The following is a 60,948-nucleotide window of genomic DNA, read 5'->3' on the forward strand; positions in this document are numbered from 1 at the left end:
ATCATGTAGTAACCAAAAGAGTTAAATAAAAATATATTTGAGATTTGAGATTCTTCAAAGTAGCCACCCTTTGCCTTGATCACAGCTTTGCACACTCTTGGCATTCTCTCAACCAGATTCACCTGGAATGCTTTTCCAACAGTCTTGAAGGAGTTCCCACATATGCTGGGCACTTGTTGGCTGCTTTTCCTTCACTCTGTGGTCCAACTCATCCCAAACCATCTCAATTTGGTTGCGGTCGGGTGATTGTGGAGGCCAGGTCATCTGATGCAGCACTCCATCACTCTCCTTCTTGGTCAAATAGCCCTTGCACAGCCTTGAGGTGTGTTGGGTCATTGTCCTTTTGAAAAACAAATGATAGTGGGACTAAGCCCAAAACAGATGGGATGCGTATCGCTGCGGTCGTCATGCTGGTTGTGTGTGCCTTGAATTCAAAATAAATCACAGACAGTGTCACCTGCAACGCACCCCCACACCTCCTCCTCCATGCTTCACAGTGGGAACAACACATGCAGAGATCATCTGTTCACCTACACTGTGTCTTACAAAGACACAGTGGATGGAACCCAAAATCTTTCATTTGAACTCATCAGAAGGAAGGACAGATTTCCACTGGTCTAATGTCCATTGCTCGTGTTTCTTGGCCCAAGCAAGTCTCTTCTTATTATTGGTGTCCTTTAGTAGTGGTTTCTTTGTAGCCATTTGACCATGAAGGCCAGATTCACGCAGTCTCCTCTGAACAGTTGATGTTGAGATGTGTCTGTTAACTGAACTCTGTGAAGCATTTATTTGGGCTGCAATTTCTGAGGCTGGTAACTCTAATGAACTTATCCTCTGCAGCAGAGGTAAGTCTGGGTCTTCCTTTCCTGTGGTGGTCCTCATGAGAGCCAGTTTCATCATAGCGCTTGATGGTTTTTGCGACTGCACTTGAATACATTTTCAAAGTTCTTGAAAAGTTCCGCATTGACTGACCTTCATGTCTCAAAGTAATGATGAACTGTTGTTTCTCTTTGCTCATTTGAGCTGTTCTTGCCATAATATGGACTTGGTATTTTACCAAATAGGACTATCTTCTGTATACCACCCCTACCTTGTCACAACACAACTGATTGGCTAAAAAGCATTAAGATGAGAAATTCCACAAATTAACAAGGCACACCTGTTAATTGAAATGCATTCCAGGTGACTACCTCATTATGGCTATTTGAAGAATCTCAAATATAAATGTTTAACTGTTTTACCCCTTGTTTGGTTACTACATTATTCCATATGTGTTATTCCATAGTTTTGATGTCTTCACTGTTACTCTACAATGTTGAAAATAGTAAAAAATAAAGAAAAACCCTGGAATGAGTCAGTGTGTCCAACTTTAGACAGGTACCGTATGAATTTTTATTTCCAATTTAAAATGTTTTTTTTCTATCAGTCGAGTCACAGTCACACAGTAGAAAATATTTACTACATAAAGTAAAATTAAAAAGTAACAAAAAATAACAAATCAGGCACAGAGTCAAGGTGGAGGCTATATACAGGGTGTTACGGTACAGAGTCAATGTGGAGGCTATATACAGGGTATTACGGTACAGAGTCAATGTGGAGGCTATATACAGGGTGTTACGGTGCAGAGTCAATGTGGAGGCTATATACAGGGTGTTACGGTACAGAGTCAAGGTGGAGGCTATATACAGGGTGTTACGGTGCAGAGTCAATGAGGAGGCTATATACAGGGTGTTACGGTACAGAGTCAATGAGGAGGCTATATACAGGGTGTTACGGTACAGAGTCAATGAGGAGGCTATATACAGGGTGTTACGGTACAGAGTCAATGTGCGGGGGTACATGTTAGTCGAGGTAATTTGTAGATGAAGGTAGGGGTAAATGTAACCCGGAAGCTATGGGTTCGGAGGAAACACCATACACCTGGCAACCGTGTCAGCGTGCATGCGCCTGTACGGGAGTCACCAGAGTGCGATGGGATAAGGACATCCCGGCCAGCCAAACCCTCCCCCGACCCGTACAACGCGAATCGTGAACCGCCTCATGGGTCTCCTGGTCGCGGCACCGAACATGGGTCAACAAAACTGAAATTTGACCAAACAATTCTCAAGTGTCATTTTTCATGAAATTTCCTCTTGGATCACTGAGATTTGGATCTTTACTTATATTTTTTGAAATTTTACCACATTTTCCCATTTTACCTCAACAGTCCAAAAAAAGTTATAAATAAAAAACACTGAAAATACAAATATTAAAAATGTAATTATGAAATGAATAATAATCTGACTGAGCTTTTTAGTCATTTCGGTAATGAGAAGACCAAGTGGGGTGAAGGGGGTGCTGGAAAATAAACATCTACTACTCTAGATGATGCATCATGGGAGAATAAACGTCTACTACTCTAGATGATGCATCATGGGAGAATAAACGTCTACTACTCTAGATGATGCATCATGGGAGAATAAACATCTACTACTCTAGATGATGCATCATGGGAGAATAAACGTCTACTACTCTAGATGATGCATCATGGGAGAATAAAACTTGATTTAAAGACTGATTGGAGTTTTTACAAGAACTAGAAAAAAGTGTTATGGTAATGAGACACGCCTACAGACACTGTACGTATAAATATTATAGTTTAATGTAAACTTCAACTAGTTCCTGTAAAAAATTTAAAAAAACATTTTTATGATTTATGGACAAACTACACCAACAGTGTTTTATTCAAATAAATACATTTGGGTTTTTTTTCTCAAATAAAATCATATAAAATGACCTGAGAATTGAATCCGGATGTATTTCAGTAATGAGAATTTGGCGTGAAAATGTGAAATGTATTTCAAATAAGACTCTTTGCCAGACATCTTAGTCCTCAGTATGATTCAGTTTTGCAGATGCATTGTGGTTTTGTATTTTGTAGTTTTGGTACAGACATGTTTAAAAGTGGTTTCATGAAAATCACCCAACCAGCCAGTCAGTCCGCCCTACAGAAACACATGATAGCCATCCTCCCTACTTTTATTAGATTGCAAAAGATCTACATTAGATAACAGTCACACAAAGCACGTGCTTGAACACACAGACACGCTCATGTGTTGCACCAATAATGAATCCACAATGAGTAACGATAACTTGGCTACATACAGAGAGAAAAGTATATGGCTTGGGTGGCTGGAGTCTTCCTCAGACACCGCCTGGTATAGAGGACTAGTTTATAGACAGAGAGAACAGTCTATGGCTTGGGTGGCTGGAGTCTTCCTCAGACACCGCCTGGTATAGAGGACTAGTTTATAGACAGAGAGAACAGTCTACTAGGACTAGTTTAGTTCGAATACTGTTAATCATTAATTTATAGATTCTTTATGAATCAGTGATAAACAGATATAACATACTTCCTTCAAATTGGAGGGAACCCAGCATACATACTTCCTTCCTTCCTTCAAAGTGGAGGGAACCCAGCCTACATACTTCCTTCAAAGTAGAGGGCACCTAGCCTACATACTTCCTTCCTTCAAAGTGGAGGGCACCTAGCCTACATACTTCCTTCAAAGTAGAGGGCACCTAGCCTACATACTTCCTTCAAAGTAGAGGGCACCTAGCCTACATACTTCCTTCAAAGTAGAGGGCACCTAGCCTACATACTTCCTTCAAAGTAGAGGGCACCTAGCCTACATTCTTCCTTCAAAGTAGAGGGCACCTAGCCTACATACTTCCTTCAAAGTAGAGGGCACCTAGCCTACATACTTCCTTCAAAGTAGAGGGCACCTAGCCTACATACTTCCTTCAAAGTAGAGGGCACCTAGCCTACATACTTCCTTCAAAGTGGAGGGCACCTAGCCTACATACTTCCTTCCTTCAAAGTGTAGGGAACCCAGCCTACATACTTCCTTCAAAGTGGAGGGCACCTAGCCTACATACTTCCTTCAAAGTGGAGGGAACCCAGCATACATACTTCCTTCCTTCAAAGTGGAGGGCACCTAGCCTACATACTTCCTTCAAAGTGGAGGGCACCTAGCCTACATACTTCCTTCAAAGTGGAGGGCACCCAGCCTACATACTTCCTTCAAAGTGGAGGGCACCCAGCCTACATACTTCCTTCAAAGTGGAGGGAACCCAGCATACATACTTCCTTCAAAGTGGAGGGCACCTAGCCTACATACTTCCTTCAAAGTGGAGGGCACCTAGCCTACATACTTCCTTCAAAGTGGAGGGCACCTAGCCTACATACTTCCTTCAAAGTAGAGGGCACCTAGCCTACATACTTCCTTCAAAGTGGAGGGCACCTAGCCTACATACTTCCTTCCTTCAAAGTGTAGGGAACCCAGCCTACATACTTCCTTCAAAGTGGAGGGCACCTAGCCTACATACTTCCTTCAAAGTGGAGGGAACCCAGCATACATACTTCCTTCCTTCAAAGTGGAGGGCACCTAGCCTACATACTTCCTTCAAAGTGGAGGGCACCTAGCCTACATACTTCCTTCAAAGTGGAGGGCACCCAGCCTACATACTTCCTTCAAAGTGGAGGGCACCCAGCCTACATACTTCCTTCAAAGTGGAGGGAACCCAGCATACATACTTCCTTCAAAGTGGAGGGCACCTAGCCTACATACTTCCTTCAAAGTGGAGGGCACCTAGCCTACATACTTCCTTCAAAGTGGAGGGCACCCAGCCTACATACTTCCTTCCTTCAAAGTGGAGGGCACCTAGCCTACATACTTCCTTCAAAGTGGAGGGAACCCAGCCTACATACTTCCTTCCTTCAAAGTGGAAGGAACCCAGCACACATACTTCCTTCCTTCAAAGTGGAGGGCACCTAGCATACATACTTCCTTCCTTCAAAGTGGAGGGCACCTAGCCTACATACTTCCTTCAAAGTAGAGGGCACCTAGCCTACATACATCCTTCAAAGTGGAGGGCACCCAGCCTACATACTTCCTTCAAAGTGGAGGGCACCTAGCCTACATACTTCCTTCCTTCCTTCAAAGTGGAGGGCACCTAGCCTACATACTTCCTTCAAAGTGGAGGGCACCCAGCCTACATACTTCCTTCAAAGTGGAGGGCACCTAGCCTACATACTTCCTTCAAAGTGGAGGGCACCCAGCCTACATACTTCCTTCAAAGTGGAGGGAACCCAGCATACATACTTCCTTCCTTCAAAGTGGAGGGCACCCAGCCTACATACTTCCTTCCTTCAAAGTGGAGGGCACCTAGCCTACATACTTCCTTCAAAGTGGAGGGCACCCAGCCTACATACTTCCTTCCTTCAAAGTGGAGGGCACCTAGTCTACATACTTCCTTCAAAGTGGAGGGCACCCAGCCTACATACTTCCTTCCTTCAAAGTGGAGGGCACCTAGCCTACATACTTCCTTCAAAGTGGAGGGCACCTAGCCTACATACTTCCTTCAAAGTGGAGGGCACCTAGCATACATACTTCCTTCCTTCAAAGTAGAGGGCACCTAGCCTACATACTTCCTTCAAAGTGGAGGGAACCCAGCCTACATACTTCCTTCAAAGTGGAGGGAACCCAGCCTACATACTTCCTTCAAAGTGGAGGGCACCTAGCCTACATACTTCCTTCAAAGTGGAGGGCACCCAGCCTACATACTTCCTTCAAAGTGGAGGGCACCTAGCCTACATACTTCCTTCAAAGTGGAGGGCACCTAGCCTACATACTTCCTTCCTTCCTTCAAAGTGGAGGGCACCTAGCCTACATACTTCCTTCAAAGTGGAGGGCACCTAGCCTACATACTTCCTTCAAAGTGGAGGGCACCTAGCCTACATACTTCCTTCAAAGTGGAGGGCACCTAGCCTACATACTTCCTTCAAAGTGGAGGGAACCCAGCCTACATACTTCCTTCCTTCCTTCAAAGTGGAGGGCACCTAGCCTACATACTTCCTTCAAAGTGGAGGGAACCCAGCCTACATACTTCCTTCCTTCCTTCAAAGTGGAGGGCACCTAGCCTACATACTTCCTTCAAAGTGGAGGGCACCCAGCCTACATACTTCCTTCAAAGTAGAGGGCACCCAGCATACATACTTCCTTCAAAGTGGAGGGAACCCAGCATACATACTTCCTTCAAAGTGGAGGGCACCCAACCTACATACTTCCTTCAAAGTGGAGGGCACCCAGCATACATACTTCCTTCAAAGTGGAGGGAACCCAGCATACATACTTCCTTCAAAGTGGAGGGCACCTAGCCTACATACTTCCTTCAAAGTAGAGGGCACCTAGCCTACATACTTCCTTCAAAGTAGAGGGCACCCAGCATACATACTTCCTTCAAAGTGGAGGGAACCCAGCATACATACTTCCTTCAAATTGGAGGGCACCCAGCCTACATACTTCCTTCAAAGTGGAGGGCACCTAGCCTACATACTTCCTTCCTTCAAAGTGGAGGGAACCCAGCCTACATACTTCCTTCAAAGTGGAGGGCACCCAGCCTACATACTTCCTTCAAAGTAGAGGGCACCCAGCATACATACTTCCTTCAAAGTGGAGGGAACCCAGCATACATACTTCCTTCAAAGTGGAGGGCACCTAGCCTACATACTTCCTTCAAAGTGGAGGGAACCCAGCCTACATACTTCCTTCAAAGTGGAGGGAACCCAGCATACTTCCTTCCTTCAAAGTGGAGGGGACCTAGCCTACATACTTCCTTCAAAGTGGAGGGAACCCAGCCTACATACTTCCTTCAAAGTGGAGGGCACCTAGCCTACATACTTCCTTCCTTCCTTCAAAGTGGAGGGCACCTAGCCTACATACTTCCTTCAAAGTGGAGGGCACCCAGCCTACATACTTCCTTCAAAGTGGAGGGCACCCAGCCTACATACTTCCTTCAAAGTAGAGGGAACCCAGCCTACATACTTCCTTCCTTCCTTCAAAGTGGAGGGCACCTAGCCTACATACTTCCTTCCTTCCTTCAAAGTGGAGGGCACCCAGCCTACATACTTCCTTCCTTCCTTCAAAGTGGAGGGCACCTAGCCTACATACTTCCTTCAAAGTGGAGGGCACCCAGCCTACATACTTCCTTCCTTCCTTCAAAGTGGAGGGCACCTAGCCTACATACTTCCTTCAAAGTGGAGGGCACCCAGCCTACATACTTCCTTCAAAGTGGAGGGCACCCAGCCTACATACTTCCTTCAAAGTGGAGGGCACCTAGCCTACATACTTCCTTCAAAGTGGAGGGCACCTAGCCTACATACTTCCTTCCTTCCTTCAAAGTTGAGGGAACCCAGCCTACATACTTCCTTCAAAGTGGAGGGAACCCAGCCTACATACTTCCTTCAAAGTGGAGGGCACCCAGCATACATACTTCCTTCAAAGTGGAGGGCACCTAGCCTACATACTTCCTTCCTTCCTTCAAAGTGGAGGGAACCCAGCATACATACTTCCTTCAAAGTAGAGGGCACCCAGCCTACATACTTCCTTCCTTCCTTCAAAGTGGAGGGAACCCAGCCTACATACTTCCTTCAAAGTGGAGGGAACCCAGCCTACATACTTCCTTCAAAGTGGAGGGCACCCAGCATACATACTTCCTTCAAAGTGGAGGGCACCTAGCCTACATACTTCCTTCCTTCCTTCAAAGTGGAGGGCACCTAGCCTACATACTTCCTTCAAAGTGGAGGGCACCCAGCCTACATACTTCCTTCAAAGTGGAGGGCACCCAGCCTACATACTTCCTTCAAAGTAGAGGGAACCCAGCCTACATACTTCCTTCCTTCCTTCAAAGTGGAGGGCACCTAGCCTACATACTTCCTTCCTTCCTTCAAAGTGGAGGGCACCCAGCCTACATACTTCCTTCCTTCCTTCAAAGTGGAGGGCACCTAGCCTACATACTTCCTTCAAAATGGAGGGCACCCAGCCTACATACTTCCTTCCTTCCTTCAAAGTGGAGGGCACCTAGCCTACATACTTCCTTCAAAGTGGAGGGCACCCAGCCTACATACTTCCTTCAAAGTGGAGGGCACCCAGCCTACATACTTCCTTCAAAGTGGAGGGCACCTAGCCTACATACTTCCTTCAAAGTGGAGGGCACCTAGCCTACATACTTCCTTCCTTCCTTCAAAGTGGAGGGAACCCAGCCTACATACTTCCTTCAAAGTGGAGGGCACCCAGCATACATACTTCCTTCAAAGTGGAGGGCACCTAGCCTACATACTTCCTTCCTTCCTTCAAAGTGGAGGGAACCCAGCATACATACTTCCTTCAAAGTAGAGGGCACCTAGCCTACATACTTCCTTCCTTCCTTCAAAGTGGAGGGAACCCAGCATACATACTTCCTTCAAAGTAGAGGGCACCCAGCCTACATACTTCCTTCCTTCCTTCAAAGTGGAGGGAACCCAGCCTACATACTTCCTTCAAAGTGGAGGGAACCCAGCCTACATACTTCCTTCAAAGTGGAGGGAACCCAGCCTACATACTTCCTTCAAAGTGGAGGGCACCCAGCATACATACTTCCTTCAAAGTGGAGGGCACCCAGCCTACATACTTCCTTCCTTCCTTCAAAGTGGAGGGAACCCAGCCTACATACTTCCTTCAAAGTGGAGGGAACCCAGCCTACATACTTCCTTCAAAGTGGAGGGCACCCAGCATACATACTTCCTTCAAAGTGGAGGGCACCTAGCCTACATACTTCCTTCCTTCCTTCAAAGTGGAGGGAACCCAGCATACATACTTCCTTCAAAGTAGAGGTTACCTAGCCTACATTCAATAGTTCCTTAAACGTTTACTTGAGATTACAACGTGTGAAGTTAACATCTAAGTTACTTTGAATACATTAATTCATTTGTCCATGTTTTGAGAACATATCTCCACCAATATCCACCTAAAATCATGATTACTTACATGAAGTTGTTTCACATACTTGTGTACTGTATTTGTATACTGTAGCCCATCTAACTTCTTAGGACTAGGCCCATTTTTTTCTCATTTTCCGCCTGAATGACGTGCCCAAACTAAACTGCCTGTTGCTCAGGCCCTGAAGCCAGGATATTGCATATAATTGGTACCATTGGAAAGAAAACACTTTGAAGTTAGTAGAAATGTTAAGATAAAGTAGGAGAATATAACGCAATAGATATGGTCGGAGAAAATCCAAAGAAAAAAACAACTTGAATTACTTTTTTTGAGAGATCATCCTCTTACAATGGTCAGTATAATACCCTGACTACACCACTCACGCCGCGTGCTTTGCAAAACAAATTTAGAAATCTATATTATTAAATTATTGTACCCACACTGCTCACGTGTGTCATCATTGCCTCGCCCAGGGCTAAAATAGAAATCAGTTCTATGTGACGCAAATCACGCTGCAAGTCCTGCCTCTCCCATCTCCTCATTGGTTTAAAGAAGCAGATACCCGCGTGCCATCTCCTCATTGGTTATGCCCACGTGGGTGATTGAAAGACGAACTGTTTTGCCGGTAGTCGTGGTAATACTATGAACGTTTAGTAGCCAATCATAAGTTCAAAGAAGAAAATGCCTTTCACTGTAATAGCTACTGTAAATCGGACAGTGCAGTTACATTAACAAGAATTTAAGCTTTCAACCGATATAAGACACTTGTATGTACCTCAATGTTTAATAGCCATAATTTGTATGATTATTTTTTTGAATTGCGCGCCCTCCAGCATCACCGGAAGTTGTCGCGCTAGCGGGACGCCTAGCCTTAAGAATTAAATCACCACGTAGCCTAAAACTGAGGGAAGTACATTGGGAGGAAGGCGATTAGATCAGATTCAAGCACCATCTGAAAGGAAATGATGACCAGCATCGTGAGAGAGGCTGAGAAGTGTCTCTTTCTGTGGATATGAACCCCGGTGGCACGAGGTGACAATGTAGTGGTGACACCCGAGGACTGAGCTAAGTGATGTGGTGAGGAGGATGATGACGAGCTGAGACACATTAAACACAGAGACATGTTGTTCAGCAAGGCCTGGGAACTGGCCTGTTTCTGTCCCCCACGGCAGGGCCACTGGCCTGTCTCTGTCCCCCACGGCAGGGCCACTAGCTCACACAGAGAGACAGGACCAGTCACACACACACACACACACACAGAGAGACAGGACCAGTCACACACACAGAGAGAGACAGGACCAGTCACACACACACACAGGACCAGTCACACACACACACACAGAGAGAGAGACAGGACCAGTCACACACACACACACACACACACACACACACACACACACACACACACACACACACACACACACAGGACTAGTCACACACACACACACACACAGAGACCGAGAGAAACAAGAGAGAGAGAGACCGACACACTGGCCCTCCCATAACTGCCAAAACGTAACCTCACAGTACACATTTCAATGGAGTTGAGAGTACCTCTGACTACATCGAGTCGGTATCAGCATACCGTCAGCCACTGGCCCTGTGTAACTACTTCCTCTTCTTTGGGTGCTGCAATCCAACGTTTTGGATCCACTTTATTCTATGTGACCTCCGTCAAACGTTTCTAAATATCAATGATTAAATCTTTACTGGGTACCTGTGCTTGTCCTGGTTGTTATATAGTTGAGTACGCAGTTTCTGCAACAACAACAACAACAACAACATGCAATCTATGCATCCCCTGTAAACAGAGGGGTCAATGGGGTCGTGTTAAAGTTTATTTTTATGTGTATATTCTTATTCGAGTTTTACAAAAAATGGACATCACAGGGGGTACCGTTACGGAGTCAATGTGCGGGTGTGTACAGGCTAGTCGAGGTCATTTGTACAGTGACTATGCTATAGATAATAAACAGTGAGTAGCAGCAGTGTAAAAGACTTAGCGCTCCGGTACCGCTTGCAGAGAAAACAGTCTATGACTTGGGTTTGACTGGAGTCTATGACCATTTTTTGGGACGTTCCTATGACACCGCCTGGTATATATATATATATAGGATGTCAGGAAGCTCGGCCCCAGGGATGTCCCGGGTCGTACGCTCTACCCTCTGTAGCACCTTACGGTCAAGATGCTGAGCAGTTGCCATACCAAGCGGTGATGAAACCAGTCAGGATGCTCTCGATGGTGCAGCTGTAGAACATGATATTGACAGTTGAAATGAACAACGTCATCTTGTAACGTATTACACAAGTTGACTGCAGGTATTAATTTCTTTTAAAAGTAGCTACAAATATTAAAGAAATAGTTTCAACAGTATTGAAAAAGCATCCCAGTACACAATATACCGTCCAAGCCTAAACCACCAACACAGATTGTCAGTATGACGGTGCCAGACATCATGTAGGCCTCTCATGTTGTCATCACTAGGCCGCTGGCAGAGGAAGAAAACATCCCACAAGGAAAGTTGTGGATTACAACGGGTTAGGTTATGATGACATTAGAGTTGAATATTTTCCCGGGACCAAGGTTCCATCCCGAGAATTAAATCGTTTTTTCTCCCGGGTAACCTGGTATTTCCCGCCAAAATAGAAGTGTTATTTCAAAAGCATTTTAAAGCTTTGATCGGCATGAAAATTCAAACCTGATACTACCTGATGAGCCGTATATTAAAATACATTTAATGAGCCCTACATTAACCACATTTAATGAGCCCTACATTAACCACATATAATGAGCCCTACATTAACCACATTTAATGAGCCCTACATTAACCACATTTAATGAGCCCTACATTAACCACATTTAATGAGCCCTACATTAACCACATTTAATGAGCCCTACATTAACCACATTTAATGAGCCCTACATTAACCACATTTAATGAGCCCTACATTAACCACATTTAATGAGCCCTACATTAACCACATTTAATGAGCCCTACATTAACCACATTTAATGAGCCCTACATTAACCACATTTAATGAGCCCTGCATTAACCACATTTAATGAGCCCTACATTAACCACATAATGAGCCCAAGACCCAAATAATTGTGCTGTTATCCAATACATATATGATATAGTGCACTGCACATTACGCACGACTGTAAAACACAACAGCCCATAGGATGTAGCTAGCTATATGCTCTCTGGGGTAAATGGAATGAAACTAGCTCCAGTAGGCTAATCTTTTTGAGTGTCCACTGTATTATACTGTATTATATGAACTGGAATTACACACGACGTTCAAACCGGGATAAAGCAGAAGAGATCATGTGATTCTGGTGCAGCACATTCTGCCTACAACATTACAAGTATAGACTAGCAAATTTGTCAAAGCAAACATTTAAAAAAAAAACAAGTTTTTTTGTTTTTGTTTTGTTTTGTTTTTTGCTTTGTCATTGTGGGGTATTGTGATGTCATTGTGGGGTATTGTGATGTCATTGTGGGGTATTGTGTATTGACTGATGAGGGGGGGGGCGATTTAATCAATTTTTAGTAAAAGGATGTAAAAAAAAAAGTCAAGGGGTCTGAATACTTTCCGAATGCACTGTATATTAATCTAGAACAGGATTATCTATTTTGGATGCAATGGAGTTGATGACGAGAGAGAAAGAGACTGCGAGAGAGACTGTGAGAGAGAGACTGCGAGAGAGACTTGCGAGAGAGACTTGCGAGAGAGACTTGCGAGAGAGACTTGCGAGAGAGACTGCGAGAGAGAGAGCGAGAGAGAGAGCGAGAGAGAGAGAGCGAGAGAGAGAGAGCTCATGCGTGCACTGATTTAAAACAACAAGTGGCAGGCTGTTTTAAAACTCTGCAGCTGCTATAAAAATATAAAAAATCTCTATAATTACAAAACAAGGTGACCCCTGTAAACCAGATGGAGATGGTACATTAGATAGGCATTCTGGCTTTATATTACCGTAACATGGACTATGCTGCAGCAAATGTAGGTGTACCTGTCACTAGAAAACAAGTTACCATGAGGAGATGATTGGTCTACAGGCCCGTCTGTCCCCCGCCCCGAGCGTTGATTGAACCAGACTGTAGAGAAGACCGATGTCGACATAATTTACCAGTTCCATGTTCAGGCCTCAGTTCATACAAATAATATAAAAATATATATATATATATATATATATATATAAAATCAGTATTTCGCAGTTATTTATCCCAGTAACAGGGTTCCCGCCATTCAAACCAGACCTAACCCTCTGTTCCCCTGACAGGAACCAGGCCTAACCCCTGACAGGAACCAGGCCTAACCCCTGACAGGAACCAGGCCTAACCCCTGACAGGAACCAGGCCTAACCCCTGACAGGAACCAGGCCTAACCCCTGACAGGAACCAGGCCTAACCCCTGACAGGAACCAGGCCTAACCCCTTGACAGGAACCAGCCCTAACCTTCTGTTCCCCTTGACAGGAACCAGGCCTAAACCTCTGTTCCCCTGACAGGAACCAGGCCTAACCCTCTGTTCCCCTGACAGGAACCAACTGAGTAACTGTGCATGTCTTAACAGAGTAAATCCGTGACCCCAGCTTTAAAACAGACGTCATCTGCTACAGTCCTGACCGCTCTCAGGTTGGTAACCAGTACAGAAACACCTGATCATTCACAACACCGCTCTCAGGTTGGTAACCAGTACAGAAACACCTGGTCAACACTGCTCTAAGGTTGGTAACCAGTACAGAAACACCTGGTCATGCTCTCAGGTTGGTAACCAGTACAGAAACACCTGGTCAACACTGCTCTCAGGTTGGTAACCAGTACAGAAACACCTGGTCAACACTGCTCTCAGGTTGGTAACCAGTACAGAAACACCTGGTCAACACTACTCTCAGGTTGGTAACCAGAACAGAAACACATTCACAACACTGCTCTCAGGTTGGTAACCAGAACAGAAACACATTCACAACACTGCTCTCAGGTTGGTAACCAGTACAGAAACACCTGGTCAACACTGCTCTCAGGTTGGTAACCAGAACAGAAACACATTCACAACACTACTCTCAGGTTGGTAACCAGAACAGAAACACCTGGTCAACACTGCTCTCAGGTTGGTAACCAGAACAGAAACACATTCACAACACTGCTCTCAGGTTGGTAACCAGAACAGAAACACCTGGTCAACACTGCTCTCAGGTTGGTAACCAGAACAGAAACACATTCACAACACTACTCTCAGGTTGGTAACCAGAACAGAAACACCTGGTCAACACTGCTCTCAGGTTGGTAACCAGAACAGAAACACATTCACAACACTACTCTCAGGTTGGTAACCAGAACAGAAACACCTGGTCAACACCGCTCTCAGGTTGGTAACCAGAACAGAAACACCTGGTCATCACTGCTCTCAGGTTGGTAACCAGAACAGAAACACCTGGTCAACACCGCTCTCAGGTTGGTAACCAGAACAGAAACACCTGGTCAACACTACTCTCAGATTGGTAACCAGAACAGAAACACATTCACAACACTACTCTCAGGTTGGTAACCAGAACAGAAACACCTGGTCAACACTGGTCTCAGGTTGGTAACCAGAACAGAAACACATTCACAACACTGCTCTCAGGTTGGTAACCAGAACAGAAACACCTGGTCAACACTACTCTCAGGTTGGTAACCAGAACAGAAACACATTCACAACACTACTCTCAGGTTGGTAACCAGAACAGAAACACATTCACAACACTGCTCTCAGGTTGGTAACCAGAACAGAAACACATTCACAACACTGCTCTCAGGTTGGTAACCAGAACAGAAACACATTCACAACACTACTCTCAGGTTGGTAACCAGAACAGAAACACCTGGTCAACACCGCTCTCAGGTTGGTAACCAGAACAGAAACACCTGGTCAACACCGCTCTCAGGTTGGTAACCAGAACAGAAACACCTGGTCATCACTGCTCTCAGGTTGGTAACCAGAACAGAAACACCTGGTCAACACCGCTCTCAGGTTGGTAACCAGAACAGAAACACATTCACAACACTGCTCTCAGGTTGGTAACCAGAACAGAAACACCTGGTCATGCTCTCAGGTTGGTAACCAGAACAGAAACACCTGGTCAACACTACTCTCAGGTTGGTAACCAGAACAGAAACACCTGGTCAACACTACTCTCAGATTGGTAACCAGAACAGAAACACATTCACAACACTACTCTCAGGTTGGTAACCAGAACAGAAACACATTCACAACACTACTCTCAGGTTGGTAACCAGAACAGAAACACCTGGTCAACACTGGTCTCAGGTTGGTAACCAGAACAGAAACACATTCACAACACTGCTCTCAGGTTGGTAACCAGAACAGAAACACCTGGTCAACACTGCTCTCAGGTTGGTAACCAGAACAGAAACACCTGGTCAACACTACTCTCAGATTGGTAACCAGAACAGAAACACATTCACAACACTACTCTCAGGTTGGTAACCAGAACAGAAACACCTGGTCAACACTGGCCTCAGGTTGGTAACCAGAACAGAAACACATTCACAACACTGCTCTCAGGTTGGTAACCAGAACAGAAACACATTCACAACACTGCTCTCAGGTTGGTAACCAGAACAGAAACACCTGGTCAACACTGCTCTCAGGTTGGTAACCAGAACAGAAACACCTGGTCAACACTGCTCTCAGGTTGGTAACCAGAACAGAAACACATTCACAACACTGCTCTCAGGTTGGTAACCAGAACAGAAACACATTCACAACACTACTCTCAGGTTGGTAACCAGAACAGAAACACCTGGTCAACACTGCAGCGACTGAAAGAGGACACGGGAAAACATGATGTTTAGACTATTCCGTTTGGTCATGTGACAAGACCTGATCAGAGCCCGGATCAAAAAACAGCAGATGTGTGTCCTAAAGGGACCCTATTCCCTATAGAGGGCACTACTTATGACCTACAGCTCTATTGGCCCAGGTCAAAGTAGTGTCCTATGTAGGAAATAGGGTCCCTTCAGGACACGGCCATAGGGAACTAAAACGGAGAGGCAACTCCCATCGATAAACCGACAAAAGTTTATTTTATTTTTATTTATTTTTACGTTTAATCTGTTATATTTGATATATTTTTCCGTTGATTAAGGATGAGCAAAAGTCCAACAACTTTTCCAATCTTTCCTCACAGCTAAATTATAGCGCAGGTAGCAAAAGACTCATTTAAAAAAAGGAAAATGAATGACTAACAAAATGGCATTGAGAATAACAGTATAAAATACATCATTCTAAGTTACTGCATAGTGGACCATCACAACTGTTGACCACAGGGCCTCCCGAGGAAAAACGGGTCAACAAAAATATTCTTTACATTCAAAGAACAACTGTTGACCGCACCAGGCTCACACACACACACACACACATACACACACAAACACCTGAAAGAAAACTTAAACAGTTATCTTACCTGTGTGTAGTCAAAATCCGAGAGAGGAGCTATGCTTTTGATGTATTCGATTCTGAACTGGTCTTCGGGGTTGGCGAGAGAGACCGGGGGTTTCAGGGTGCTCATGGCTGACACTATCGTCTAGAAAGAGGAGACACACGCCAGCGGTAAGATGGATGAATACAGGATAAATGAGCTCGTAAACCCCTATCTATAAGGGAAATAGGATTGGGGTGTCCCATCTAACACTGAGGATGCATCCCAAATTCTACCCTTATTCCCCAAACAGGCCTAGTGCTGGTCAACAGTAATGCACTATATATATAGTGCATAACGGTTGACCATAACCCAGGGCACTAGGCCTGTTCGTGTGTGTGTGTGTGTGTGTGTGTGTGTGTATGGAATAGGGTGCTATTTGGGACACAGAATACCCTGGTAAACCACTTGTTTACATAAAACAGGACACAGATTAATACCTACTCACCACTATGGCATCCTTCACGTTTTTCAGAATATCTTGGATTTTCTGTTTCTTTTCTCTGGTTGAGGAACAGAACAGAACACAGGCATCAGGAGATAGTAACTAACGAAGATAACTTCATCACAATATTCCTTGTCTGTGAACCTAAAGATCCCACTATGGAGACTGAGTAGTTCCTCTCCAGTTCTAGGCACTGATGTGAACACACTAGTCAGTGTATGTGTTCAGGCCAGACAGGCAGTAAGATATCTCTACCAGTTCAACTGTAGTCCTATGTAACTCAGACAGGCAGTAAGATATCTCTACCAGTACAACTGTAGTCCTATGTAACTCAGACAGACAGTAAGATATCTCTACCAGTACAACTGTAGTCCTATGTAACTCAGACAGGCAGTAAGATATCTCTACCAGTACAACTGTAGTCCTATGTAACTCAGACAGACAGTAAGATATCTCTACCAGTACAACTGTAGTCCTATGTAACTCAGACAGACAGTAAGATATCTCAACCAGTACAACAGTAGTCCTATGTAACTCAGACAGACAGTAAGATATCTCTACCAGTACAACTGTAGTCCTATGTAACTCAGACAGACAGTAAGATATCTCTACCAGTACAACTGTAGTCCTATGTAACTCAGTCAGACATGGACCGCTGTCCCCTTCAAAGGCACAGAAGGCCTTGCAGCAAAACACATTATCCATAGACCCTAAGCCTAGCTCCATTATCCATAGACCCTAAGCCTAGCTCCATTATCCATAGACCCTAAGCCTAGCTCCATTATCCATAGACCCTAAGCCCAGCTCCATTATCCATAGACCCTAAGCCCAGCTTCATTATCCATAGACCCTAAGCCTAGCTCCATTACCCATAGACCCTAAGCCTAGCTCCATTACCCATAGACCCTAAGCCTAGCTCCATTATCCATAGACCCTAAGCCCAGCTTCATTATCCATAGACCCTAAGCCTAGCTCCATTACCCATAGACCCTAAGCCTAGCTCCATTACCCATAGACCCTAAGCCCAGCTTCATTATCCATAGACCCTAAGCCTAGCTCCATTATCCATAGACCCTAAGCCTAGCTCCATTATCCATAGACCCTAAGCCTAGCTCCATTACCCATAGACCCTAAGCCTAGCTCCATTATCCATAGACCCTAAGCTTAGCTCCATTACCTATAGACCCTAAGCCTAGCTCCATTATCCATAGACCCTAAGCCTAGCTCCATTACCCATAGACCCTAAGCCTAGCTCCATTACCCATAGACCCTAAGCCTAGCTCCATTATCCATAGACCCTAAGCCCAGCTCCATTATCCATAGACCCTAAGCCCAGCTTCATTATCCATAGACCCTAAGCCTAGCTCCATTACCCATAGACCCTAAGCCTAGCTCCATTACCCATAGACCCTAAGCCTAGCTCCATTATCCATAGACCCTAAGCCTAGCTCCATTATCCATAGACCCTAAGCCTAGCTCCATTATCCATAGACCCTAAGCCCAGCTTCATTATCCATAGACCCTAAGCCCAGCTCCATTATCCATAGACCCTAAGCCCAGCTTCATTATCCATAGACCCTAAGCCTAGCTCCATTATCCATAGACCCTAAGCCCAGCTCCATTACCCATAGACCCTAAGCCTAGCTCCAAAAATAGTCAATATAGCTATGACATACATAAGTACATGTAACAGTACAAGTTTAGACCGTCCCCTCGCCCATACGCGGGCGCGAACCAGGGACCTTCTGCACACATCAACAGTCACCCTCGAAGCATCGTTACCCATCGCTCCACAAAAGCCGCGGCCCTTGCAGAGCAAGGGGAACAACTACTTCAAGGTCTCAGAGCAAGTGACGTCACTGATTGAAACGCTATTTAGCGCCCACGCTAACTAAGCTAGCCGTTTCACATCCGTTACATAAATAACAGTAAACAATGTGTCTGCAGTAATAAGGCAGTCGGTCAGGGGAGATGTCATGCCTCACGTACGGAAGCCGTATTCAGCCGATATGTGACTGCTGTAAGCAGAGAGAGAGTCTTAAGTTGCTTTAGGGGAAACCAGAACCACTGACAGAGCTAGTCGCCTGGCTGTACAGTACATTGTGTGTTGGAGCTAGTCGCCTGGCTGTACAGTACATTGTGTGTTGGAGCTAGTCGCCTGGCTGTACAGTACATTGTGTGTTGGAGCTAGTCGCCTGGCTGTACAGTACATTGTGTGTTGGAGCTAGTCGCCTGGCTGTACAGTACATTGTGTGTTGGAGCTAGTCGCCTGGCTGTACAGTACATTGTGTGTTGGAGCTAGTCGCCTAGCTGTACAGTACATTGTGTGTTGGAGCTAGTCGCCTGGCTATACAGTACATTGTGTGTTGGAGCTAGTCGCCTGGCTGTACAGTACATTGTGTGTTGGTCGCTGATAGAGCTAGTCGCCTGGCTGTACAGTTCATTGTGTGTTGGAGCTAGTCGCCTGGCTATACAGTACATTGTGTGTTGGTCGCTGATAGAGCTAGTCGCTTGGCTGTACAGTTCATTGTGTGTTGGTCGCTGATAGAGCTAGTCGCCTGGCTGTACAGTTCATTGTGTGTTGGAGCTAGTCGCCTGGCTATACAGTACATTGTGTGTTGGTCGCTGATAGAGCTAGTCGCCTGGCTGTACAGTACATTGTGTGTTGGTCGCTGATAGAGGGGGGCCTAGGCTGTACAGTACATTGTGTGTTGGTCGCTGATAGAGGGGGGCCTAGGCTGTACAGTACATTGTGTGTTGGTCGCTGATAGGGCTAGTCGCCTGGCTGTACAGTACATTGTGTGTTGGTCGCTGATAGAGCTAGTCGCCTGGCTGTACAGTTCATTGTGTGTTGGTCGCTGATAGAGCTAGTCGCCTGGCTGTACAGTTCATTGTGTGTTGGAGCTAGTCGCCTGGCTATACAGTACATTGTGTGTTGGTCGCTGATAGAGCTAGTCGCCTGGCTGTACAGTGCATTGTGTGTTGGTCGCTGATAGAGGGGGGCCTAGGCTGTACAGTACATTGTGTGTTGGTCGCTGATAGAGGGGGGCCTAGGCTGTACAGTACATTGTGTGTTGGTCGCTGATAGAGGGGGGCCTAGGCTGTACAGTACATTGTGGGTTGGTCGCTGATAGAGTGGGGCATAGGCTGTACAGTACATTGTGTGTTGGTCGCTGATAGAGCTAGTCGCCTGGCTGTACAGTACATTGTGTGTTGGTCGCTGATAGAGGGGGGCCTAGGCTGTACAGTACATTGTGTGTTGGTCGCTGATAGAGGGGGGCCTAGGCTGTACAGTACATTGTGTGTTGGTCGCTGATAGAGGGGGGCCTGGGCTGTACAGTACATTGTGTGTTGGTCGCTGATAGAGGGGGGCCTAGGCTGTACAGTACATTGTGTGTTGGTCGCTGATAGAGGGGGGCCTGGGCTGTACAGTACATTGTGTGTTGGTCGCTGATAGAGGGGGGCCTAGGCTGTACAGTACATTGTGTGTTGGTCGCTGATAGAGGGGGGCCTAGGCTGTACAGTACATTGTGTGTTGGTCGCTGATAGAGGGGGGCCTAGGCTGTACAGTACATTGTGTGTTGGTCGCTGATAGAGTGGGGCCTAGGCTGTACAGTACATTGTGTGTTGGTCGCTGATAGAGCTAGTCGCCTGGCTGTACAGTACATTGTGTGTTGGTCGCTGATAGAGGGGGGCCTAGGCTGTACAGTACATTGTGTGTTGGTCGCTGATAGAGCTAGTCGCCTGGCTGTACAGTGCATTGTGTGTTGGTCGCTGATAGAGGGGGGCCTAGGCTATGCAGTAGTGCCGGAATCCAGGCAGTTCTCTAATACCTATTCTCGGGCAGTCTCACTCACAGTCTCTGATGATAACAAAATATGGTTATGAAATAGAGAGATATATATATATATATGGACCTACATGTCAAGTGGAGATTCAGTATGGGCTTTCTCATAACAGTGGATAACATGTACTCACTCTGCGTTAAAACCATTGACGTGTAGAATCCTCATCTGCTTCACAACGGTACTTTTCCCGGACTCTCCAGCACCTTCGGAAATGAAGCGAACAAGAGGACTGAATGTTACAATATGTTGCTGATAACGGGACGATTAAAGGGGTCATCTTGTTAACATTCTTATTCATTTTTTGAACGGTATCGAAATGTATTTATTTGCTAGGCTTCGCTTCCATTATATCCACCAGCATGACATATTGCGATAGCTGTCAACAAAAAATAATGTTTTAGGGGTAAACGAATGATATTTAGATCACACCGTGTTCCGGCCAAGCCGTTTAATAAAACCGTACCCAATAATAACAGCCGGTGCGTCGCTTTATACGCTCGTCTTTCTTTTTGCAACTGTTTTTCAATTGTTTTATTCGCCTCTTGTTGTGCCTTTTCGTCGATGCGTTGATCTTCAGTCTTGCTGTTGCCCAAACAACTCATATCTTCCATTGAACTTCCTCGTCTATCGAAAATACGAAATAATAGCCAAAGAAGTTGTCATGAAAAACCCTAAATGGTGCGACGCTTCTCCGCCGTTGGGAGGGCTGTGTTCTCCCCGCTACGGTTCCTTTTTATCCGCAACCAACCGGACCATCCTTCGGCATCCACACTCAATTTTGATTCGCCCCCCCGCCCAAAAAAAACCTCGAATCGTTGACATAACAAGAGGATACATACACAAGAGAACGGAGGTTTTCTGGAAACAGACCAAGTGTTTCCCTCTCAGTATTTGATCTAAATGTCTATTCGGTCTCTTTAACTCAGCACTGCCTCTTTCTGTTTTACCAGGAAGTAGCGGTGCACCGAGCCACTAAAACCTTCCATCGCCACAATGTAACAACGCTGCTGCTCGCTCACACACCTACAATCCGCGTACATATCATTTGATCATTTCTGTGAGAAGGGTAGGAGGGCCATTATAATCACATGTGCCCCCCCCACCACCACCAGACCTTCCAGTGGCTAGCTATAAGTCCTGAAAACGACGAGAGGGAAGAGACTTATCCGCCTGCACAGGTTGGGGAAGGAGAGTTGGCAAGTCCGTTGAATTGACCCTGACCTCGGGGTTAGGTTCTCAATCGTAGCCTACAAAACGAAATAATAACCCACCATAAAACAGGTTATCAGTCACCTACACAAAAACAACACGATCTAAAAAACCTGGGAGCAGCAACATGATCATTTCTAGCCTTTCACAACAAAACTTTTACCAACTCATATCACTTCTTCCATTTGCATTCAGTATAGTCCTGTCATCTGATCAATGATCCATTTGCATTCAGTATAGTCCTGTCATCTGATCAATGATCCATTTGCATTCAGTATAGTCCTGTCATCTGATCAATGATCCATTTGCATTCAGTATAGTCCTGTCATCTGATCAATGATCCATTTGCATTCAGTATAGTCCTGTCATCTGATAAATGATCCATTTGCATTCAGTATAGTCCTGTCATCTGATAAATTATATATTTGCATTCAGTATAGTCCTGTCATTTGCATTCAGTATAGTCCTGTCATCTGATAAATGATATATTTGCATTCAGTATAGTCCTGTCATCTGATCAATGATCCATTTGCATTCAGTATAGTCCTGTCATCTGATAAATGAACCATTTGCATTCAGTATAGTCCTGTCATTTGCATTCAGTATAGTCCTGTCATCTGATAAATGATATATTTGCATTCAGTATAGTCCTGTCATCTGATAAATGAACCATTTGCATTCAGTATAGTCCTGTCATCTGATAAATGAATCATTTGCATTCAGTATAGTCCTGTCATTTGCATTCAGTATAGTCCTGTCATCTGATAAATGATCCATTTGCATTCAGTATAGTCCTGTCATTTGCATTCAGTATAGTCCTGTCATCTGATCAATGAGTCATTTGCATTCAGTATAGTCCTGTCATCTGATAAATGAACCATTTGCATTCAGTATAGTCATGTCATCTGATCAATGAGTCGTTTGCATTCAGTATAGTCCTGTCATCTGATCAATGAGTAATTTGCATTCAGTATAGTCCTGTCATCTGATCAATGATCCGTTTGCATTCAGTATAGTCCTGTCATCTGATCAATGTCCATTTGTATTCAGTATAGTCCTGTCATCTGATAAATGAACCATTTGCATTCAGTATAGTCCTGTCATCTGATAAATGATATATTTGCATTCAGTATAGTCCTGTCATCTGATAAATGAATCATTTGCATTCAGTATAGTCCTGTCATTTGCATTCAGTATAGTCCTGTCATCTGATAAATGATCCATTTGCATTCAGTATAGTCCTGTCATTTGCATTCAGTATAGTCCTGTCATCTGATCAATGAGTCATTTGCATTCAGTATAGTCCTGTCATCTGATCAATGAGTAATTTGCATTCAGTATAGTCCTGTCATCTGATCAATGATCCGTTTGCATTCAGTATAGTCCTGTCATCTGATCAATGTCCATTTGCATTCAGTATAGTCCTGTCATCTGATAAATGAACCATTTGCATTCAGTATAGTCCTGTCATCTGATAAATTATATATTTGCATTCAGTATAGTCCTGTCATCTGATAAATGAATCATTTGCATTCAGTATAGTCCTGTCATTTGCATTCAGTATAGTCCTGTCATCTGATCAATGAGTCATTTGCATTCAGTATAGTCCTGTCATCTGATCAATGAGTCATTTGCATTCAGTATAGTCCTGTCATCTGATCAATGAGTAATTTGCATTCAGTATAGTCCTGTCATCTGATCAATGATCCGTTTGCATTCAGTATAGTCCTGTCATCTGATCAATGTCCATTTGCATTCAGTATAGTCCTGTCATCTGATAAATGAAAGCGGGTTCTCAGCACCGAGGTTATTCTCCACACTGGAGCGCAACTGACAGTTCAGCCCCTATACTATAGAACCGGAGGAGAGCACTGCACATAGTCACAGATGTTTACTGCAACGGCCAGTTCACATGGTTGCTGCGTAGCGCGGAATGATAGAGTGTTTGTTTTAGCAGGTTTCTATTTTAATAGATGTTACATTCTATCTCATAATAAAAATAATTATAATTTTAACTGATGTCATTTTAACTGTAGCAATAGATATGGATAAAATCAAATAGACACAGGACTGAAGGGAGAAATAGTAAAAACATCTGGCTACATCCTCCACGTTACTACATCCTCCACGTTACTACATCCTCCACGTTACTACATCCTCCACGTTACCGTTACTACATCCTCCACGTTACCGTTACTACATCCTCCACGTTACTACATCCTCCACGTTACCGTTACTACATCCTCCACGTTACTACATCCTCCACATTACTACATCCTCCACGTTACTACATCCTCCACGTTACTACATCCTCCACGTTACTACATCCCCCACGTTACCGTTACTACATCCTCCACGTTACTACATCCTCCACGTTACTACATCCTCCACGTTACTACATCCTCCACGTTACTACATCCTCCACGTTACTACATCCTCCACGTTACCGTTACTACATCCTCCACGTTACTACATCCTCCACGTTACCGTTACTACATCCTCCACGTTACCGTTACTACATCCTCCACGTTACCGTTACTACATCCTCCACGTTACTACATCCTCCACATTACTACATCCTCCACGTTACCGTTACTACATCCTCCACGTTACCGTTACTACATCCTCCACGTTACTACATCCTCCACATTACTACATCCTCCACGTTACCGTTACTACATCCTCCACGTTACTACATCCTCCACGTTACCATTACTACATCATCCACTTTACTGTTACTACATCCTCCACATTACTACATCCTCCACGTTACCGTTACTACATCCTCCACGTTACTACATCCTCCACGTTACCATTACTACATCCTCCACGTTACCGTTACTACATCCTCCACATTACTACATCCTCCACGTTACCGTTACTACATCCTCCACGTTACTACATCCTCCACGTTACCATTACTACATCCTCCACGTTACTACATCCTCCACGTTACTACATCCTCCATGTTACTACATCCTCCACGTTACTACATCCTCCACGATACTACATACTCCATGTTACTACATCCTCCACGTTACCGTTACTACATCCTCCACGTTACTACATCCTCCACGTTACTACATCCTCCACGTTACCGTTACTACATCCTCCACGTTACTACATCCTCCACATTACTACATCCTCCACGTTACTACATCCTCCACGTTACCGTTACTACATCCTCCACGTTACTACATCCTCCACATTACTACATCCTCCACGTTACCATTACTACATCCTCCACGTTACCATTACTACATCCTCCACGTTACCGTTACTACATCCTCCACGTTACTACATCCTCCACGTTACTACATCCTCCACGTTACCGTCACTACATCCTCCACCATTACTACATCCTCCACATTACTACATCCTCCACGTTACTACATCCTCCACGTTACCATTACTACATCCTCCACATTACCGTTACTACATCCTCCACGTTACCGTCACTACATCCTCCACGTTACTACATCCTCCACGTTACTACATCCTCCACGTTACCGTCACTACATCCTCCACCGTTACCGTCACTACATCCTCCACCGTCACTACATCCTCCACCGTCACTACATCCTCCACAGTTACCGTCACTACATCCTCCACCGTTACCACATCCTCCACCGTTATCGTCACTACATCCTCCACCGTTACCGCCACTACATCCTCCACCATTACTACATCCTCCACGTTACCGTCACTACATCCTCCACCATTACTACATCCACCGTTACCGTCATGACATCCTCCACCGTTACCGTCACTACATCCTCCACCATTGCTACATCCTCCACGTTACTACATCCTCCACCGTTACTACATCCTCCACCGTTACCGTCACTACATCCTCCACCGTTGCTACATCCTCCACCGTCACTACATCCTCCACCATTGCTACATCCTCCACCGTTACTACATCCTCCACCGTTACTACATCCTCCACCGTTACTACATCCTCCACCGTTACTACATCCTCCACCGTTACTACATCCTCCACCGTTGCTACATCCTCCACCGTCGCTACATCCTCCACCGTCGCTACATCCTCCACCGTTGCTACATCCTCCACGTTACTACATCCTCCACCGTTACTACATCCTCCACCGTTACTACATCCTCCACCGTTACTACATCCTCCACCGTTGCTACATCCTCCACGTTGCTACATCCTCCACCATTGCTACATCCTCCACGTTACTACATCCTCCACCGTTACTACATCCTCCACCGTTACTACATCCTCCACCGTTACTACATCCTCCACCGTTGCTACATCCTCCACCGTCACTACATCCTCCACCATTACTACATCCTCCACCGTCACTACATCCTCCACCATTGCTACATCCTCCACCGTTACTACATCCTCCACCGTTACTACATCCTCCACCGTTACCGTCACTACATCCTCCACCTTTACTACATCCTCCACCATTACTACATCCTCCACGTTACTACATCCTCCACCGTTACTACATCCTCCACGTTACTACATCCTCCACCATTACTACATCCTCCACCGTCACTACATCCTCCACCGTTATCGTCACTACATCCTCCACCGTTACCGCCACTACATCCTCCACCGTTACTACATCCTCCACCGTTACCGTCACTACATCCTCCACCATTACTACATCCTCCACCGTTACTACATCCTCCACCGTTACTACATCCTCCACCGTTACCGTCACTACATCCTCCACCATTACTACATCCTCCACCGTTACCGTCACTACATCCTCCACCATTGCTACATCCTCCACCATTACTACATCCTCCACCGTTGCTACATCCTCCACCATTACTACATCCTCCACCTTTACTACATCCTCCACCATTACTACATCCTCCACCGTCACTACATCCTCCACCATTACTACATCCTCCACCATTACTACATCCTCCACCGTTACCGTCACTACATCCGCCACCATTACTACATCCTCCACCGTCACTACATCCGCCACCATTACTACATCCTCCACCGTTACTACATCCGCCACCATTACTACATCCTCCACCGTTCCTACATCCTCCACCATTACTACATCCTCCACCGTTACTACATCCTCCACGATTACTACATCCTCCACATTACTACATCCTCCACGTTACTACATCCTCCACGTTACTACATCCTCCACATTACTACATCCTCCACCGTTCCTACATCCTCCACCATTACTACATCCTCCACCGTTACTACATCCGCCACCATTACAACATCCTCCACCGTTCCTACATCCTCCACCATTACTACATCCTCCACGTTACCGTCACTACATCCTCCACCATTACTACATCCTTCACCGTCACTACATCCTCCACGTTACCGTCACTACATCCTCCACCATTACTACATCCTCCACCGTCACTACATCCTCCACGTTACCGTCACTACATCCTCCACCATTACTACATCCTCCACCATTACTACATCCTCCACCGTTACCGTCACTACATCCGCCACCATTACTACATCCTTCACGTTACCATTACTACATCCTCCACCGTCACTTCATCCTCCACCGTTACTACATCCTCCACCGTTTCGAGTCTGGTTCCTCTCGATGTTCCTTATGGAGATTTTCCTTGCCGCTGTAGTGTTACTTTATCTTGTTGTAGTCTAGTAGTACTCTAGGGGTTACGGTGAAGCCCTGTGGCAACTGTTGTTGTAAAAATATATATATAAATAACATTTGATTAGATCCATTCCATTGATTAACTTCTTCGGGGTAGGGGGCAGTATTCAGAAGTTTGGATGACTGAGGTGCCCAAAGTAAACTGCCTGCTACTCAGGCCTAGAAGTTAGGATATGCATATAATTGGTAGTATTTGATAGAAAACACGCTGAAGTTTCTAAAACTGTTTGAATGATGTCTGTGAGTATAACATAACTTATTTGGCAGGTGAAATCCCGAGGACAAACCACCCAGGAAAAAAAATGTTGAGGTCACTCTCTTTTCAATGAGCTTTCTATGGGGATCTAGATTTCTAAGGCACTTGCTTGCAGTTCCTATCGCTTCCACTGGATGTCAACAGTCTTTAGAAATTGGTTGATGTTTTTCCTTTGAGAAATAAAGAAGTAGCCCTGTTCAGAATGAGGGTCGAGTCTAGTATACTCTTGTGGTTGGGGCGCATGACCTGAAAGGTTCCTACACTTTGTTTTCATCCTGTGTTGAATGAAGTTTATCCAGTCTTAAATTTTATCGATTATTTACGTAAAAAAATACCTCAAGTTGTATTAGGAAAGTTGTTTGAAATGTTTGGACAAAGATTACAGGTAACTTATTAGGTATTTTGTAGTCATGTTGCGCGAGTTGGAACCGGTGTTTTTCTGGATCAAAAGCGTCAAATAAATGGACATTTTGGATATATATCGACGGAATTAATCGAACAAAAGGACCATTTGTGATGTTTCTGGGACATATTGGAGTGCCAACAGAAGAAGCTCTTCAAAGGCATGAATTAAATCGTTATTTCTGAGTTTCGTGTCGAGCCTGGCGGGATGAAATATGATTGTCTGTGTTTGTTTCATGGGGAGATGTCCTCAGATAGTCGCATGGTGTGCTTTCGCCGTAAAGCCTTTTTGAAATCTGATACCGTGGATGAAATACCAAGAAGTCAAGCTTTAATTTGACATATTGCATGTGTATTTTCAAGAATGTTAAATATTTACAATTCTGTAGTTTGAATTTCGCGCTCTGCAATTTCACTGGATGTTGGCCAGATGGGACGCTACCGTCCCACGTACCCTAGAGAGTTAACGTACTGACAATTTCTACAAATAATTCATAGAAAATGAGTGTCTGGTATTCATTGTATTTGTTCGCAGCCAGTTCAGATGTTAAACTATGGAAGAAAGACTGGATCAGCAGCTAAAATTCAAGTTGTCAAGTTGAAATCCCAGGGTTTCCGTTATCTTCACTGCTACTACAACTCCTCTTGATCGAGTGTCACAGAAGCCATTGAGACCAGACCACTGTCTTGGTATCCATGGATATTTGAATCTTCACGTAGTGCTCTGGAGTTTAGACAGCACTCTTCAAGCTTCACTACCACACTCTGTCCCCCCTCAAGGGGACAGCAGCAACATAGTCCATTTAAGTAGTGTTGAGGGAGATACTCTGGCAATGTAGGTTACTAGCATACGAGCTATTCTTAATTGGAATTATAGAAGATCCAGCCAAGTACAGGAAGGAAGCAAACAGCCAGAAGAGGACTGGCCACCCCTCATATCCTGGTTCCTCTGGTCTACCCGGCACAGCCAGAAGAGGACTGGCCACCCCTCATATCCTGGTTCCTCTCTAGGTTTCTTCCTAGGTTTTGGCCTTTCTAGGGAGTTTTTCCTAGCTACCGTGCTTCTACACCTGCATTGCTTGCTGTTTGGGGTTTTAGGCTGGGTTTCTGTACAGCACTTTGAGACATCAGCTGATGTAAGAAGGGCTATATAAATACATTTGATTTGAAACAAAGTACAGTAACTTCCTTGTATAGGTCTGTGTACAGTAGATCTAATGAATGTTCACTTTGAGCCACACTATGTTAAACTGAAAGTTAGAAACGTTCTCCTCTTAAATCTGTTAATATCATCACATTTTGTTTAAATAACTATAATAAAAGTAGCTAGAACTGATTAGAAACATCCTGAACTGAACTCACTGTCCCAAATGGCACCCTATTCCCCTATATAGTGCACTACCATAGGGCGCTGGTCTAAAGTAGTGCACTATATAGGGAATAGGGCCCCATAGGGCGCTGGTCAAAAGTAGTGCACTATATAGGGGATTAGGGTGCAATTTGGGACGCAAGGCTGTCTGCCATGGTGGGGGTGTTACCACATCTGAACAGTTACAGTCCAACCCCCCCCAGATACTGTTCAGATGGGGGGGGGGGGGGGGGTTGGACTGTTACTGTTCAGATGGGGGGGTGGGGGGGGTTGGACTGTAACTGTTCAGATGGGGGGGGGTTGGACTGTAACTGTTCAGATGGGGGGGGGGTTGGACTGTTACTGTTCAGATGGGGGGGGGGTTGGACTGTAACTGTTCAGATGGGGGGGGTTGGACTGTAACTGTTCAGGTGGGGGGGGGGGGGGGGGGGGGGTTGGACTGTTACTGTTCAGATGGGGGGGGGGGGTTGGACTGTTACTGTTCAGATGGGGGGGATTGGACTGTTACTGTTCAGATGGGGGGGGATTGGACTGTAACTGTCCAGATTGGGGGGGGGGGGGGGGGGTTGGACTGTAACATCTTGACTCTCCAAGCCCCCTTTTTAGAGGAAAGACATACTACGTCATATTTAGGCTGGCCATTTCGAGAGTGCTGGACATTGATTTCTATTTCACACAAGAAGACAACACCCCTGTCTGTGATTGCCCGAAGTAGTCTTTTTGACCACGATTAAGGCTAATCCTGAATGAATCGTGAATAATTATGATTGAGAAAGTTAAACGGTCAAAGATCATACCCCCAAGACATGCTAACGTCGCACCATTACCAACAACGGGAGGTTATCATGTCTTGGGGGGGGGGGTATGATCTTTGACCCTCGAACTTTTACACATCATTATTCACGATTCAGTCATGATTATCCATAGTCATGGTAACATACACAGGAATTGAGATTATTGTATTCGTATTTACAATAGGCAGAATGTACCACAGACTCAGAGCTGATTTGTGAAGGAGCTGAAGGCAAAACTGAAGAACCAAAATAGTCTCTGCACACTTCCAATCAGATGCACATTTCTTTAATTGTGGGTCAGCTTTCGGTCACTCGACCTTCATCAGAGCCTACCGGTAAAAAGCCACACGGTGAATCTGGGGTAATGGCAGACACCTGTGATCATCTAAAGTACCCAGAAAGGGCCACTAGATGTCATCAGATAGAAAAACAGTGACATTCCTATATTCTTCACATTTAAGAATCATGTGGTCTCTTGAACATCCCCACTGCAGTCTTCCCCAGCATCAGGAAACTAGAAAAAAAAGAGAGGAACATTTTGTTCTGGGATTAGTGTAAGAACAGTCAGCTCATTTACAAACATTGAAATGTCTGCCATGTTGGGGGTGTTCCCAGTCCCTCTACCTGTCTGTCATGGTGGGGGTGTTACCATTCCCTCTACCTGTCTGTCATGGTGGGGGTGTTACCATTCCCTCTACCTGTCTACCATGGTGGGGGTGTTACCATTCCCTCTACCTGTCTACCATGGTGGGGGTGTTACCAGTCTCTCTACCTGTCTGTCATGGTGGGTGTGACCATTCCCTCTACCTGTCTGTCATGGTGGGTGTGACCATTCCCTCTACCTGTCTACCATGGTGGGGGTGTTACCATTCCCTCTACCTGTCTACTATGGTGGGGGTGTTACCATTCCCTCTACCTGTCTACCATGGTGGGGGTGTTACCATTCCCTCTACCTGTCTACCATGGTGGGGATGTTACCATTCCCTCTACCTGTCTGCCATGGTGGGGGTGTTACCAGTCTCTCTACCTGTCTACCATGGTGGGGGTGTTACCATTACATCTACCTGTCTGTCATGGTGGGTGTGACCATTCCCTCTACCTGTCTGTCATGGTGGGTGTGACCATTCCCTCTACCTGTCTACCATGGTGGGGGTGTTACCATTCCCTCTACCTGTCTACCATGGTGGGTGTGTTACCATTCCCTCTACCTGTCTCCCATGGTGGGGGTGTTACCATTCCATCTACCTGTCTACCATGGTGGGGATGTTACCATTCCCTCTACCTGTCTACCATGGTGGGGGTGTTACCATTCCCTCTACCTGTCTACCATGGTGGGGGTGTTACCATTCCCTCTACCTGTCTGTCATGGTGGGGGTGTTACCATTCCCTCTACCTGTCTACCATGGTGGGGGTGTTACCATTCCCTCTACCTGTCTACCATGGTGGGGGTGTTACCATTCCCTCTACCTGTCTGTCATGGTGGGGGTGTTACCATTCCCTCTACCTGTCTGTAATTCCCTCTACCTGTCTACCATGGTGGGGGTGTTACCATTCCCTCTACCTGTCTGCTATGGTGGGGGGTGTTACCAGTCCCTCTACCTGTCTACCATGGTGGGGGTGTTACCAGTCCCTCTACCTGTCTGTCATGGTGGGTGTGACCATTCCCTCTACCTGTCTACCGTGGTGGGGGTGTTACCAGTCCCTCTACCTGTCATAGTGTCCCATTCCACCAGGGGTGCCAAATCTATTTTATCCACAGAGGGCATGTGTGGGTGCAGGTTTGTGTTCCAACAAAAGCATTAACATGCCTAATTCAATGCAAAACCAACTCTCTCTGGCCTAAACATCATACTGTTAACATGGTTACTCCATGGATTTTAAGTCTGACCGAAGTCGCCCTGAAGAACGACGCCAATATTCTCTACAGAATGTTGAATACAATGATATGTACAGGGTGTACATGCTGTAGGTCCTTCTGATGACAGGAGGTGGAGATAAGGAGATAGGCAAACAACACTAATGTGGATACCCTACCTTTTTCCACTCGCAGGTAGGTTCTGTTGATTGTATTTTCAATCTCTTGATGTGATGCACAATATGTAAACAATAGCCGAATGTAACCAAAGCACGTTTCCTCGCAATCAGCAGGAATTGTTTGCCTTTCGGTCTGTGGTTAGATTAGTCTCAGCCATATTGTGCAAGTGTTTGTCACATGCAAATTGCATCAGTATTGAAAATAAAAAAAACGGAAATAAAAACCGATGAACAGACCAGCATACTGAAGGTCGGGTTGATAGCATTTCCCTGTGGATATTTTGTATCAGATTACCTCCGATATAGGGATAAAATCATCAGGACAACAGGTCAAGTAAGTTGAAGTTAAGTTTGTTCAACTTTCTGACTGATAATGGGACTGTTTGGGAATGCTGAGCCTACATGTTAGAGAGGAGTGAAAGTATTTCCCTCTCAGATTCTAAAAAAAGGGGTTTATCTATTCCAAGGTTTAGTAACAGAAGCCTTAAATGAGACATGATGTCCCATCCACAGTACCTTGCTATTGTCATCAGACCAGCTGGCATGAACTTCCAGGAATTTAGAAACCTCATTCCCATGACAATGGCCAGTGTTCCAGAGGTACCTAATTTACACAACGAGAAGACATGTTACTGTAGTGTAGCTGTTCGAAACACTCACTAACATCAACTAGCCTACGCGTAAGGTCATGTTATTGATAACAAGGCATAGTTTGGCTCACTCACCGAGAGAAAGCCTGACATCTTTAGGATTCTGAGACATCAGGTAGGCACCAAGTCCAGCTAGGAACCCAAAGAAAAGTCCCGCAACCAGTGAAGTTACACTTCCTGGTACGGGAACCAATCACAGAGCATATTGAAGAATAATTACTTACATGCAAAATTCTATCAATATTTCTTGACAGGTGACTTTAAAATAAATACTTGGTAAAGTCAACAAACATTTGGGAAATGTGTAATCATCCGTACCTGCTTTTACATAACCCATGATTCCTCCTACCGAAACCAATGCAGCATAGCTATAACCGATCCAATCTTGAGACATTGTCACGTCTTGTCTAAAACTAATATGGAAAAGTATTGTCAAAACTCACGGTAAATCTTAATCTGAGACAATTCGACTACAATATAGCATTTCAGTGCCACAAGTCGAATTACGCTGTTCGAGTCCCGGAAGTGTTATGGATTTCAAAATAAAAGTGCCAACACTTAGAGATTTTTCTTCTCTGAAACGTTATGGCATACCACAACTATTGTTGTATTGCCGCCACCAACTGCTCCATTACGGAGAAAGGGAAAAAAACAACATTAATCCACACGTATTATAAAAAAAAACGTAATAAACATCCCACTCCTTCAGTCATTCAAAAAACTCTACAACTCCCCGTTATGGCTCAGGGGCCTGCGAAGGTAGGTAGGACCGCAACGGAAACAGAACTCGGATGTTAAGTCTTTTCATTTATGTCAACATTCCTATACTTCACTTCCCCCATTTGAGCAGTGTCCGTTTACCACCACTGCTATAAAAGTAACAGAGTCCTCCTTCTTCACATGAAGAATGTCTGTGTCCGGCTGGTGATAGGAACTCTCCGCAGGTTGCGGTGTATGCTTAGCCCCTAGCATGAGACCTCTAGAGCTACTCGTTCTTTCTACCCTTTAATTAAACAGCCTCCGCACAGGAGTTTCTTAACTGCCCAGATTTTGGCAACCTCGGTCTCTTTCATCCTCCTGGTACATTTATCTGATTTCGTTTCATGATCTCCACCACAGTTATAACATTTTCCTCCTTGTTAAATTCTCTTCTGCCAAACAATCTCCTTCATAATGATCTTTCCCACATCTCGGCTTCTCCTGTCTGCATACACTAGATACATGCTCCACACATTGTACAGCTGGTAGCCTACATTGCAAAAGGTCTGGGAATAAACGCATTGACAGGGTAGTTGACGTATCCTAGCTGCACTCGGATAGTGAGGAAACTTCTCAAAACACAAGAAACGACGAGAACTCTTCTAGTTCTTGTCATTTACCATGCGATTCATTCCTCGTGCGTCGACCACTCCATACATGTTCTTCAGTAGAGCAACGTTGAATTCTTCCGCTACTGCAGAAATGACTCATTTGACAGGTGCGCTGCATCGTAAATCAAAGCACACAACATCCTATCCATCAGTTTGCGTGAGATTCAACACACATTTCTTCTGATCAACAGATACATACAAATAAGAAACATCCAAATCTAAACAAGTTCACTTCTCGTGATTTTCACATATTTAACTTTCCCATGGAGGAAGAGAAGAAGCGAAGGGGTTATATAAGCATGTGCCCAAAACCTGTTTTCTCCAACAGGTGGTGTATTTTAATCTCACCAAGCGAGGAGTTTTTGTATGGAGGTCAATGAGTGTCGAATTTGGTTAACAAAAACATGGTATGGTTTATTTGCAACGTGTGATTTATTTGATCGAGTAGAAGTTTCGTACTGCTTAAGTTGTTACAAGTTTACTGATATAAGTAGCGCCAAACGAGAACGCAACAAAATATAGTCACTCTTAATGATTATGTGCGTCAAGGCATTATTCCACCGGGACTAAATGACCATATGACAGAGCACAGATGATTTTTCTGGGAGCGCTGGTGTGCCATCCTGAACAAATGCCCTACTGATTTTAATGACATTAATTGCTGACCAGTTGAGAAAGGATTTTATTGAAATGGATAACACGATTGAAGAGAAACGCTTTTAATGATGATGGCATATTCAATGAACTGATGAAAACTAACCAAGCGCTCCAGGACAAGTTGTCTACAGAAATAAAGGAGCTTAAAATCAAGAAATTTAACCAACACAAAAAAGACAAGGCCGAGGACAAAGTCTACTTCTGGAGAAACCCTGACAAGATGTCCTGCTCCTCCTCTCCATGACCGACGCAGGAGGGAGGCCGCTTCCTTCTATCCACCCACGTCTGACCAACGCTCTACAACCAGCGTCTCATCCGTTTCCAGTGCCATTTTTTTTTATCCAACGAGAGACTGGGCCGAACGAAGCGCGGGGGTGGCCGCGGTCACGCGTACCGATGAGATGTCGTACCCGATGGGGTAAGAAGAAACGACTACCAGAGGCAGAGGAGACCGTTCACTCGGTCCCAGAACCCACGGGACTGAGTGTTTTTAATTTATCAAGCAAGATATTGAGCCCTGCCCATGTCTCCTTGCTTAATAAAGGGTTATATTTTGTGCCTACAACTCAGTGCAATTATTTAGATGTTAAGGTAGACATGTTGAAGTTTTTTAGAAACATCTGTTTAAGGGAATACTTTAGCTCCCCTAATCGGGATGTTTCTACTGAACATGTAGACTGCTCACCTGTACATATTTTGTACCTCCCGCCAATCACAATCACTCTATTGAGACATATTGCCGACTTGTTGAAAAATATGTTGCCCATCTCCTTAAGAACAAACAGGAGTCCAAATCTTTCCATCATTTACCAGAGAATGAAAACAAGCTTTGCTTGATTTACAATCCGATACATCAGTCCTTACCATTGCCGATAGGTCAGTCCTTACCCGCCCTGCTGATAAGGCTGGGTCGGGTTGTACAACCTGATAGGTCAGTCCTTACCTGCTCTGCTGATAAGGCTGGGTCGGTTGTACAGTCCGATAGGTCAGTCCTTACCCGCCCTGCTGATAAGGATGGGTCGGGTTGTACAACCTGATAGGTCAGTCCTTACCTGCTCTGCTGATAAGGCTGGGTCGGTTGTACAGTCCGATAGGTCAGTCCTTACCCGGCCCGCCCTGCTGATAAGGCTGGGTCGGGTTGTACAACCTGATAGGTCAGTCCTTACCTGCTCTGCTGATAAGGCTGGGTCGGGTTGTACAACCTGATAGGTCAGTCCTTACCTGCTCTGCTGATAAGGCTGGGTCGGGTTGTACAGTCCGATAGGTCAGTCCTTACCCGCCCCGCCCTGCTGATAAGGCTGGGTCGGGTTGTACAACCTGATAGGTCAGTCCTTACCTGCTCTGCTGATAAGGCTGGGTCGGTTGTACAGTCCGATAGGTCAGTCCTTACCCGCCCCGCCCTGCTGATAAGGCTGGGTCGGGTTGTACAACCTGATAGGTCAGTCCTTACCCGCCCTGCTGATAAGGCTGGGTCAGTTGTACTCTTGGATAGGACAGTTTATGTAAATGAGTGTCATAGACAACACCTTTTACAACAAACTCAGAAGTGACCCCACTTCCCAATTTCAGAATACTATCTTTACGGTCGTAGATGGCTATTTAAGTTCTGGTCAAATCACCAAAAAATAACACCACTTTTTGTCTATTCAAACAACATAAAATGACCACTTTCTATACTTTGCCGAAATTACACAAGAATGTTACAAAACCTCCAGGGCTCCCTATTGTAGCGGGCAATGATGCAGTAACGACCCCTCTATCATTGATGCAGTAACAGGCCCCTCTATCATTCATGCAGTAACAGGCCCCTCTATCATTGATGCAGTAACAGGCCCCTCTATCATTGGTGCAGTAACAGGCCCCTCTATCATTGATGCAGTAACAGGCCCCTCTATCATTCATGCAGTAACAGGCCCCTCTATCATTGATGCAGTAACGACCCCTCTATCATTGATGCAGTAACGGCCCCTCTGTCATTGATGCAGTAACGACCCCTCTATCATTGGTGCAGTAACAGGCCCCTCTATCATTGGTGCAGTAACAGGCCCCTCTATCATTGGTGCAGTAACAGGCCCCTCTATCATTGGTGCAGTAACAGGCCCCTCTATCATTGGTGCAGTAACAGGCCCCTCTATCATTGGTGCAGTAACAGGCCCCTCTATCATTGGTGCAGTAACAGGCCCCTCTATCATTGGTGCAGTAACGACCCCTCTATCATTGATGCAGTAACGGCTCCCCTCCTTTGTAAAGGACACCAGCAGTATGGTCTCAGATCAACTCTATGTGAAGGAGATGTGTCACACTGCATGAGGCAAATGATCACACCAGATACTGACCGGTTTTCTGATCCATGCTCCTACTTAAAAAAAATATATATATGTGACCGACAGATGTATATCTGTATTCCCAGTCGTGAAATCCATAGATTAGGGCCCAATTAATTTATTTCAATTGACCGATTTCCTAATATGAACTGTAACTCAGTAAAAACGTAATTGTTGCATGTTGCATTTATTTTTGTTCAGTAAAACGTTTTTAAAAAGGCAATGCACTCTCTTCCTCGTGTTCTTGGACAATCCAACTGCCATCCACTCACCTACAGACTAAGCTATTTTCACTTTGGATTATAACTTATTATTGTTATGTTTCGATAGGAAAATGTAGATTGATAAGAGTCCATTGTTATTGGGATCATAAATAACTTGACTACAACAGACAGTAAAAGGACATACAAGCTGTTTATAAAGTAGGTCTGTCACCTCCTAGTGGCCAAATGTCATTGTCACAGATCTATAAGACCACATCATATCCACACCAAAAATACCAGCCTGGTCTCAGACTAGGCGTAACATAGTAAATGTAAATCCGGGACACTCAAATTAGTATTATATGTTACGGTTACATAAGACGGATCGTTACTTAAGGCAAAAAACAAAAGTAGGGTGGTTGATCAGGGTAGATGGGTGGGCAATATAACGCAAACATCTAGCAACCCAAAGGTTGTGAGTTTGAATCTCATCCTGGACAACTTTAGCAACTACTTTCTAGCTACTTAGCATGTTAGATAATCCTTTCCCTAACCCTTTAACCTAACTCCTAAACTTAACCCTAACCCCTAGACTAGCTAATGTTAGCCACCTAGCTAGAATGTAACATATCATATATTTAGCAAATTCATAACATATATGAATTGTAACTCGTAACATATACAAAATGGGTGATGGACATCCACAAATTAATACATACCATACGAAACGTAACATATCATACTAAAAGGTGCAGCTCGGATTTACGTACAGAATAATAAGAAATGACCTGACACCAGGTTGAAACTACAATTTTAAAAAATATTTATTTTTTTATTAAGTTTTCAGCTTTTTTTTCCCACCATCTTTTTTCTTCTTGGGTGAAGCATCTTCCTCATGGACCACTTCTACAGTCGAGATCCTGACCCTCTTCCTCTTCTTCTCAAGCTCCAGTACATCCTTGACGTCTGTTGGGGATGAAGGAAAACAACCACATGATATTCTCATGCTATATTGCCAGAAAAAAATACGCATTTTAAAACCACACAAAATATTTTTGTACATAACTTTCTATAAAAAGAGACCTTAATGTTAAGGGTTTCTCTAGTATTCAAGACGTTTACATCAAGCAATTCCACATATTAGATCTTGTCCAACATAATATAATAGAAACAGAATAACTTTCGTTGTGGCAAGTCACGCAGCAACATTCACACAAATGCCATACGAGACGAACATATGTCACAAGAACCAATTTATCATTCAAAATTGGTTGTAGAACCAAGCCATATTAGACTAGCAGGGCTCCTCCACCCAGTAGAACCAAGCCATATTAGACTAGCAGGGCTCCTCCACCCAGTAGAACCAAGCCATATTAGACTAGCAGGGCTCCTCCACCCAGTAGAACCAAGCCATATTAGACTAGCAGGGCTCCTCCACCCAGTAGAACCAAGCCATATTAGACTAGCAGGGCTCCTCCACCCAGTAGAACCAAGCCATATTAGACTAGCAGGGCTCCTCCACCCAGTAGAACCAAGCCATATTAGACTAGCAGGGCTCCTCCACCCAGTAGGACCAAGCCATATTACACTAGCAGGGCACCTCCACCCAGTAGAACCAAGCCATATTAGACTAGCAGGGCTCCTCCACCCAGTAGAACCAAGCCATATTAGACTAGCAGGGCACCTCCACCCAGTAGAACCAAGCCATAGACTAGCAGGGCTCCTCCACCCAGTAGAACCAAGCCATATTAGACTAGCAGGGCTCCTCCACCCAGTAGAACCAAGCCATATTAGACTAGCAGGGCACCTCCACCCAGTAGAACCAAGCCATATTAGACTAGCAGGGCTCCTCCACCCAGTAGAACCAAGCCATATTAGACTAGCAGGGCTACTCCACCCAGTAGAACCAAGCCATATTAGACTAGCAGGGCTCCTCCACCCAGTAGAACCAAGCCATATTAGACTAGCAGGGCTCCTCCACCCAGTAGAACCAAGCCATATTAGACTAGCAGGGCTCCTCCACCCAGTAGAACCAAGCCATATTAGACTAGCAGGGCTACTCCACCCAGTAGAACCAAGCCATATTAGACTAGCAGGGCACCTCCACCCAGATTGACTCAGGTGTGAATTCTTATGTAAATTACATATTTCTGTATTTAATTTTTTCAATACATTTTCTAAAAACATGTTTTCACTTTGTCACTATGGGGTATCGTGTGCAGAAAATATAGATATTTAATCCATTTTGAATTTTGTAACAACAAAATGTGGAATAAATCAAGAGGTCTGAATACTTTTCTGAAGGCACCGGAGCCATGAGGGGAACCCCCAGTATAACTTAGCGTTTGCTTTTAGTCCCCCCCCCCCCCTCCCCCTTAAAAGTGTCACAGCTCGTAAACGGGTTGGATACGCGCTGTGTTAAGGCTTGGTTGGGTTGTGTATCGGAGGACACATGACTTTCAACCTTCGTCTCTCCCGAGCCCGTACGGGAGTTGTAGCGATGAGACAAGATAGTAGTAGCTACAACAATTGGATACCATGAAAAAGGGGTAAAATTCAACAAAAAAATTAAATTAAAATTAAATTAAAAAAATGTTTAAAAAAATTGTTCTTAACTTTCTTTAAAATTTAAAAATAAATATATAAAAAACGTATAAAAAAAAATCGAATAAAAAAAATACATTTTAAACTATTCCAACACTAATAATGATTTTCATCATTATTAGTGTTAGGTAATAGGTAATAGGTAATTTGTGGTGACCCAAATTTTTTCTACTACATAACTGATTAATAGAATCAGGTGTTTAGTACTGGGGCAAAAACTACCATGTGCGCCATTTTGGCACCGGGACCAGGATGTGTGTGCATGACAGTCACTTTGGAAAAAAAATGCTAAAATGGCATATTATTATTATTATTGATTAAGAATTAGACAGTCCAGTACCGTGAGACGTAGTAGGTTCTGTTTTGACCTCCGGGGGAGGCTCCTGTAGAGTGGTGGGCTTCCACACGGCCAGACAGGTCAACCTAGCTGTAGTATTCACCTTCCCCAGGAGGACCGGAGGCTCCAAGGACTGGAACACAACAGACGACCACCGGATCAGAGAAGAGAACACAGTGTTTAGTGCCATCGTGTCAACTCTTGGAATCGTCATGGTTACTTAAAAAGACGAGTAGCAACACAGACAACAATGAATATAGATGACATCACTGATGAATGATACAATGTCATCCTCTTTAGAGCAACATTACTGTTCATCAACCCTGGGAACCCTCTAGTCCTACCAGAGACAGTGTGTAAATGCTTGGTCCTAGCAGAGACAGTGTGTAAATGCTTGGTCTTGTCCTACCAGAGACAGTGTGTAAATGCTTGGTCTAGTCCTACCAGAGACAGTGTGTAAATGCTTGGTCTAGTCCTACCAGAGACAGTGTGTAAATGCTTGGTCTAGTCCTACCAGAGACAGTGTGTAAATGCTTGGTCTAGTCCTACCAGAGACGCTGTGTAAATGCTTGGTCCTACCAGAGAGTGTGTAAATGCTTGGTCCTACCAGAGACAGTGTGTAAATGCTTGGTCCTACCAGAGACAGTGTGTAAATGCTTGGTCTAGTCCTACCAGAGACAGTGTGTAAATGCTTGGTCTTGTCCTACCAGAGACAGTGTGTAAATGCTTGGTCCTACCAGAGACAGTGTGTAAATGCTTGGTCCTACCAGAGACAGTGTATAAATGCTTGGTCCTACCAGAGACAGTGTGTAAATGCTTGGTCTAGTCCTACCAGAGACAGTGTGTAAATGCTTGGTCTAGTCCTACCAGAGACGCTGTGTAAATGCTTGGTCTAGTCCTACCAGAGACAGTGTGTAAATGCTTGGTCTAGTCCTACCAGAGACAGTGTGTAAATGCTTGGTCTAGTCCTACCAGAGACAGTGTGTAAATGCTTGGTCTAGTCCTACCAGAGACAGTGTGTAAATGCTTGGTCTAGTCCTACCAGAGACAGTGTGTAAATGCTTGGTCTAGTCCTACCAGAGACCGTGTGTAAATGCTTGGTCTAGTCCTACCAGAGACAGTGTGTAAATGCTTGGTCTAGTCCTACCAGAGACAGTGTGTAAATGCTTGGTCTAGTCCTACCAGAGACAGTGTGTAAATGCTTGGTCTAGTCCTACCAGAGATGCTGTGTAAATGCTTGGTCTAGTCCTACCAGAGACAGTGTGTAAATGCTTGGTCTAGTCCTACCAGAGACCGTGTGTAAATGCTTGGTCTAGTCCTACCAGAGACAGTGTGTAAATGCTTGGTCTAGTCCTACCAGAGACGCTGTGTAAATGCTTGGTCTAGTCCTACCAGAGACAGTGTGTAAATGCTTGGTCTAGTCCTACCAGAGACAGTGTGTAAATGCTTGGTCTAGTCCTACCAGAGACAGTGTGTAAATGCTTGGTCTTGTCCTACCAGAGACAGTGTGTAAATGCTTGGTCTTGTCCTACCAGAGACAGTGTGTAAATGCTTGGTCTTGTCCTACCAGAGACAGTGTGTAAATGCTTGGTCCTACCAGAGACAGTGTGTAAATGCTTGGTCTAGTCCTACCAGAGACAGTGTGTAAATGCTTGGTCCTACCAGAGACAGTGTGTAAATGCTTGGTCTAGTCCTACCAGAGACAGTGTGTAAATGCTTGGTCTAGTCCTACCAGAGACAGTGTGTAAATGCTTGGTCCTACCAGAGACAGTGTGTAAATGCTTGGTCTAGTCCTACCAGAGACAGTGTGTAAATGCTTGGTCTAGTCCTACCAGAGATGCTGTGTAAATGCTTGGTCTAGTCCTACCAGAGACAGTGTGTAAATGCTTGGTCTAGTCCTACCAGAGACCGTGTGTAAATGCTTGGTCTAGTCCTACCAGAGACAGTGTGTAAATGCTTGGTCTAGTCCTACCAGAGACAGTGTGTAAATGCTTGGTCTAGTCCTACCAGAGACCGTGTGTAAATGCTTGGTCTAGTCCTACCAGAGACAGTGTGTAAATGCTTGGTCTAGTCCTACCAGAGACAGTGTGTAAATGCTTGGTCTAGTCCTACCAGAGACGCTGTGTAAATGCTTGGTCTAGTCCTACCAGAGACAGTGTGTAAATGCTTGGTCTAGTCCTACCAGAGACAGTGTGTAAATGCTTGGTCTAGTCCTACCAGAGACGCTGTGTAAATGCTTGGTCTAGTCCTACCAGAGACAGTGTGTAAATGCTTGGTCTTGTCCTACCAGAGACAGTGTGTAAATGCTTGGTCCTACCAGAGACAGTGTGTAAATGCTTGGTCTAGTCCTACCAGAGACAGTGTGTAAATGCTTGGTCCTACCAGAGACAGTGTGTAAATGCTTGGTCTAGTCCTACCAGAGACAGTGTGTAAATGCTTGGTCCTACCAGAGACAGTGTGTAAATGCTTGGTCTAGTCCTACCAGAGACAGTGTGTAAATGCTTGGTCCTACCAGAGACAGTGTGTAAATGCTTGGTCTTGTCCTACCAGAGACAGTGTGTAAATGCTTGGTCCTACCAGAGACAGTGTATAAATGCTTGGTCCTACCAGAGACAGTGTATAAATGCTTGGTCTAGTCCTACCAGAGACAGTGTGTAAATGCTTGGTCTAGTCCTACCAGAGACAGTGTGTAAATGCTTGGTCCTACCAGAGACAGTGTGTAAATGCTTGGTCCTACCAGAGACAGTGTGTAAATGCTTGGTCTAGTCCTACCAGAGACAGTGTGTAAATGCTTGGTCTAATCCTACCAGAGACAGTGTGTAAATGCTTGGTCTAGTCCTACCAGAGACGCTGTGTAAATGCTTGGTCTAGTCCTACCAGAGACAGTGTGTAAATGCTTGGTCCTACCAGAGAGTGTGTAAATGCTTGGTCCTACCAGAGACAGTGTGTAAATGCTTGGTCCTACCAGAGACAGTGTGTAAATGCTTGGTCTTGTCATGCAGGGCTCTCATGGAAGACCCCTTGGTCTCAATGGGACACCCCCTGCCTAAATAAAATACAAATTCCACCTACAGGCGTTGAGGGTCACAGTGAACGAAAGCCAAGGACAGGTACACAGTTGGTACACACCTCAATGACAGGTAGACAGGTGGTACACACCTCAATGACAGGTAGACAGGTGGTACACACCTCAAGGACAGGTAGTACACACCTCAAGGACAGGTAGACAGGTGGTACACACCTCAAGGACAGGTAGTACACACCTCAAGGACAGGTAGACAGGTGGTACACACCTCAAGGACAGGTAGACAGGTGGTACACACCTCAAGGACAGGTAGACAGGTGGTACACACCTCAAGGACAGGTAGACAGGTGGTACACACCTCAAGGACAGGTAGACAGGTGGTACACACCTCAAGGACAGGTAGTACACACCTCAAGGACAGGTAGACAGGTGGTACACACCTCAAGGACAGGTAGACAGTTGGTACACACCTCAATGACAGGTAGACAGGTGGTACACACCTCAAGGACAGGTAGACAGGTGGTACACACCTCAAGGACAGGTAGTACACACCTCAAGGACAGGTAGACAGGTGGTACACACCTCAAGGACAGGTAGACAGGTGGTACACACCTCAAGGACAGGTAGACAGGTGGTACACACCTCAAGGACAGGTAGACAGGTGGTACACACCTCAAGGACAGGTAGACAGGTGGTACACACCTCAAGTACAGGTAGACAGGTGGTACATACCTCAAGGTTAAGTTTCCACATTTTGATGAAGCCATCGTTTGACGCCGTCACCAGAACACAGAAGTCGTCCACGGTGAAACTGTCCACCGATTTCACCCTGACAGAGGTGAAGACAATATTCAGCACAACTTTTTCCCCAAAATTACCAAGAAAACATCCAAGAATTCTATTAAATCATACAATTAAAATGTACATAATGATTACAGGAAGGAAGCAGCGAAACCATAGATATTAATTCTACGTACCTGGTTTCATGAGCCTCGAACTCACAGAGCACCTTCTGAGTGTTGATGTCACACAGCCTGACTGTCTCGTCGTCCCCAGCTATGGCCAGGATGGAATTCTGATGACAAACAAACCAATTACTCCATACAAAAAGGGACAACAAAACTAACGGCTACTTCTAAGTGGATAAAGGTCGCTTCCCTTCTCACATCTCATATTCATCCATCCTGTTTCTTTACAGTTCTGCGTGTGTGTGTGTGTTCTACTGTGATTTTACCTAGAATGGTGTGTATCAAGTCTAGTGACCACCATTAACCTGCATCTTGACTGTCACAAATATACCATGTGTATTAAGCATTACTCTAAATATTGCTCACCATTGTGTTGATCACTCTGAACTAAATATAAAACTTTAGTGATCTTACATTATCCTTAACAAAAGCCCAGAACCCCTGGCCTCCTCGACGAGAGCCCAGAACCCCTGGCCTCCTCGACGAGAGCCCAGAACCCCTGGCCTCCTCGACGAGAGCCCAGAACCCCTGGCCTCCTCGACGAGAGCCCAGAACCCCTGGCCTCCTCGACGAGAGCCCAGAACCCCTGGCCTCCTCGACGAGAGCCCAGAACCCCTGGCCTCCTCGACGAGAGCCCAGAACCCCTGGCCTCCTCGACGAGAGCCCAGAACCCCTGGCCTCCTCGACGAGAGCCCAGAACCCCTGGCCTCCTCGACGAGAGCCCAGAACCCCTGGCCTTCTCGACGAGAGCCCAGAACCCCTGGCCTTCTCGACGAGAGCCCAGAACCCCTGGCCTTCTCGACGAGAGCCCAGAACCCCTGGCCTCCTCGACGAGAGCCCAGAACCCCTGGCCTCCTCGACGAGAGCCCAGAACCCCTGGCCTTCTCGACGAGAGCCCAGAACCCCTGGCCTTCTCGACGAGAGCCCAGAACCCCTGGCCTTCTCGATGAGAGCCCAGAACCCCTGGCCTTCTCGACGAGAGCCCAGAACCCCTGGCCTTCTGGGTAAAGCCCAGAACCCTAGCCTTCTGGGTAAAGCCCAGAACTCACAGTGAGGAACTTGATGGATGAGATCCTCTTGGGGTTGATGATGGTTGATGTCAGAGTCGCTGTTTCCAGGTCATAAACGTCCACCTTGTCGCCGATCACTACCACATACTTATCCCCCTCGGGAGACCACTTCACTATCACCGCATCTAGAGGAGAGGGAGTTAGAGACAAAATACATTTACAAAATGTGTCAAATACTGAAGCTTGGGGCGGCAGGGTAGCCTAGTGGTTAGAGCGTTGGACTAGTAAACGGAAGGTTGCAAGTTCAAACCCCCGAGCTGACAAGGTACAAATCTGTCGTTCTGCCCCTGAACAGGCAGTTAACCCACTGTTCCTAGGCCGTCATTGAAAATAAGAATGTGTTCTTAACTGACTTGCCTAGTAAAATAAAAGGTCAAATTAAAAACATTAAATGTGTAATGGGTACATGGTCAGATTGAGTGATAACTTACTCTGTTTAATGTTTTTGATGAAAGCCGATCTTCCGTCGATTAGATTCCACGTTCTGCAACCACAAAAACCGTCAGTCAACTTTAGTTCCTAGAGAATGTTTCGAACACCTACAACAAGAACCAAAAATGTACTCAAAAACAGAAAGCAAACCGGAGTGTCTTGTCTGTGCCGACAGTCAGGGCCAGTTTCCCTGAGGGATGGACGGACAGTGACGTAACTTGACCTCTGAGGAGAAGAAATAAAACACGTACGTTAGTGCTGGGATGGAACAAAGACCTGCACATTATTCCCTTAGCTTCCCATGACCCCTTAGAGTTGGCGACCTTAATGGATCGACGTGTTAATCCCGTAGGTCATTAGGTTTCCATCCAATAGTATCAGCATTATAAATACACTGAACCAGAATGTAAACGCAACATGTCTCGTGTTTTATGAGCTGAAATAAAACATCCCAGAAATGTTCCATACGGCACAAATGTGTTATTTCTCTGAAATGTTGGGCACAAATGTGTTATTTCTCTGAAATGTTGGGCACAAATGTGTTATTTCTCTGAAATGTTGGGCACAAATGTGTTATTTCTCTGAAATGTTGGGCACAAATGTGTTATTTCTCTGAAATGTTGGGCACAAATGTGTTATTTCTCTGAAATGTTGGGCACAAATGTGTTATTTCTCTGAAATGTTGGGCACAAATGTGTTTACATCCCTGTTGGTGAGCATTTCACCCTTTGTCAAGATAATCCATCCTCCTGACAGGTGTGGCATATCAAGAAGCTGATTAAACAGCATGATCATTAATTACACACCTTCTTCTAGGGACAACAAAAGGCCACTAAAATGTGCAGTTTTGTCACACAACACAATGCCACAGATGTCCCAAGTTTTGTTGGAGCGTGCAATTGGCATGCTGAATGCAGGAATGTCCATCAGAGCTGTTGCCAGAGAATTGAATAGTAATTTCTCGACCATAAGCTGCATCCAACGTTGTTTTAGAGAATTTGGCAGAACGTTCAACCAGCCTCGCATCCACAGACCACGGCCTCGCATCCACAGACCACGGCCTCGCATCCACAGACCACGGCCTCGCATCCACAGACCACGGCCTCGCATCCACAGACCACGGCCTCGCATCCACAGACCACGGCCTCGCATCCACAGACTCACAACCACAGACCACGGCCTCGCATCCACAGACCACGGCCTCGCATCCACAGACCACGGCCTCGCATCCACAGACTCGCATCCACAGACCACGGCCTCGCATCCACAGACCACGGCCTCGCATCCACAGACCACGGCCTCGCATCCACAGACCACGGCCTCGCATCCACAGACCACGGCCTCGCATCCACAGACCACGGCCTCGCATCCACAGACCACGGCCTCGCATCCACAGACCACGGCCTCGCATCCACAGACCACGGCCTCGCATCCACAGACCACGGCCTCGCATCCACAGACCACGGCCTCGCATCCACAGACTCACAACCACAGACCACGGCCTCACATCCACAGACCACGGCCTCACATCCACAGACCACGGCCTCACATCCACAGACCACGGCCTCACATCCACAGACCACGGCCTCGCATCCACAGACTCACAACCACAGACCACGGCCTCGCATCCACAGACCACGGCCTCGCATCCACAGACCACGGCCTCGCATCCACAGACCACGGCCTCGCATCCACAGACCACGGCCTCGCATCCACAGACCACGGCCCCGCATCCACAGACCACGGCCTCGCATCCACAGACTCACAACCACAGACCACGGCCTCGCATCCACAGACCACGGCCTCGCATCCACGGCCTCGCATCCACAGACCACGGCCTCACATCCACAGACCACGGCCTCACATCCACAGACCACGGCCTCACATCCACAGACCACGGCCTCACATCCACAGACCACGGCCTCGCATCCACAGACCACGGCCTCGCATCCACAGACCACGCATCCACAGACCACGGCCTCGCATCCACAGACCACGGCCTCGCATCCACAGACCACGGCCTCGCATCCACAGACCACGGCCTCGCATCCACAGACCACGGCCTCGCATCCACAGACCACGGCCTCACATCCACGGCCTCACATCCACAGACCACGGCCTCGCATCCACAGACCACGCATCCACAGACCACGGCCTCACATCCACAGACCACGGCCTCGCATCCATGGCCTCGCATCCACAGACCACGGCCTCACATCCACAGACCACGGCCTCACATCCACAGACCACGGCCTCACATCCACAGACCACAGCCTCACATCCACAGACCACGGCCTCACATCCACAGACCACGGCCTCACATCCACAGACCACGGCCTCACATCCACAGACCACGGCCTCACATCCACAGACCACGGCCTCACATCCACAGACCACGGCCTCACATCCACAGACCACGCATCCACAGACCACGGCCTCGCATCCACAGACCACGGCATCCTGACCGGTTGCATCACCGCCTGGTATGGCAACTGCTCAGCATCTGACCGTAAGGCGTTACAGGGGGTAGTGCATACGGCCCAGTACATCACTGGGGCCAAGCTTCCTGCCATCCAGAACCTATATACTCGGCGGTGTCAGACTCCAGTCCCCCAAGTCAGAGACTGTTCTCTCTGCTTCCGCTAAGGCAAATGGTACCGGAGCATCAAGTCTAGGTCCAAAAGGCTTCTTAACAGCTTCTACCACCAAGACATAAGACTGCTGAACACTTAATGAAATGTCCACCCGGACTATTTACATTGACAATTCCCCCCTTTATTTTTACACTGCTGCTGCTCGCTGTTAATCTATGCATAGTCACTTCACCCCTACCTATATGTACAAATCACCTCAACTCACCTGTACCCCCGCACACTGACTCTGTACCCCCTGTATATATAGCCTCGTTGTTATTTTATTACTTTTGTTTATTTAGTAAATAACCAACTGCACTGTTGGTTCAGGGCTTGTCTGTTGTATTCGGCCCATGTGACAAAATGGCATTTGACGTGATTATTTTATATATGTCATGACTTTACGCACATAAAAAAAAAACATTAAGAAATAGTGGATGGAAACATGCTTAGTTTGACACTATATATTGAGAATCATGTCTGTCGGTGGGGGTTGCAAAATTCTGCTGACTTCCCAGAAATCCCGGTTTCGAAGATTCCAGGATTCAGAAGGGAATAAGCAGACATGCGGAATCTTCCAACCGGGATTTCTGGAAAGACCTAATCATTTCTGTGAGAGTGACAACTTACTTGTGTGCTCTGATGGACTTAAGACACTCCCAGTTCCTGGTGCTCCAAACACACAGCAGCCCGTCCTGTCCTCCACTCAGCAGGTGGGAGGAGCCATAGAACTCCAGACATGAAATGGTACCTGAACAAAGATCATAACAATGAAAACTGGGTCAGAGGTACTAAAGTCCTCTTACAGCAGCCGCAACACTTAGGGGAACAATATTTCAATCGATATTAGTGGCTTGCCATGCCTAAAGACCATGGGCCACACAATAATGTGTCAGTGACTTAATCAAACCTGCATGCCGAAAGAATAGACAGTCAAAACTTAGCCATTGAAGTCATAAATTAATGTTGGATGCAGTTAGTGAGGTACCTTCAAGATCGTCAGATTGGGAACCGATTGTTGCTGTAGCAGGTGAGATTCTGCAGCTCTCAAAACCTGAACATTACTAGACTGATTTCCAAAAAGTGGTTTTCCTGAACTCACCGTCACGATGCAGAAACATTTTCTATGCTCTTTCTCTTACAAAAATGTTTTTCCCTACTGGAGTAAATGGTTCCATTGCTAAACATTTTGCTACAGTGTTCGACTAATGAATACACCCCTGACGCAGCAGAGTTCCATGTTCAACCCTCTTCTTCATGTCATCTCTCTTACCGTCGTGATGCAGCAGAGCTCCATGTTCAACCCTCTTCTTCATGTCGTAGATCTGGATGGTCTCGTCTCTGCTTCCTGTAGCGATATACCTCTCGCTGGTGGCCACCGCGGACACTGAGGCAGTGTGGGCATGGTGGGTGAAGTCTGCTGTGGCTGTCCACTCCTGCAGATAGACAATACAGCAATGAGACCTGCTTCCAAACATCTGGCAATGGAGGTTTGATCAATAGAGGCAATACAGGTCATTCATTATATTAGCAGTTTAGCGGTGGAAGCTAACACCTTTATCAAAGGGGCAATAGAGTGATGAATAACATTACCATTAGGTTGACAGTGAGTTTGGGTTAAACTGAAAAACTGTCTAAAGATCAACACCCCCCCCTCCCAATGTTACTGGAAGAGTCATGGGACTTGTAACGTTACAGCCACACCAACATTCTTAATTTAAAATGAATCCTAGAAGTATTGGTTTACACCTTCTTTTTAAAGTATTTGTAATCTTATTACAACATGTTTGCTGGTAACGTCACGGATTAGTTCGTTTCGGTGTCATCCGTTACATACTCCCCGACTCTGTTAACTAACGTTAATCGGTTCGCAAAAGGTAAACAGTATAGTTTGTCATATATACAGGACAATCAGGTATCAAATCCAAGCTGAGTAACTAAAGCAACATACCTCTTCACCTGTAGACACCCGGTAACCAAAGGCGATCTGCTCGTAACTTCCAGCAATGAGCTCTATTACGGGCCCCATGCTGTCCTAACGATGAATGCTACAGTAACTAACAAATAACCTTTCTCACGTGTTTCTGTTGAGATTATTCCGACTCTGTCACCGGAAACAATCAAAACCAGTAAAGGGTAACTGTTGTAACTTGCGTGCAAAACATGAGCTGAAAGAAATATGATTTTAACTAGCTAGAAACAGTTGCTAGAAAAACGATTTCGTGCTTGAAAACACATGTCCCCCAGATTGACGGTACGCGCATGCGTGAGGGTAATATTCACTTCCGAGTTCGACATTCTGGGATTTCAAAATATAAGTCCAAATCACGTTGGGTGCGTCTCTTCTCAGTGATGTTTCATGCAGTCCTAATTTCGTTTGCCTACAAGTAAATCAGGCCTATAATAATGAAATAATACAATACATAGAATAAAATATAATGAAGTGAATGTAATAATAATTTATTTATTTCACCTTTATTTAACCAAGTAGGCTAGTTGAGAACACCTTTATTTAACCAGGTAGGCTAGTTGAGAACAAGTTCTCATTTACAACTGCGACCTGGCCAAGATAAAGCAAAGCAGTGTGACACAGACAACGACACAGAGTTACACATGGAATAAACAAACGTACAGTCAATAACACAGTAGACAAACTGCAAATGGCGTGAGGAGGTAAGGCAATAAATAGGCCATGGTAGCGTAGTAATTACAATTTATACAGACTTCTGACTCAGATATCATGTGCAATCTCATGACTGGAATTGACAGCAGGATTTTACTCACGAAGAAAATGATACAAAAGCCTAACTCAGCTTTGGTTAAACGGGCTTAAAGTCGTCTGAGTCATCTCACGGTCCTTGCTGTTCTGGATCCTTGTGACATCGCTACCCCGCATTGAAGAAGGGCTGGTATTATCGGCTGGTATTATGTATGGGCTGGTGTTATGGGCTGGTATTATGGGATGGTGTTATGTGGCCTTGTCCGCTCTACCATACCTCGTTGCCTGTCCAAATAAAATATTCACAATAACCCCGTTTCTACCCAACCTTTTTATACGAGTAAAGTACGTGGGATAATACATGTCATGACAGACCTGTTGGTGAACAGAACATTTGCGGGTAAACTTTATAAATGTCATAAAACAAAATAAGTTAGACAATGTGGGTTATTTTTGTGTCGGTAAAATGAATTATATGATATCCCACTCTTAACGAATTAAAAAAGGAAGGTTTGCTGGTACACTGTTCAGGTCCCTGCTTCCACTAAACTAAATTCATGTTTTTGCCAAAATTATATGATTACACCTGTCTAAATAAAACCATTCAAAATACTGCACCAGAAAACACAGAGGATCATTAGCTTCTGTAAGAACACAGGTGTGGATTAAAATCACAAGGGCGGGTCTATGCCTATATTGGGAAGCCCACAATTTGGGCAATGTGTGGCAATAGGCCAAGCTGATTATTGAGCTGTGGCTGTCATTGAAAAGCATCTAAAATACGTGTTCATTAAGTTTTATATAACCAGGGGAGCCCAACTGAGACCAGGGTCTCATTTGCAATGGTGCCCTGAGGACATCAAATAAAAGATCATTCGACAAGATACAAGACAGAATAACAAGATACAATAACGAGGACATTACATTAGAACATCATAAAAACAAATTATTCAAGTCAATCAATCAAAACAATTGCACAACTAGGTCAACTCATTTATCATCAGGGTTTTAAACTGCCCCAGGGAATCCTGGGAATCCCCAGGGAATCCAAATGTAATGAATTTTAAAAAACAAATCCAAAAATGTGGAGTATTAAAACTAAAAACACATTTTCCTACAGTACCAGTCAAAAAATGTGGACACACCTGCTCATTCAAGGGTTTTTCTTTATTTTTACTATTTTCAGTGAAGACATAAAAACTATAAAATAACACATATGGAATCATGAAGTGTTAAACAAATCTAAATACATTTTATATTTGAGATTCTTGAAAGTAGCCACCCTTTGCCTTGATGACAGCATTGTACACTCTTAGCATTCTCTCAACCAGCTTCATGAGGTCGTCACCTGGAATGAATTTCAATTAACAGGTGTGCCTTGTTAATTTGTGTAATTTCTTTCCTTCTTAATGCATTTGAGCCAATCAGTTGTATTGTGACAAGGTAGGGGGGGGGGGGGGGGGGGGGGGGGTATACAGAAGATAGCCCTATTTGGTAAAAGACCAAGTCCATATTATGGGAAGAACAGCTCAAATGAGAAAAGAGAAACAACAGTCCATCATTACTTTAAGACATGAAGGTCAATGCGGAAAATTTCAATAACTTTGAACGCTTCTTCAAGTGCAGTCTGGAAAACCATCAAGCACTATGATGAAACTGGCTCTCATGAGGACCGCCACAGGAAAGGAAGACCCAGAGTTACCTCTGCTGCAGAGGATCAGTTCATTAGAGTTACCTGTCTCTCATGAGGACCACCACAGGAAAGGAAGACCCAGAGTTACCTCTGCTGCAGAGGATAAGTTCATTAGAGTTACCTGTCTCTCATGAGGACCACCACAGGAAAGGAAGACCCAGAGTTACCTCTGCTGCAGGGGACAAGTTCATTAGAGTTACCAGCCTCAGAAATTGCAGCTCAAATAAATGCTTCACAGAGTTCAAGTAACAGACACATCACAACATCAACTGTTCAGAGGAGACTGCGTGAATCAGGCCTTCATGGTTGAATTGCTGTAAAGAAACCACTACTAAAGGACACCAATAAGAAGAAGAGACTTGCTTAGGCCAAGAAACACGAGTAATGGACATTAGACCGGTGGAAAGCTGTCCTTTGATCTGATGAGTCCACAATTAGAGATTTTTGGTTCCAAACACTGTGTCTTTGTGAGAAGCAGAGTAGGTGAACGGATGATCTCCACATGAGTGGTTCCCACCGTGAAGCAAGGAGGAGGAGGTGTGATGGTGCTTTGCTGGTGACACTGTTGGTGATTTATTTAGAATTCAAGGCACACTTAACCAGCATGGCTACCACAGCATTCTGCAGTGATATTCCATCCCATCTGGTTTGCGCTTAGTAGTAATAGTGGTAGTGGTGGTTAGTATTGGGCTTAAACTGTCAAACTATCAATCAAATATTGTGGTTGATGAGGGGGTGCGACTTCCGACCTAGGATTTGAATATCACACCCACTATTCTGAGTGGCTGGGGCATTACCACATGTTGAATGTAAATATCACACCCACTATTCTGAGTGGCTGGGGCATTACCACATGTTGAATGTAAATATCACACCCACTATTCTGAGTGGCTGGGGCATTACCACATGTTGAATGTAAATATCACACCCACTATTCTGAGTGGCTGGGGCATTACCACATGTTGAATGTAAATATCACACCCACTATTCTGAGTGGCTGGGGCATTACCACATGTTGAATGTAAATATCACACCCACTATTCTGAATGGCTGGGGCATTACCACATGTTGAATGTAAATATCACACCCACTATTCTGAATGGCTGGGGCATTACCATATGTTGAATGTAAATATCACACCCACTATTCTGAGTGGCTGGGGCATTACCACATGTTGAATGTAAATATCACACCCACTGTTCTGAGTGGCTGGGGCATTACCACATGTTGAATGTAAATATCACACCCACTATTCTGAATGGCTGGGGCATTACCACATGTTGAATGTAAATATCACACCCACTATTCTGAGTGGCCGGGGCATTACCACATGTTGAATGTAAATATCACACCCACTATTCTGAGTGGCCGGGGCATTACCACATGTTGAATGTAAATATCACACCCACTATTCTGAGTGGCCGGGGCATTACCACATGTTGAATGTAAATATCACACCCACGATTCTGAGTGGCCGGGGCATTACCACATGTTGAATGTAAATATCACACCCACTATTCTGAGTGGCCGGGGCATTACCACATGTTGAATGTAAATATCACACCCACTATTCTGAGTGGCCGGGGCATTACCACATGTTGAATGTAAATATCACACCCACTATTCTGAGTGGCCGGGGCATTACCACATGTTGAATGTAAATATCACACCCACTATTCTGAGTGGCTGGGGCATTACCACATGTTGAATGTAAATATCACACCCACTATTCTGAGTGGCTGGGGCATTACCACATGTTGAATGTAAATATCACACCCACTATTCTGAGTGGCCGGGGCATTACCACATGTTGAATGTAAATATCACACCCACTATTCTGAGTGGCTGGGGCATTACCACATGTTGAATGTAAATATCACACCCACTATTCTGAGTGGCTGGGGCATTACCACATGTTGAATGTAAATATCACACCCACTATTCTGAATGGCTGGGGCATTACCACATGTTGAATGTAAATATCACACCCACTATTCTGAGTGGCTGGGGCATTACCACATGTTGAATGTAAATATCACACCCACTATTCTGAGTGGCTGGGGCATTACCACATGTTGAATGTAAATATCACACCCACTATTCTGATTACAGTGTTGTAGATGGGAGGAGGGATCCTAGTGTCTGTGTGCAGACATGTTGTGAAAGGTGTTGGTTGGAGTGACAGAGACTATTGTGTTGATCAAGGGGCTTGTACTGGGACCTATGGTGACACAGTGGGGGTTGATGTGATGAGTCAGTTAGGATGGGAGTTCCATGTCTGGGCATAACTCCTATACTCCATTATCCAATTTCATTAGCCAGTGAGAATGTTTAAAGTTGCGATGGGCTCGTCAGGAGGGGGTGGGGTTGTGTGTCGGTGTGTATTGGTGGGGAGGGGCTGGTGATGTGGGTCCGGACAGTTCAACTTTAAAAAAATGCTAATCTTGTGGTTTATGAGTGGGCGGGACTTCACACCAGGATGTAAATATCACACCCACTGTCCTGATTGGCTTAGAGTTCAAACCACACATACTGGTTTTTCACATTCCACCGTGGTGATACTCAGGGTCTGACTGAAACTAGGTCAATCAATCAATCAATCAAATGTATTTATAAAGCCCTTCTTACATCAGCTGATATCTCAAAGTGCTGTATACAAACCCAGCCTAAAACCCCAAACAGCAAGCAATGCAGGTGTAGAAGCACGGTGGCTAGGAAAAACTCCCTAGAAAGGCCAGAACTCTAGGAAGAAACCTAGAGAGGAACCAGGCTATGTGGGGTGGCCAGTCCTCTTCTGGCTATGCCGGGTGGAGATTATAAGGTATACCCAGTCGGTCAAGCATCCGCTATGGAGGTTAAAGGTCGAAGCACCTGAGAAATCTATCAACAGGTTTGGTCTACCCAGTACCACCAAGCGGGTCAACAGGTTTGGTCTACCCAGTACCACCAAGCGGGTCAACAGGTCTGGTCTACCACCAGTACCACCAAGCGGGTCAACAGGTCTGGTCTACCCAGTCCCACCAAGCGGGTCAACAGGTCTGGTCCACCCAGTACCACCAAGCAGGTCAACAGGTCTGGTCTACTCAGTACCACCAAGCAGGTCAACAGGTCTGGTCTACTCAGTACCACCAAGCGGGTCAACAGGTCTGGTCTACCCAGTACCACCAAGCGGGTCAACAGGTCTGGTCTACCCAGTACCACCAAGCGGGTCAACAGGTCTGGTCTACCACCAGTACCACCAAGCGGGTCAACAGGTCTGGTCTACCCAGTACCACCAAGCAGGTCAACAGGTCTGGTCTACTCAGTACCACCAAGCGGGTCAACAGGTCTGGTCTACCCAGTACCACCAAGCGGGTCAACAGGTCTGGTCTACCCAGTACCACCAAGCGGGTCAACAGGTCTGGTCCACCCAGTACCACCAAGCGGGTCAGACCAAATGAAGAAGACATGAAGTTTGCCAGGAGTTCTTCAGTTATATCCAGACATGTTGGGGCACGAGGGGATAGTTTCAGACAGCTGAGTCTGTGGTTATTTTTTCTGACCCAGGAGACATGTATGAGGGCTTGTTGTATAATCCTGTGTAGTAGGCTATATGGAAAAACAAAATACAAAATACATTTTGGATCAAGTAGAGTCCTTGGTAAAAAAAAATGTGTTACGCTCTTGATCAGTGGTATTTGGGGAAGCTAAGGACTATTGTGACTTTTGATCAAGTTTGTAGGTGGAGAGGATGGGGGGTTTGGTTGGGCTTGTTGACACACGTTTGGTGTTTAGGGTAGGATTTTGGTTGGTGGCCTGTTGCAACTGTTTTTGAAAGGGGTGTATTTTGGGGGGGGGGGGGTTGAAATCCAACATTGTAATCAAACTGGTTGGGGGTAGACTTACGCCTCCCAGAGCATTCACACCTGGCCCAGTGGGGAATCAACAAGCAGTTCCCAGAGCATTCACACCTGGACCAGTGGGGAATCAACAAGCAGTTCCCAGAGCATTCTCACCTGGCCCAGTGGGGAATCAACAAGCAGTTCCCCGAGCATTCTCACCTGGCCCAGTGGGGAATCAACAAGCAGTTCCCAGAGCATTCTCACCTGGCCCAGTGGGGAATCAACAAGCAGTTCCCAGAGCATTCTCACCTGGCCCAGTGGGGAATCAACAAGCAGTTCCCAGAGCATTCTCACCTGGCCCAGTGGGGAATCAACAAGCAGTTCCCAGAGCATTCTCACCTGGCCCAGTGGGGAATCAACAAGCAGTTCCCAGAGCATTCTCACCTGGCCCAGTGGGGAATCAACAAGCAGTTCCCAGAGCATTCTCACCTGGCCCAGTGGGGAATCAACAAGCAGTTCCCAGAGCATTCTCACCTGGCCCAGTGGGGAATCAACAAGCAGTTCCCAGAGCATTCTCACCTGGCCCAGTGGGGAATCAACAAGCAGTTCCCAGAGCATTCTCACCTGGCCCAGTGGGGAATCACAACTCTTTCACAACTCTAAGCACATCAAGTTTCACAACTCTAAGCACATCAAGTTTCAAAACTCTAAGCACATTTTCAATTGACTGAGTACATCAAACCGAGTGATCAAAAACACTGACACATGACATTAATTTTATATGGAATTGCATATTTGGACAGTAGTTCACCCCCAGAAGCCTTGCAAGGGTTAACATGTATCAGTATTGTTCTTTTCACTGTCACTAAGACAGCCCCTCTCTAGAGCTTTTGTAATTGGAGGAAAGGTGTGTCTGGACTGGTTGCTGTAGTAACCTTGGTTAGAGTACTATGAACACGATAAGATTCGATGGTCCGGAAGGTTCTCTCACACCCCCCCCCCCCCAGAATGTTTTACCCCTTTCCATTGGATGTTACAGACCAACAATAGTAACCTGCCTGACTGTCAGAAACTTGCCCATACTGGTGTATTAGTTCAATACAATACCAACCGACCTCTTGACCTTGTGTGTGGTTTATATATTTAATGCATTATACTGCCGTTGTAGCATGTTAACACATTTAAGATGCTACCATGTAGTTATTGCTACCATTTATCATGATTGTATGTTACCAGGGTAGAATGTATAATGCAGGTTTAAAAAACCATGGTATTTCCATAAGCCATATCTACCATGGTACCACGGTATGATGCAATACCATGTTATTTAGGTGCATGGCAGTACCATCATACGCCAAGGCTAAAACCATGGCACATTTCCGTGAGTCCTACAATACCGCCGTATAAGTGAAAGTGCCATGGTACGTTTTTGTAAGAGTCAAAAGTGGGATTCCTATAGGCCTAATGGAAGACTGAACTACAGTACCAGTCAAACGTGGGATTCCTATAGGCCTAATGGAAGACTGAACTACAGTACCAGTCAAACGTGGGATTCCTATAGGCCTAATGGAAGACTGAACTACAGTACCAGTCAAACGTGGGATTCCTATAGGCCTAATGGAAGACTGAACTACAGTACCAGTCAAACGTGGGATTCCTATAGGCCTAATGGAAGACTGAACTACAGTACCAGTCAAAAGTGGGATTCCTATAGGCCTAATGGAAGACTGAACTACAGTACCAGTCAAACGTGGGATTCCTATAGGCCTAATGGAAGACTGAACTACAGTACCAGTCAAAAGTTAACACCTTCAAGGTTGTTTTTAAAAAAGAAACTAAATTGTAGAATAATAGTGAAGACATCAACAATGAAATAACACGTGGAATCATGTAGTAACCAAAAAAGTGTTAAACAAATACAAATATATTTTAGTTTAGTTTCTTCAAAGAAGCCACCCTTTGCATCGACGACAGCTTTGCACACTCTTGGCATTCTCTCAACCAGCTTCACCGGGAATGCTTTTCCAACAGTCTTGAAGGAGCTCCTGCATATGCTTGAGTACTTGTTGGCTGCTTTTCCTTCACTCTGCGGTCCATCTCCTCCCAAACCATCTCAATTGGGTAAAAGGTTGGGGTGATTGTGGAGGCCAGGTCATCTGACGCAGCACTCCATCACTCTCCTTCTTGGTCAAATAGCCCTGACACAGTCTGGAGATGTGTTGGTCATGGTCCTGTTGAAAAAACAATGATAGTCAAATGACACTGGGTGTGACATTTTTACATCCTGGTGTGAAATTCAAATCCTAGGCGGAAGTCCCACCCCCTCAATCACAATATTTGATTGATAGAAGTTGGGCTTAAACCACCGTCACTGCTTCTACCATCACTAGTAGTCGTCATAGCCTCTCGTGGTCAATCCTGTCATTGCTATGCGGACGACACAAGTACTTTCCTTCTTCCCCCGTTCTGACACCCAGGTGGCGACACGCATCTCTACGTGCCCGGCAGATATCTCAGGTTGGATGTCGGCCCACCACCTCAAGCTCAACCTGGACAAGATGGAGCTGCTCTTCCTCCCGGGGAAGGCCTGCCGCTTAAAGACCACCGAGATCACGGTTGACAACTCCACAGTGTCGCCCTCCCAGAGTGCAAAGAACCTCGGCGTGACCCTGGACAACACCCTGTCGTTCTCTGCAAACATCGTTCCTGCAGGTTCACGCTCTACAACAGCCGTAGAGTACGACCCTACCTCACACAGGAAGCAGCGCAGGTCCTAATCCAGGCACTTGTCATCTCCCGTCTGGAGATGACCGGCTTGGTGGTACAGACCAGAAGGTAGAAGGTAGACCAGAACTGCAACTCTGTTGGCCTGCAACTTATCCAGAACACTGCAGCCCGCCTGGTTTTCAACCTTCCCAAGTTCTCTCATGTCACCCCGCTCCTCCTCACACTCTACTGGCCTCCAGTCAAAACTCGCATCCACTACAAAACCATGGTGTTTATCTACAGAACAGATACGGTCCAGGTCTGCGTAGTGATGGGTTGCCAGGTGTGCGTAGTGATGGGTTGCCAGGTGTCCGTAGTGATGGGTTGCCAGGTGTGCGTAGTGATGGGTTGCCAGGTGTACGTAGTGATGGGTTGCCAGGTGTGCGTAGTGATGGGTTGCCAGGTGTGCATAGTGATGGGTTGCCAGGTGTGCGTAGTGATGGGTTGCCAGGTGTACATAGTGATGGGTTTCCAGGTGTGTGTAGTGATGGGTTGCCAGGTGTACGTAGTGATGGGTTGCCAGGTGTGCGTAGTGATGGGTTGCCAGGTGTGCGTAGTGATGGGTTGCCAGGTGTGCGTAGTGATGGGTTGCCAGGTGTGCGTAGTGATGGGTTGCCAGGTGTGCGTAGTGATGGGTTGCCAGGTGTGCGTAGTGATGGGTTGCCAGGTGTGTGTAGTGATGGGTTGCCAGGTGTGCGTAGTGATGGGTTGCCAGGTGTGCGTAGTGATGGGTTGCCAGGTGTGCGTAGTGATGGGTTGCCAGGTGTGCGTAGTGATGGGTTGCCAGGTGTGCGTAGTGATGGGTTGCCAGGTGTGCGTAGTGATGGGTTGCCAGGTGTGCGTAGTGATGGGTTGCCAGGTGTGTGTAGTGATGGGTTGCCAGGTGTGCGTAGTGATGGGTTGCCAGGACCGGTGGTTTGAAGAAAGGCGACGTTGAGCGCCGGACAGAGGGACTAGGAGTAGATGTGTGACACTAACATGTACAGTACTCGTCAAGAGTTTGGACACACCTACTCATTCCAGGGTTTTTCTTTATTTTTTACTTTTTTCTCAATTTAAAAAAATAACAGTGAAGACATCAAAACTATGAAATAACACATATGGAATCATGTAGTAACCAAAACCAAAAAAAATCAAAATACATTTAAAGTTTTATATTCTTTGCAGCCATTCGACCATGAAGGCCTGATTCACGCAGTCTCCTCTGAACAGTTGATGTTGAGATGTGTCTGTTACTTGAACTCTGTGAAGCATTTATTTGGGCTGCAATCTGAGGTGCAGTTAACTCTAATGAACTTATCCTCTGCAGCAGAGGTAACTCTGGGTCTTCCTTTCCTGTGGCGGTCCTCATGAGAGCCAGTGTCATCATAGCGCTTGATGGT

The 60,948-nt window shown here is 45.5% G+C and overlaps 3 protein-coding genes across 4 annotated transcripts in view; all 3 read right to left on the reverse strand.

The window, feature by feature from the left end:
• LOC139387577 (guanine nucleotide-binding protein G(olf) subunit alpha-like) overlaps window positions 1–21,619 on the reverse strand; it is an 86,598-nt gene extending 64,979 nt beyond the window's left edge. The window contains exons 1-4 of the mRNA XM_071133908.1: window positions 21,043–21,619; window positions 20,710–20,782; window positions 16,735–16,789; window positions 16,272–16,391 (exon numbers count right to left, since the gene is read on the reverse strand). Of these exons, the coding sequence (XP_070990009.1) occupies window positions 16,272–16,391; window positions 16,735–16,789; window positions 20,710–20,782; window positions 21,043–21,190 (396 nt within the window). The 5' untranslated portion in view covers window positions 21,191–21,619. The remainder of the gene's footprint in view (window positions 1–16,271; window positions 16,392–16,734; window positions 16,790–20,709; window positions 20,783–21,042) is intronic.
• An 8,837-nt stretch (window positions 21,620–30,456) lies between these two features.
• LOC139386956 (transmembrane protein 14C-like) lies at window positions 30,457–35,776 on the reverse strand. Of its 2 annotated transcripts, none has more exons than XM_071132864.1 (5): window positions 35,657–35,776; window positions 33,263–33,357; window positions 33,020–33,121; window positions 32,811–32,898; window positions 30,457–30,774 (listed from the first exon to the last, which is right to left on the reverse strand). In XM_071132864.1, the coding sequence occupies exons 1-5, from the start codon at window positions 35,662–35,664 to the stop codon at window positions 30,717–30,719; spliced, it is 351 nt and encodes a 116-aa protein (XP_070988965.1). In that variant the 5' UTR covers window positions 35,665–35,776; the 3' UTR covers window positions 30,457–30,716. The 2 variants fall into 2 exon arrangements, with proteins under 2 accessions (XP_070988965.1, XP_070988967.1); XM_071132866.1 differs by lacking the exon at window positions 35,657–35,776 and adding an exon at window positions 34,324–35,533 and having other exon boundaries at window positions 30,459–30,774.
• A 2,521-nt stretch (window positions 35,777–38,297) lies between these two features.
• LOC139387308 (PAK1 interacting protein 1) lies at window positions 38,298–50,841 on the reverse strand. The gene is made up of 10 exons (XM_071133431.1): window positions 50,519–50,841; window positions 49,841–50,003; window positions 49,198–49,318; window positions 46,085–46,159; window positions 45,934–45,986; window positions 45,482–45,627; window positions 44,442–44,539; window positions 44,197–44,293; window positions 40,443–40,572; window positions 38,298–38,464 (listed from the first exon to the last, which is right to left on the reverse strand). Exons 1-10 carry the CDS (start codon window positions 50,594–50,596, stop codon window positions 38,334–38,336), a joined length of 1,092 nt encoding a protein of 363 aa, XP_070989532.1. The 5' UTR covers window positions 50,597–50,841; the 3' UTR covers window positions 38,298–38,333.
• Between the last annotated feature and the right edge of the window lie 10,107 nt (window positions 50,842–60,948).

This window comes from Oncorhynchus clarkii, chromosome 28 (assembly GCF_045791955.1).
Source record: "Oncorhynchus clarkii lewisi isolate Uvic-CL-2024 chromosome 28, UVic_Ocla_1.0, whole genome shotgun sequence".
NCBI classification, from domain to species: Eukaryota; Metazoa; Chordata; class Actinopteri; order Salmoniformes; family Salmonidae; genus Oncorhynchus; species Oncorhynchus clarkii.

Bases quoted from the DNA above. Each gene is read 5' to 3' on its own strand.
- LOC139386956 (XM_071132864.1), bottom strand. The intron at 33,122-33,262 runs GTACGGATGATT...TTCCCGTACCAG, and splicing joins CATGGGTTATGTAAAAGCAG to GAAGTGTAACTTCACTGGTT. The intron at 30,775-32,810 runs GTACTGTGGATG...TTTTTTTTCTAG, and splicing joins GGTCTGATGACAATAGCAAG to TTTCCTGATGCTGGGGAAGA.
- LOC139387308 (XM_071133431.1), bottom strand. From the start codon at position 50,596: ATGGGGCCCGTAATAGAGCTCATTGCTGGAAGTTACGAGCAGATCGCC. The intron at 44,540-45,481 runs GTGAGTTCTGGG...GTTTGTCATCAG, and splicing joins CATCCATCAAGTTCCTCACT to AATTCCATCCTGGCCATAGC. The intron at 40,573-44,196 runs GTATGTACCACC...GTTGTGTTCCAG, and splicing joins TGTGGAAACTTAACCTTGAG to TCCTTGGAGCCTCCGGTCCT.